This window comes from Rhinolophus sinicus, linkage group LG11 (genome assembly GCF_036562045.2).
Source record: "Rhinolophus sinicus isolate RSC01 linkage group LG11, ASM3656204v1, whole genome shotgun sequence".
In the NCBI taxonomy this organism is placed as follows: domain Eukaryota; kingdom Metazoa; phylum Chordata; class Mammalia; order Chiroptera; family Rhinolophidae; genus Rhinolophus; species Rhinolophus sinicus.
Window position 1 is genome coordinate 7,933,490 of NC_133760.1, and position 72,089 is coordinate 8,005,578.

The 72,089-nt window shown below is 44.0% G+C and overlaps 1 protein-coding gene and 4 pseudogenes across 1 annotated transcript; 4 read left to right on the forward strand and 1 right to left on the reverse strand.

Moving 5' to 3' along the window:
* Positions 1–1,751: 1,751 nt before the first annotated feature.
* On the forward strand, positions 1,752–3,273 carry LOC109458723 (WW domain binding protein 1-like; annotated as a pseudogene).
* A 31,934-nt stretch (positions 3,274–35,207) lies between these two features.
* LOC141567666 (elongation factor 1-alpha 1 pseudogene) lies at positions 35,208–43,449 on the forward strand (annotated as a pseudogene).
* A 5,814-nt stretch (positions 43,450–49,263) lies between these two features.
* Positions 49,264–50,476, reverse strand: LOC141567677 (insulin growth factor-like family member 3). Its single transcript, XM_074315902.1, has 3 exons — positions 50,301–50,476; positions 49,851–49,898; positions 49,264–49,753 (listed from the first exon to the last, which is right to left on the reverse strand). Exons 1-3 carry the CDS (start codon positions 50,323–50,325, stop codon positions 49,473–49,475), a joined length of 354 nt encoding a protein of 117 aa, XP_074172003.1. The 5' UTR covers positions 50,326–50,476; the 3' UTR covers positions 49,264–49,472.
* Positions 50,477–54,178: 3,702 nt separating this feature from the next.
* Positions 54,179–58,817, forward strand: LOC109458715 (MARVEL domain-containing protein 3; annotated as a pseudogene).
* A 10,834-nt stretch (positions 58,818–69,651) lies between these two features.
* LOC109458716 (large ribosomal subunit protein uL1) lies at positions 69,652–70,323 on the forward strand (annotated as a pseudogene).
* Positions 70,324–72,089: the final 1,766 nt, after the last annotated feature.

Below are 72,089 nucleotides of genomic sequence, written 5' to 3' on the forward strand. Positions count from 1 at the left end.
TCAACTTATTACCGCTCCTTATTACAACCCAAAATGCCTCCCATGGCTCCACTCCCATGTCCGACAGCTGTAGGCCTCCCCACTCTCTCCCCACTTTCTGTTCCTTAACTTTAGTGTCTGTGGTTTGCATTCTTCCCCCATCCCACCCCCCCATCCCAACCACATCCACATGTTCTAGGGTTCATGCATGATGCTTCTTGTCTGTCTCTCTAATCTCTTCACATGCATTCTATTCATTCTTCAGCTTTCAGTTTAAATGTCACTGCCCCCAAAACATCCCTGAACCTGGCGACTTCAGGGAGTCATCCCATTACATCTTGATGGCACTTTGGACATCTTTCTCTGTTGCTGAGCACTTATTACATCTTCTTGTGGCTTTGTCTTCAAGGAAGACGCTTGAGAATCAGGCCCAGTTGTGTTTTTTTTATCATCGGTGAGAAGGGAATAAGTTGTTTCAGGGACCACATAGATCAATGGTTTTAGATTTAGTTGAACAAACCAGCCTCCACTCTGCACAAGCAGGTGGGAAGCAGAATCACACTACAAAGTGAAGATACTCAGGACAAGTATCATTCCAGCAACAGAAATAATGAAACAGATCACAGTGGTCAGCACCAGGGGTGTGGACAGTTCCTCCTACTCTCTGGACGCACGCACATACCTTACGCAAATGTTTTTATTTTTCATTTTTATATGTGTGGTAGAATACATATAATATAAAATTTACCATTTTAATCATTGTAAGTTCAGTGGCATTTAGTACATTCAAGACGTTGTGTAACCATCACCAGAATATTTTCATCTCCCCCCAAAAAAACCCCATAGTCGTTAGGCAACTGCCCTTTTCACCCTCCTCCTGGTCCCTAGAAACCATGAATCTGCTTTCAGTCTCAATGTATTTACCTATTTTGGATTTTTCATATAATATGAAACCTACTTTCGATTTTTCATGTAATATTATATAGTATGTGGTGATTCATGTCTGGCTTTTTTAACTTATCATAATGTTTTCAAGATTCATCCAAGTTGTAGCCTGTGTCAGTACTTCATTTCTTACAAGAAACAATATTTCATTATATGGCTATACATTTAGTTTACCCATTCATCAACTGATGGACATTTGTGATGTTTCCACTGTTTGACTCTTGTGAATAACACTACTCTGAATATTTGTGTACAAGTGATTGTTTCAACAAATGTTTCAATTTTAGGGGGCATATACCCGGGAGTAGAATTGCTTGTTCACATGGCAGTCGTATGTTTAACTTTTTGAGAAACAGCTTTCCACAGTAACCGCTCCATTTTACATTCCCAGTAGCAAAGTATGAGGGTTGTGATTTCTCCACACCCTTACCATACTTTTTTTTTTCTATTTTAAAAATTATCATCGTTCTAGGGTGGCCAGTTTGCTCAGCGGTTAGAGCACAGTGCTCATAACACCAAGGTTGCCAGTTCGATTCCCACATGGGCCACTGTGAGCTGTGCCCTCCACAACTAGATTGAAAAAACAACTTGACCTGGAGCTGATGTGTCCTGGAAAAACACAGTTCCCCAATATTCCCCAATAAAAATTAAAAACACAACAAAACAAAATCGGAATAAAGGAAAGATAATTAAAAAAAAATATCATCATTCTAGTAGATGTGAAATGGTAAACTCTAGTAGTTTTGATTTGAATTTCCCTTTAAAAATGACTTTGAGGAGGAAGAAGGAAGAGGACGAGAGGAAGGAGGAGCAGGAGCACGAGGGGGATGGAGAGGAGAAGGCCCCTGGGCCGCATGGCGCTCCTGCTTCACCACGCGCTGCCCAGCCCCCCGTCAGTCAGGGCTGAACCCCCACAGGATAAGGAAACCTGAGTGGGTACCAACAACCAAAGCTACAACTGTGACACAGGGCACTGCTGTGAATAGTCTCAGTGCTGCGACTGTTATGGGCGTCTCTGTTCTTCTCTCTGACCTATTGAAGAACGTCAGCAAGCTGATTACTATGCAGCAGGGTTTATTAGTAACACATTCTCAGGAAAGAGAACGGCCTAGCTGAGGTGGGGGGAAGACACCGAGACAGAGACAGAGACAGAGACAGAGAGAGAGGCCTGCCCCTTGTCCCAAGGACCTATAGTTTGCTGGGTTGAGTAAAGGAGTGACATTGATTTGGTGGGAAAAGGTGGTGCATGCTCTTCCGCAGGAGGGTGTGACCTCCTAAGCTGGGTGGAGGTCTGTTGACTCAGATCCTTGTCTTGCTCCAGACCACCTCTCGTCATCTGTTGTAAAGACAAATATGTGGTCGGAGGCAGTTAATCAAAGCTACTCATGAGTTTTTTCTGTTGTCGCCATGGACCCCCTCTCAGCCCTTCTCCTCCTACATTTTCTAACCTCTACCTGGTAACACAACTACCACTGTGAAGTCTGGTGGTTCGGGCTGGTGTGGACCCTGAGCATCACCCTGAGCTGCTGCTGCGTCTGCCACCACCCATCAGCCAGGCACCACCTTCAGGCCCAGCTTCGGCAACCGGACGTTTGCCTGATTGCCTACCGGGAAGCCCACAGTTACTCAGCACTGCCATTTTATTTCAGGTTTTTGCCAAACTATTTACTACGTCCTTCTGGGGAAGTGGGAACCGACCTCCAACTCCTCCCCTACCACACAGAGCCTTCTAGCTCCGGAAGCAGCAGCTGCCTGCACAGTGTGGCCCTGCAGATTTCCAGGCGCCCATCCCATCGGGCTCCCAGGGGGTACAGAGCAGCCCCTTGTCTGGGCCTAGGAGAAGCAGCAGGAGACCTCCGACATGCCAGCCAACCCAGCAGCCACCAACCCTCTGGGATGGAGCCCGGTGTCTCTGTGACCAGCCTGGGGGAGCTGGCCCCTGGGGCCTTCCTGGACAAGGATTCCAAATGTAAGGAGGAGCTGCGGAAAGATTACAGCTGCGAGCCGGGCAGTGCCCTCCTCCACAGCAAGCACAAGACGCCTGGCAGACATTGCCGCTTCCCGGTGACCTGGGCATTGAGGTGTGTGTGTGCAACTGGGGCCACCACGACGATGACCTGAGAGTTCAACACACTCATTGATGACCCTCTAGATGGGCCCCTGGACTTCTGCGACAGCTGCTATGTGTGGCCCCCTGGTGACAAGGAGGAAGAGCTCTGCCAGCCCTGGGAGGAGCAGCCCCCAGAGCCTGGGCACCCCCACCTGCTGCGGCCACCTGCGTGCCTGCTGCTCAACGCCATCGATGAGCAGGAACCCCCAGACTCCCAGAGCAGCGGCTCCCCCAGCTAGAGCAGGCCCTGCCTACCCAAGGACTTGGCAAAGCAAACAGGGTATGGGAGAAGCATTAAGTGACTTTCAGAGCAAGCGGTACTACCACTTGACTCTTTTCCTTTTTTCTTCCCCCCTCCCCCCACTCCTGCCCTTTTCTATATCTCCAGGTACAGTCTGGGGTATGGATGCCTCTCCTCCCACAGAAGTACAATGCTGTGACTCATTCCTCATACCCCATCCCCTCCCCTCCCCCCCCCTTCAAGTCATATCTCACTACCTGCTTGGGTCAGAGAGGTGTGTTTTAGGAGCCCCCAAGAAAGGGGGCTGAGACTGTGCCCTGCGATGACCCTTGGTGATGGAGTGTATTTTTGCCTTGGTGTTAGTGTAAGAGCACCTCCCTGTGTCTCAGTCTGGAGAGGCAGCATGCCTCGGCCCTGGCTGAAGCAGGAAGCCCGCAGAGAGCCCGGGGTTGTCACCTCTTGCTGCCAGTGTCTGTAGAGCCAGAATTGGGCTAATCCTGTGGGAGGATGAGAGTGGATGGGCAATTGTGTGGTAGGTTGGTAGGGGGTTTGTTGTCCTCTCAAATTCCAGGTGATGACATCGATGCATCACTGTGCATTTTTGAGGGGCCTTTTCCAGAAGGTTCTGGTTGGCCACAGGCTGGTTTAGGTGTAGAAGATTATACTGTCTTCTCTTTGGTTTGTCTTTCAAAAAAAAAAAAGAGAAAAAAGCAAGCTAAAAACAAGAACTTTACCAGTAGGCAGGCAAAAATCCTGTTCTGGAAAAAAGAAGTTTGTGGCTCTTTCCTAAGTTGGCCTTCAAAGAGCCTGGCTGTAATTGAGCCAGAAAGAGATGTTTTGTGTACCAGCTTGGGTGGGGGCTATCTCTGGCACTTCTGTGGGTGCACAGGAGGCCCTGAGCCATGGTGGTGGGTACAGGTGCAGCTGTCTGCATCTCTGCCCTTTGATTTGTGCTCACAGGTGACCAGGGCTCCCCCATCCCAAGCACACAGTCTGCAGGCCTTTGTGTCTCACTGTTCTCTGTGAACAAATGAGGAGGCGGTGGGTCCTGAGGGAGGGCAGCCTCACAGCCTGGCTCGCCCCCAGGATTTCCTCTTGATTTTGAATAAGGATTTTTTTTCTTTTTTTTTTAAACTGTCCACTTGGAAAAAATGTCTTGGTTATCTGTGGTTTCATGCCCTTTCCCTGCCCCCCCTTTGTGAGTGGGGTAACTAATTGTTGTAGCCTATGTAATGAATCTAAGTGGCTCCGGTAGAGGGGTGTTGTCTGCCCAGAAGGACAACAAGGTCCTTTTTACTGTAGTTTGGCTTCAGATAAGCAGTTGAGCTTTGATAGGAATCATCTGGAGAAAGCAAATCGCTGACACTAACATTCCCTGCCCAGCTCTGTTCAAGACTTTGGTTCTTCCCCCACTTTGGACTGTGATATTCAGACGAGGCATTGACATTATGGTAAGAAAGGAAAAAAAAAAAATGTATACAAAAATAGACAAATCCAAGGCTGTGAGGTGAATGAGTGTCTGCGTTTGGAGTCCACTAAACCAAAATCCGTGTTGAACAAAGTGAAGTCTGTATGCAATGACTTTTTGGATAACCTGTGTGTCTGTCTGTTGTGTGTGAGACCCCAGCCCTGTTTTCCTGTGAATATAATTTGAATGGCAACCATTCTGCTCACATTAACCACACATTTGAGGCAAATGTGGCCCTCACAAGGTTAATTTATTTTATGCATTTACTGTTTACTTAACAAATGTCTGACTGTGTATGCGGGTGTATTCAGCAGCATTGCCAACGGCAGTCCCCAGTGTTTGCCACAGATACTGTGCTTTGGTTTTACTCTGCCCATCACTGCAATTTGCACATTGCTCCATGGACAGTTGGAGGCCTGGTTCTGTTCCCTGTAAATGGAAACGTGTTCTGAACCTGGCTGTCTCCCTTGGCAGTTCCTGGCCCTCAGTATCAGTTCCCAGGAGGTGTCCACACCACTTGGGACAGAAGACGAAAGCGGAACTTTAAAGAAGCTTAACTGGATCTTCAATGACAAGCCTGGACTAGCTGTGGCCCAGACGTTGGCTCTGCCCAGAATTGCCAGAAAGGTTTGGCAAACACACAAACTTCCCTTACCTCCCTCTGTTGAGGTCCAGTGTATGCACGCAAGCTGGTATGTGGCGAGAATGGTTGGGAGTGCATTAGCAGTCCTCAGATGCCCTTCCTTCCATCATCTAAAAAACAAAAATCCCAAACAACTCACTGAACTGTCTCCAAGGAGAGCAAGTTTTACCAAAATGAATCCTTCTTCAGTTAACTAATTGGATGAATTCTGGCCCTCCTAAGTTTCCTTCCACAGTTAGAGTGGGGAACTGGTCTGAGTGTTAACTGCTGGGGTGGCTGCAGTGTCCTACCCGAAAGGCATGAGAAGAAGAAAATGGAACCAGTGGAGGTTGGCTTAGTTCCAGTGATCACAGTCTGGCCCCTGTGACAAGACATCACCCTGCATGGAGACAGAGGGAAATGGGGAGTTGAAGGAATGGTTAGGGGGTCAGAGGGATTTGATTGAGCCTGGTTTCCCATGTGAATGAGAAGGAAGACATTGGTTGAGGGTTTGGTGTTATAGTTGTAAGATTTGCAAATGTTGACACATTCTTAAGTGAGGCACGTCACCATTTGTCAGTTATTGTGTATATGTGTATTTTAAGCAATAAGATTCAGCTGGTGAGACTTTTCTGGGCACTCCTGGTGAGGCATTCCCTGTGCCATGATTGTTTTGATGACAGAATGGCTCTAACCACTGTGAGAAGCCCAGATAAAATTGATCCCCCCAATTTTTAAAAAAAATTACTTTGAGGAGAGTGGTTCAAGATGGTGGGGTCTAAACTCACCTCTTCCCATGGACACATCACATCTACAGTGACATATGGAATAATTTTCTGTGAAAAAGATCCAAGAAATAGCTGAACAGCTCCTCTACAACTAAGGATAAAAAGACCACATTGAGATGGATAGAAGCAGAGACTCAATCTTGCCAAGATTCCAACCTCTGGTGCAGTAACCCACAAGTGGGAAGGATATCAAAAACATGGAGCTCCTCCTTTAAAGAGTGAGGAGTTTGAGCCCCACACTGGGCACCCCAATCTTTGAGACCTGCACTGGAGACAAGAGCGCTGAAAATGTCTGCTTGAAAACCAACAGGATTTATGTCCAAGAAATTAAAAGGGCTGTAGGAAAGTAAAACACTGCTCTCATAGGGCTCACTTGCCCCAGGACCCAGTGCAAAAGCAAGGCTTTGTAAAGTGCCTAAACCATAAGTGAAAAAGATTCATTAACTAATCTTAAAGTGTCAGGTGGAGGGGCAGGGGTCTATTGGAACCCTCTCCAGGGACAGAGGAGCTGGCAGGTACCATTTTATGCTTTCCTTCTACCTCATTACTGTAGCACTGGCAGGTATCATTTTTGGCACCTTTACTCCATCATGTTAGCACTGCTTGCCACGCCCCAGCACTCTTCTACAGCCCTGCTCTGCCAAACACATCAGGCAGGCTGCCCTGGGCCTGGTGCCCCACTGTGGTCCTGCCAACACCTCTGCTAACCCAGTGGGTGTGCTGGCGTCAGCCCAGCACCCCACCAGACCTCACCTGCCTAATCCAGAGGGTCCATGTAGACCATACAGGGGATACCCCTTGAATGTCTTGTGTCAGTGGCCAGGGGTCTTGCATTTATGGCCTCATGGGACTGAAACAATCAGAAAGTTATCAGAAAGCTACTACCCCCAGGGCACTGCACAGACAACAGACTGAAACACGTCCCTAGTGTTCCTTGTGACCATTACTTCAGGACTGTGGGCGGTAGCTGTTTTGCATACACAGACACAAACATGAAAAATGAGGAGACAAAGCAATATATTTCATATGAAAGAACAAGATAAAATCCCAGAAAAAAAATCTTTGAAACAGAGATAAGTAATTTACTTAATAAAGACTACAAAATATTGTTCATAAATATGCTCATAGAATTCAGGAGAAGAATGGATGAACACAACGAGAACATCAACAAAGAGAAAGAAAATAGTAGAAAGTTCTAAATAGAAGTCACAGAGCTGAAGAATACAACAACTTACAAAAAAATACACTAGAGTGGGGTCAACAGCAGACTACATAAAGCAGAGGGAAGAATCCATGATCTGGAAGGCTAGTGGAAATCACCCAAATGGAGTAGCAAAAAGAGATAATTTTTGAAACTGAAGATAGCTTAAGGGACCTATGGGATAATACCAAGCAAAACAAAATTCGCATTATAGGGGTCCCAGAAGGAGAGGAGAGAGAGAGAAAGGGTCAGAAAATTTATTTGAAAAAAATAATGGCAGAAACTTCCCTAATCTGGGGATGGAAACAGACACCCAAATCCAGAAAGCCAGAAGAGTTCTAATTAAGACGAATCTAAAGAGATCCACATCAAGTCACGTTTCATAATCAAAATGTCAAAGGTTAAAGATAAAGAGAAAATCTTAAAAGGAGCAAAAGAAAAACAACTTGTTACATAAAAGGGAACCCCTATAAGAATATCAGCATATTTTTCAGCAGAAAGTTTACAAGCCAGAAGGGAGTGACACGATATGCTCAATGTGTTGAAAGCAAGAAACTTCCAACCAAGAATACTCTACCCAGCAAGGTTATCATTCAGTATCAGAGATAATAGTCTTCCAGACAAGCAAAACAGGAGTTCACCGCCATTCAACAGAACTTACAAGAAATGTTAAAGGGATTTCTTTGTGCTGAAAAGAAAGAGCACTAATGAATAACAAGTAAATGTAAGAAAGGAAAAATCTCACTTGTATAGGTAAATGTATATCGGAGGAATAAGACTAGCTAATTATAAAGCTAATGTGGAGGTTAAAAGACAAAAGTAGTGAACATAACCATAATTACAGCAAGTACTTAAGGAACACACAATAAAAAATAAAAGGATATGAGACGAAACATCAAATAACTAGGAGCAATAAAGAATGTAGCTTTAAAATGTGTTCAAACTTAACTTGCTATCTCCTTAAAATAGACCAGTATACATATAGACAGATATATGCGAGCCTCATGATAACCACAAAACAAAAATCTTTAGTAGATACACAAAAGATAATGAGAATGGAATCTAAACATAACCCTAAAAAAAAGTCATCAAACCACAAGAAAAGAGAGCAGGAGAAGACGAAAGGAAAAGAGAGAAACCACAAAACAGCCAGACAGCAAATAACAAAATGGCAATAAGTACATCCATAAGGGGTGAATAGCCTCTCATCTCCCAGTAATAAGGCCACTTTAGCAAAAAGAAGAGCATAGGACATACCTTGGGGCCACCCCGACTTTCCCAAATGGAAATAGCAAAGGATGCCTGATCCATGTGACCCCACAAGTCTTCTACTTTCCCCGTGTTCTTTTGTATGTTTCAAACTCCCCTGAGAAAACTCATCAAGTTCCTGACCTCACAATCCGAGCCCAAGGGCCAGAGTGTAGTCACTGCTCATGTAACCACAGCTGATGTTATTCAGATGAAAGAGACTGTGAGAGTCAGTGACCTTTTATTTACAGATTTGGAATTTCTAATTTGAATTAAGTGTGCAACATGGGACACTCCTGAAACGAAGACAGGAACTCAAATGCCACAAGGACACTACGTCTACTTCCATTTCTTCTTTTTAGTTGTCATTTAGTCCAGGACACACAACTTGTACATCTCAGGCACTGCTGCAGGCTGGAGATTCGGTGCTGAGGCTTCCCTGTAAAAGTCCCTGTTTTCATTTGGTTCATGGAGAGGGAAGAGAGAGAAAAGGAGAGGAGAGGAGAAGGAGGAGAAGGGAAGGGACGGACGGGGAGAGAAGAGGAAAATATGAATGAGAGAATGGGAGAAGTTGTGCAGGGCCCTGCATAAGCATTTGATGACTTTAGAGGTGATTACTGTCATTATCATATGCGTATGTTTCATTGATGTTCTGGACAAAAATGTCTACAGCCATCGTAAGGTCATGACCTGATGATCTACATCCAGTAGATCATGACCCCAAAAGTTATGACAACAGGATGAGTGAAAGATTTTCACTTGTCTCCTTCATAGGAATTCATCTTCTCTAAGCTTGAATATACTTGATCTGAGGGACACGGGAGAAGTTTTCCCTCTGAGAAAAACCACATGGGATCAGAAGGTGAAGGAGCCACTCCCAGGAGGGAGACTGACAGTGCACTTGATTGCTAATTTTCTTTTCCCTTTTTTTGAAGCTATGTGTAAACTGCACAGTTGGTGGTGTAACATCTGTTTTCCCTAGTAGATGCAGCCAAGTGATTCGTAACAGAGCAGGCTCTGAGCCCTGGCCCAGCTTCAGGCGGTGCAGTGTGATGTTGGCAGCCTGCGTTTCCAGCCTGTGTTGAGTCCTGTGTGTGTGGGGTGAGGGAGCAGGAGAAATGAAACTGGGATGGGTCTTCTTCTGCACAGAAGGGCCCTTAGGCTTTCTCAGCATATGTGATCCCACAGGGTCCAGCTGAACAACAGCATTACAGGGAGGACAGGCAGGCTGCCTGGAAAAGGAGAGGTTTGAACTTCAGGCACCAATTCTCAGAAAGTCAGTATGTCAGGACAAACATGTTGAAATAGATATACCCTGAATACAGAGCTTTCATTCATTCATTCATTCATTCATTCATTCATTCAATATTCCTGGAGCACCTGCTCTGTCATCAGCCCTGTGCTAGCTGCTGCTGGGGACCCAGTGATGACTTAGTCCCAGACCCTGTCCTTTTGGTTCTCATGCCCAGTGGGGGATACAGAACACTGCAGAAAATGATGACCCAGAGAGAGTAGGGATGGGAAGGAGGGCCAAAGGCATCAGGGATGACTTCCTGGAGGAAGGGACATCTGAGCTTTTAAGAATGAGCAAGAACTTTGACTACTTCAGTGGGGCTCAGCCCTAGATGGGCAGAGGGCAGAGGGCCAGTCACCTCGTGGGTCTTGATGAGGATTTTGGACTTAACCTGAGCGCACTGGGAGCCACAGACAGGACCTAAGCAGGGTATGGAAGTGGTGAGATTTGAGTCTGTGGAAGATCCCAGTGTCCATCTCCTGTGAGAGAGTGGACAGAAAGGTGAGACAGGAAGCAGGAGACCAGGAAGGAAGCTTCTGAAAGTAGAAATAATGGTGCAATTACCAGAGTCCTAAATGTCTAATCTCTAATAGGGGACAGCACGCTCCTCTCCCAGCATACTTCTCCCCCTGCTCTTCTGGCCTCTCATCTCTTATTGCTGCAGGGTGAAGAAGTATTGTCCAAACCATGGATCATGCCACTCTTTCAGCTTGTAAAACCAATGAGTTTGTCCTAATGGGTACTTTTACAATTAAAATAGAATCGATTGAAACTAGAATAGTGTACACTGCATAGAATGTAAACCATTACTGAGTAATTAAACTTTCTTTTGTACTGTGTGTAACCCACAGGATGTTGTAATATCTATTTTTCCTAGTGAGTCATGTACAAACAGTTAATTAACATGGAGTGGAAAGACTTCGGGCACAGACTTGCTATCTTCTTTTGTGAGAGCCCCTGACTTAGCTGCCCCATCACGTCTTCTAAAAATGGGTTCAGTTCTCATGTCCTCTGTCCCAGGTACTTCCTCGGAGACTGCACATAGGTCCTGCACCCAGCTGGATGTCTCTGCCAAATAGAGGGTGAGGTTGGTCTTGATACCAGTCAGTTCTGGAAACAGGTTCCCTGGGGCAAGGTTGGGTTTGATGTCTCAGGACGGAAAAGTGCAGCCCGCCCTCCTGGGCTTGGATCCTAGTCTCTGTAGGCGGCTGAGTCAAGACTTGGGTGGAAAAGTTGAGGGCGATCAGGGCAGGGCATGGACACCTCGGAGGCTGTGTTGGTGAAAAGGCATCGAGGGCCAGTCCGTGGACTCTGAGAGGCTCTGACTCAACAGTGATGGTTTGGGGGTCAGATAGCCCTGGATTTGAATCTTTACACTTTCTCAAAGGGTCAAATAGACCATTCCCAAGTAGCACTGTTCATCTCCCTGTGTAAGAAGCAGCTCCAATTACTCATGTTTGACTCTGACAGCTGTGAGCCCCACCTCACTCACTTTCACTACACACCTGGGCTGACCACACGCTCCTTCCCTTGGCAGCAGAACAACGTTCAAACCCTGTACCCTGCCCATGTGCAGGAACCTCACCCTGACCTTAGGTCCTAGACAAAAAAAAAGTCGAGATCAACATTCCACTTCATACCTGTTTCACACAGGACTGCACCTGAGCCCTTCTCCTTGGGGGAGCATGGTTGCTGTTTCCGGGGTGAAAGAAAAGCATTATTTCGTATTTGGTGGTATCTGAGTGTCGTTCTGTCATCCATCCTAATTCCTGGGCAGGCGTCTGTACAGTAGGGGACTGACAGCCCGCCCACGCAGTGTAAACAATCCTCAACGAGCTGCTTCTACATCCCCCACCCCTGTGCTGCCCATTCTGAGTCGCCTCTGTTTGGGGATGAGTCTCACATCTCTACTAGCACTAAAGCTACTGGACAGGGACCAGGGCTGCCTCAGTCACCATCATGTTCCCTCTGCAAAAGGTGCTCAGGATCCCCTGGTAAATAAGAGTCTACTGGAGGTGCCATTGGGTGTATTCTCTCTGCCCCGTTCTCTGCTGTCAGGGAGACCCTAGCACGAAGCCTCACTGCAGGTCACAGACACAGCCTGGACTGGACCCAGACACCCCAAATCCCAGCCAGAGATCCTCCATCAATGTCAGGCCCAGCCCCTCTGGAAAGGGCAAGTAAGACCCGATTTTAGGTGCCCTGAAACAAGCCCCAAGTAAGACAGCTTATGCGGTGGTGCTGGGTGACCTGTGCTTCTGGAATGTGAAACAGACAAAACACCGCTAATTTTCTAATGTCACAGGCTTCCCATTAGCACCAGCTGCTAAAGAGGCTGAATTTCCTCCTCGTTGCATAGGGTGTTATTTCCCTCTGGCCTCAGGGAGTCCTTTCAAGAGAACAAGCAGAAATTTGGTGGAACTTCCTGTTTTCAGAAAGAATGTCAGGTATGTGGGTTGTGCTTGAGAAGGAGGGGCCAGAGGGCCCAACCTCCAGTGTCTGATCGGGTGGGGCAGTGCCCTTTGTTCCACCTGCAGATTTCCACCTTACAGTCTAGTCTCTGCTACGTGTCACAGGCCAGTTGTTACCTGCCAACACCTGGATGGTCAAGCCTGATCCCTTTCTGCTTCAGATGTTCTGCAGCAGCAATAAGAACTTCAGAAAAAAGAAAGCACTCCAATTACTATAAATAGAAGGAGCTTTATTTAATACATGGGATCTGACCAACTCTGTGCCAGGACTGCATTACTGAGTCCATGCCAGGACCCCAGAAATGACCTGTAACAACACCTCTGAATTGGAAACTTTCATTTTTTTTAAAAATAAAAAATGTAAGGGAAAACTATCTAGCATACACAATACAGAAGTTCCCCAAATACAAGGTAATCCTGCCTTCTAATTTGAAAGAAGAATTTGCAACTAGATAGATTTAGATAGGAGATCTATCATGTGTGGATGCTGGGATGACTGAGTGTCTCTTTTCTTGGGGACAACTCTCTGAAATGGCCCCACTGTACACAGGTCTAGGCAACCTCCATTCTCACCATCACCTGGTCTGTGCAAACAGATTCCAATTCCTTCCTCCCAACAGGACATAGAAATACGATTGGGAATGGACAGTAATGGTAAGGGACGCAGGCAGATGGTGATGACCTTGGACATTTCACCAAAAATCCTCTCGCGTTATTAGGTAAGTGGGACTTACTAACTTAAGTCCCACTGCTGGAATTTTAGTGCATTTCACTTACCATCCCCTGGACACGGTATATTTTGTGAGAGAGTACACTCTCAATACAGGTTGTTGGTAGGACGTCAGTCATTTTTAAAGGACAGAAGATTCAGGAAGTTACACCCATAAAAATTGCACCTGGCCTGAAAATGATTAGCAGGGATAGTGTGAGAGGCGCTGGGGGAAATGGAGATGCAGAGACACAGAGCAAGAACAACAGAGACAAGGGCTGATGGTCAGAGGACTCACAACCCAGTGAGACACGAGGTAGCTTGGCAGTCTGGGTATCAGTAAAGCAGGACTAAACAAACCCATTAGGAAGACAGAAGTACGTTGACACTTGAACAATTACAGTGGTCACAGAATCTCCAATCACTATTTGACATAGCATAACTAATGTTAAATGTTTTAATAAATATTTTGTGGAAACTGTTTTACGTGTTTATTGAGTTTTAGTGTAAAACTCATCTAACGTACAAAAAAGTATGTATACTAGGTGTGATCAAACAATATGGTGAATGTTTAAATTAAAAAAAATTATTACAGTAAAAGACACATTGCCATTAATCCCCCTCAAAATACTCCCCTCACTTTGAACACACTTATCCCACCGTTCTTGCCACTTTCTGAAGCAGTTCTGGAAGTCCTCTTTTGTGAGTGTTTTTGGTTGCCCTGTCATGGCTGCCTCGATGTCCTGAAGCATTTTGACTTTGGTGAAGAGCCAGAAGTGAATCCACTGAATAAGGTGGATGAGGACACAGCGTAATGTTTTCATCTGACAGAAATTGCCGTCCCAGAATGTCAATGGGTGACACAGACGTTGTCATAATGGAGGATGACTTTGGCACACTTTAAAACACACCTTCTCTCAACCGTAGCTCACACCTGACTGACTGCGCCAAACAAGTTGAAACTTGTCACACACTGTTACTAAGGTTCGTTGCCCGCTTACCATATTAAAGATCCCTGCCTTTCCATTGGATGGTGTTTGCAGCAGCATTCATCGTATTTTGTGATCACAATGGAAAGGCTTCGTGTCACACGTTGCTTCTGGTATGGCAATTTGGCAATTTCTGTCAAATAAAAACATTATGGTGTGTCCTCATCCACCTTATTCACCAGATCTGGCACCGTGTGACTTCTGGCTCTTCCCCAAAGTCAAAATGCTGCAGGATATCAAGGCAGCCGTGACAACGCAACTAAAGACACTCACGAAAGAGGACTTCCAGAACCACTTCAGAAAGTGGCAAGAACGATGGGATAAGTGTGTTTGAAGCGAGGGGGAGTATTTTGAGGGGGATTAATGGCAATGTGTCTTTCACTGTAATAATTTTTTTTAAATTTAAACATTTACCGTATTTTTATTTTTTATCATACCTCATATGAACATTAAGTAAATGTGGAAAGAAATCACCTGTTTCCACAACTTAAAAAGCACTTGAACGTTTTGAGCGCTATAGTTTAAAAAATTATTTCCTACACCTGCTCACACAACTATACATATGTTTCTATTTTTAAAAAAGCAAGAAAACAACTCAGCTCATCCGAATGCTGCTTTGTACCCGACATTATCCCTTAAGGAGAACCGTGCAGTCTTCAGTATATGCAGATGCAACAGCAAAACTAGCATGAATTTCTTTTTACTTCCTCACAATGTCACCGATAGAAGATTTGTTCTTACCGCAGATCTGGCCTGAATATGTGTCTCTTGCAGGTCAGAAGCATGGCTGTCAAGGACCGGAGAGCCACTCGTTTGAAATGTAATCATTAAAAAGGAGAAAACAATGACATTGTAATAACTTTGCATTGTGACAGGTAGTGACTAGACTTAGAGTGAGGATCACCTTGTAAGGTATAGAAATGTCACATCACTGTATTGTACCCCTCAAACTAAGATAACATTGCATGCCCACTATACTTAAACAAAGGATAAAGCTCTGTCTCGGTGGCAGGATGGGATCCCCAGTTCCCTAACTGCCAGCTAACAAACCCAGCCGGCCTCACCGTATCTACACTCGCCAACCCTTTGAACTTTTTCATGTACTTGACGCCAGTCCCCATCTCCCCACACGCCCTTCCCTCACTCTCCTCTGAAAATGCTCCCTCACCTTTGCACAAATCAGGATGGATTCAGCTCTTTCCCCTACTGCTATCATTTACTGAATACAATCTGTTTTTACCATTGTCACTAATTCCTGGCCGTGTCTACCTTTGTTAGCTGGTGTCTCGCCTCCATCTGGATCACAACCACCGTGGGACATCTGGACCTCTCAGCCTGGGCAGTGACGTCTGTCCCATCTCCGGTCGGCTGGCTTGCTTGGGTAGCCAGTGGTCAGTTTGACTCAAAGCCAGTGCTCCGGGCAAATGTCCGTTGAAGCGTGGTGAGGACAGGCTTTGGTTCTCACGATTTTCCACATAGTCTTTGAAGCTGGTTAGAGTCCTAGACTTCTTTGGGAGATAACTCCTGAGCTGGAAGGCCTTCCTCCTGGCTGTCTGTGTATGAGGCCTCTGTCCTCTCTATCGGATCCTGCTTCTCCCTCCTGCTCCAGCCCCTGCTGACTACATGCCTCACCCCTGAGGTCCTAATAATGTCGTTTTCTTCTCTTTGGTGAAATTTGTACTAAAGACTCTCTTGAATGGCAATGCTCCTTGGGGCTCCCGAGATATCCCCAAATAAGTCCACTAAGAGGATCCTTAAGGCAAAAAGGCACAGAAAATCTGGGACACAACAATAGTTTACTTATTTCATCTGCTCTGAAGAAACTGAAGAAATAGCAAAATAATTGAAGCCTCACCCAACCTGTTGAGGTTTTCAAACTATGTTTTCAGAATTATTTTTCTGTCCCAGGAAACCCCACAGCACCCCTATAATCTTCTCCCAGCTCTCCCCTGCATCCTTCTGTCCCAGGGTATCCTCCACTGATGGAAGCCCCTCAACTCCCTGAAACCCTAAGACTCACTGGGCCCCCTTCTCAAGCAGATGAAGCCCAGGTCAGCAGGCACCCATTCTCAAGTGACACTGACAGAAGAAATAACACTAAACCTTGGTGTGGTCCAAATTTCATGCCATCACTGAGGACTTTCCTGTCCCTGAAAGGAAACAATTTAGAATTGCTATGGGAACATACTGTCCAGCATTCGCCGATGTATATCAACTTATCCACCAATTGGTTGGACCTGAGGATGTCTCCCTCTGATTTGAAAAAGCTAAAGGCATCAACCACCATCCCTAAAAAAACTTCGAGTCTCGAACTCCACCTGACTCCTGTTGGAGACTGAGAAATAAGAGAAAAATGATTGGGAGCCCTATCTCATGTATATCCCACGAAAATGGTCATGTATCCAAATTGTAAAGAGCAGAGGGATGAAACTGTGGCTAATTGTCACCATAAATAATGAGAACATGGAAAGAGCATTTGGGAACTTTTAAAGCTGCACATAACTCCCTTCTCAGTTCTGCCTCCTTGGTAAACCTGTTAGGAATAGATCTTCTCATGAGTTGAGGTATCAAAATTCTTTGTGTCCTTAAGAGACTCCTTCTAAAGGTCCTCGATTCTTCCCCCTCATGTTTATGTCTGACTTCCCTGACTTTCTGTGCTTCTCCCACCTAGCACACATTTACCTAATGATTTAAATAACTGTTAGACAATAACCCTTCTTCTTTGTGGCCAACAAACTCCACAGACATTGGACATAGATGGAATGCAAAGCTCCTTGAGGTAGAAGAGCTTTCCATGGCCCTCCCCAAGATCATTGAAAACCAGAGCAACTTGAGGGGCTCCACCCAAAATCCAAGGTTTATTAGACAACAAACTTCCAAATCCACTTCCGGTCCATGCAGCACCCCATTCTGGCCATTAAAAAGCCAAGTGAAAAAGGTTATTGGCCAGTCCAAGGTCTGAGCTCCATCAATAAATCATCGATCCCAGATTTCCCCTGATGCCTAACCCACAGACTGCCCTGTGTGGGATCCCTTCCAACACCCAGTAGTTCATGGTCACCGATTCAGCTTTTTCTTTTCTTTTATTCTTTTTTAAATTCTTGCTCATAAAGATTCCCAGTAGATTCCCAATATTTGTTTGCCTTGGCCTGAGAAAATCAGCAATATATTATATCTGGATTTTATGCCCCAAGGATTCACTGAGGCCCCAATGCACTTCTCGCACACCATGAATGCAAATTTGAGGGACTTAAATTCCCAGGAAATTCCACTTCACCCAATATGTGGATGATCTTTTCTTATGTTATGCCAGCTCATTTCTGGACAGAGTACATTCTTAAGGCATTAGCAACAAAGCACCACAAGGTGGCGAAAAGACAAAAGGAACACGTCTTCTTGTGTGTCTGATATCTGGGTCGTGATATCTCAGCTACAGGAAAAATTATCTCCACCGACTGAGCTTCTATTACCCAACATATTTCTCTCCTGGAGACAAAATGACAGTTGAGAGGTTTGGGGGTCTTGTGGGCTATTGTTGTAGGATATGCAGCCCTAATTTCTCTATGATTCCCAGTGGGAGTCATCTCCGGACCCAGGAGTCTGAATCCCTCATTCAAAAATGCTTCTCAGAACCTTAAGTACTCTTTACTTTCACCCCCCCCCCCCACATAGACTTCCTAATTTCTCCCTACCTTTTTCTTTGTTTTTCCTTGTTTGTGCATGAATGAGAGGGTCATACCCTTGGAGTATAAAATCCAAAACATAACAGTATACCTGGACTTTATATGCTAGAGACCTTTAGGGTATTATAGGTTAGCCCTGGACCCAGCAGCTGAGAAATATCCCCTTACATGTGAGCCATGGCTGGGACTGCTAACTTATCCAGACTGTAAGCTACCTGCCGGCGAGTCTCGGTTATCAGATGGGCTGTCGCGGTATCACAGTGCTTGTGTTCAAGTAACTCTTACCTCACTTAATAATGGCCCCAAAACACAAGAGTAGTGATGCTGGCAATTTGGATATGCCACAGAGAAGCCGTAAAGTGCTTTTTTAAAGTGCAAAGGTGCAAGTTGTTGACTTAATAAGGAAAGAAAAAGAAGATCGTATGCTGAGGTTGCTAAGATCTGTGGTAAGAACAAATCTTCTGTCAGTGACATTGTGAAGAAAGAAAAAGAAATTCATGCTAGTTTTGCTGTTGCATCTCAAACTGCAAAAGCTATGGCCACAGTGTGTAATAAATGCTTAGTTGAGATGGAAAAGGCATTACATTTGTGGCTGGAAGACGTGAACAGAAAACGTGTTCCTGTTGATGACAACGTGTTGTGCCAAAAAGCACTGAGCCCAGGCACAGACTTCACAAGGGATCTCCTGAAACTAGTGACACCAAGCCATTTACTGCAAGTAAGGGATGGTTACAAGATTCAGGCATAGGTTTAAACTGAATAATATAGAAATGACTGGGGAAGCTGCGTCTGCCAATGAAGAAGTTGCTGAGGGTTTGGTACTATCCACGGTTTCAGACATCCACTGGGGCTCTTGCAACGTCTCGCCCACTGGTAAGAGGCGGGGGTGGGGGATGGGGATGGGGCTGCTGTATGAGACAAACAACGTTTGAACCTTTTAGCTTTTATTGAAGCAAAGGATTGCCACTCGCCTCATCTGTCAGATAAACATAAACCTGAAAAAACTCTGTGGGTGGAACAAGGAAAGGAAACTGCCCTCGGACACTTCACTTACTGACAAATAGACTTGACCCAGTTACCGAAGCCATAAGCCTGCCAACGCGTGCTTGCGCTCACCTGCACATTTTCTAAATGGTTAGAGGCTTTCCCCAGCCGTAAGAGTTGCCAAGGATTTCCTGGAATGAGTCTTCCCAACGTGGGATGTCCCTTCTACCATTTCTAGTGACACGATCACTTTTCACTGGCAAAATTATACAGAAACTCGAAATGGCAGCACACATTAGTCAAAGATTTCACTGTTCTTACCATCCTCTTCATCATAACATGGGAGAAAGAAACAAAAGGGGAGGGAGAGAAGAGGGAGGGAGGGAGAGAGACAGAGGGAGACAGAGAGAGAGAGAGAGATATTGTAATAAAGGATGGAGGAGAGAGAAGGGCAGACATGGAGAACAGGGCAGAGCCACCATCTTGGACAGATGGGCACAAAGACCCTCCCCCCTTCCCTGCATCCCTAATTCTGCAGTGAGGACAGAACTTTACCTGTGATAAAGCAGGTCATTAGAAGAGGGACCAAGAGACACTTCCGGCCATTACCTTCATCATGAAGGACCCCTGGGGTCTGAGTTCCCAGGATTGCACTGCTCAGAGAAGACCCTGAAGGTACTTTCCAGACTTCTGGGTCCTGCCCAAGGGTGCCACAGTGTCGTCATAGCAACAGTTCTGTTGGGGGTCATAGAACTTGTTCCCACAAGTCATGTGCAGCTGGCACAGCATGACGTGAGCATCCGTGGGGGACACTGGAGGAGACAGAGCTGGTGTGGTTCAAGGTGTGTAGTTCCTTTTTTTCTTTTTTCTTCTCTGCATGGACCAGAGCCCTTTTGTGCTACATGTTAAAGTAGGAAAATTGTTGTGTACTTGCAATATGTGTCTCATGGGCAGAATCTCTCTCAGAGACATCTGGGTGGTGTTGGATAGACCGTGGGGCCCAGCCAGGGCGTGGGTCCCCAGCCAGGCAGGACGCTGGGAGCAGCTGAACACCATCCTGGTCACTGGGAACACGATGGGGTATGAAGAGCCAGGAGTCTGCTGTGAGCAGCAGTATAGAGAGAGCTGAGGAGAGGCACACACGGGCTTCTGAGCACCTTTACAGAGCTGCTTGGTGCCCACCACCCAAACTGTCCGCATGGGAATTGGTCAGCACCTACTTAATACTCACAAGGTGAAACAAAGCTGGAGAGAGAGTCACCATAGCTGGGAATGGACTTGTCCTATCACAGGCCAACTCCAGGATTTGGTATGAATGGTTCCACAATGGAATGCTTGTCTAACATTCACATCGAGCCACTCACTAACCTCACATGCACACGAGGGCATCTTTGCTACCTGCTTGTTTCGGGACTGAACCAAGGACTGATGTGCACAGATCAAAGTCATATCAGGGAAATTGTTTTTGCCAAGGATTGGCTCTGGGTGAAATTGGAGGAACTTTAAAAGTGAATATTCCCTCACTTGCCACATGAGGGCGCCAGAACAGAGGTTATTTATTCAGAAGACTTGACTGTTCACCATCTCTGACTTGTTACCACACACCAGCACCACTTGTACACCTACTGGGTCAGTGTCATGCGGGGTGTTATGCGGGGTCTTTGGTCCTGCTTCCTGCATAAGAACGCAGGACATGGTGAAGCCAAAGAAACACCCACGGAGCCATAGATAGAGGAGTCATACCACTATAGTCTTGCTGGCGGCTGGGTTTGGGACACAGGAAACAGGAGTCACATGATCTGCAACCTGATGTCCGCTTCTCTGCCAACTGACCCCACTTGCTACCTGCAATCCACACTTGCTGGCTTAGCCACGGCAGTTATATGCTTAGCCACGGCAGTTATATCAGTGGCTAATGGTTAACCGGTAACAGTTGATGGCCATCTGATTACAAGTGATGGCCATCTACTACCTGGGCCAGCACCTTTCCATGGTGAGGCCAAGAGCCTTGAAACTGCTCTCTGGGACTCTGTCCACACAGTCAGCTTCTCTCAGATTCCCAAATGATGATTTTTTTTTTCTTAAAGATTTTATTGGGGAAGGGGAACAGGACTTTATTGGGGAACAGTGTGTACTTCAGGACTTTTTTTTCCAAGTCAAGTTGTTGTCCTTTCGATCTTAGTTGTGGAGGGTTCTGTTCAGCTTCAAGTTGTTGTCCTTTCAGTCTTAGTTGTGGAGGGCGCAGCTCAGCTCCAGGTCCAGTTGCCTTTGTTAGTTGCAGGGGGCACAGCCCACCATCCCTTGCAGGAGTCGAAACCGGCAACCTTGTGGTTGAGAGGGCATGCTCCAACCAACTGAACCATCCGGGAGCTCAGCGGCAGCTCAGCTCAAGGTGCCGTGTTCAATCTTAGTTGCAGGGGGCAGAGCCCACCATCCCTTGCGGGACTCGAGGAATTGAACTGGCAACCTTGTGGTTGAGAGCCCACTGGCCCATGTGGGAATCGAACCAGCAGCCTTCGGAGTTAGGAGCACTGAGCTCTAACCGCCTGAGCCACTGGGCCGGCCCCCAAATGATGATTTTAACCTTCACCCTTGTCATATGTTTTACGACCCAATTCCCCCCCACCGTGAGACGACCTCATCTGCTTTTTCAAAGTGAAAATTCAAAACCTTCAAAGAGTTCCCCCATCTCCTGTAAATTACCACAGCATTCATGCCTGATATACTCTGCACGAAGCCCTTGCCTCCCACTGACATAATGAAGGACTGAACCTTGTGAATCATCTCCTGTCTCCCCAGAGTATCAGCCTGTCTCTGTGAACTGGCTCCTTTTCGCCTGTACTTAAACAAGACTCAGGGCTTCTCATCTTTAATAAAACCTTCCCTCCACACGCCTTTCCTGCTCTCCAATCTTTCCTGCCAGAGTCAAACTTCTTGTTGAAGTTGTTCAAATGCATCTCCAATTTCTCTCATTCTCTAGCTTCAGTCTGGCACCTGCCCCCCAACAAGCGACAAAAACCACCCACATAAAGAAGAGGGCATGCCCGTTCATCTACGAACCAATGGCCACTGACTGAGAGTCTTCCTATCCACGTTGACGATAAATGCTTGAGAAGGGGAGGGCAAGTTAGAAGAAAAGAAACCATGGAGGTGGTAAGTCACAACTCTGGGCCCCACTCCCATCAGGCCCAGACGCTCTCCTTCTGGCAGCTCTGACACGTGTCACCTGCCAAACAAAAGGGCGATGGGGTCTCCCCAAGGCCAAGTGCCCTTCACTATAAGGACCACTCTTTCTAATGTTGTCTCCTCTGTGAAATATTTCACTATCTACCACTTTACTCTGTTTTATTATATTCAATGAGAATACTCTGTGAGAATCAAATGATTTATCAGTGTATTTACATACATTTTTTTTCTTTCACGCTTGAGAGTGGGCTCCATAAGAGCAGGCATCAGGTTTATCTGGTTTCCTACGGTTTCCTTGTGCTGAAAACAATACCAATTATGTAAAATAGGCACTTCAGAAATATTTTTTGAATGTACACATATGGAGAGAAGGAATAGAAGGAATGTCTGATTTTCTAATTAAGACCCCCCTACCTGTCCCTGTGGTGCCTGTTGGCACCAAAATCTATGCTCAGCTGAAGTCCTTCTCCTTGTCTGGAAGGTCAGACTAGAAACTATTGGCACATTGTCCTGAAGAAAGGGGAACAAATGATCAGGAGGAGGAAGGCAACTCTGATTTTCATTTTATTTATTTCTCTGCTGGACTTGAATACATTGGGAGAGGGGGAGGCAGAATGTCTGACAGCCAGACTCCATGTGGCACCACAGCTGGCCACGGGCCCCTCCTCCATCACCCCCACAACCTAGCGCAGCGATATCCACTCCCCCGTATATTTGCAGGTACATGTCCCCGGGGCTTCCTTCCGTGCTGGCACGTGGCCAAGGCCAGCCCGATTCCGATTCCGCCGTGGCTGCCACAGCGCTGCTCCTGCAGGAGCCAGAGGGTGTGAGCTCCTAACTGTGGGGAGCGGGCTGTGAGCTGACAAAGGCGTTGCACCCGCAAGGTTATCCCCGTGGGAAGCCTGCTTGTTCTGCTAATACTTGTTTGCACAGATAACTATTCCAAGACTGTATAAAAACTGTGTGTGAAATAAAAACTGTGTGTGAAATAAAAACTGCGCCACTGCTCCGCCATCCGTGGACGGTGGGCCTCCCGATCCCAACTTTCCTGTCTCTGTGTCTTTTCTCAATGTCCTCACCCTTCCCCCTCAGGCAGAGCCCTCCTGGTCGCAAGGGCCAGGACACTGACAGTGACGTGGGTCTCAGCACTGCAGGCCTTTCCCTGTTGGAAGGGACTCCCCACTAATGAAATCTGAGGCTGCCTTGACCCCAAGCTCTGCCTTTGGCCTTTTGGAGCACAGTGTGTCCGGAGACAAACATATCTGTCAGGAGTGGGGGGCGTCCACATCCTTTTTGTCATAGGCTGAAAGTGGGTTGGCAGCAGTTACAAGCGCCCAGATGTGTTGGGGCACGAGGCAGGCAGCTCATTTCCCATATGACACAGCCCTAATCCAAGAACAAAAATCAATCCCAGATGTCCACAGGGACCCCGGTGACGTCGCAGGCACAGATGTGAGTTAGGGCCCTGTGCCCTCATCTCCACTGCTGAGCTAACTGGCTTCATGCTTGTCTGAAATCAGAGGAAAATTCCTTTTTGATAATTATCCAGGATATACGGAAAGAATACATTTAACCTCACCATACCCTAAGATATGCTTGTAAATATTTTCTTCATTTGAAAACCATGCCACCTATTCCTCTTTATATCCTAGAATGTGTTCTTATAACCAGAGGTGCCCAGGCCCCAGGGTGGCAGCATCAGGAGAGCAGCCTGGTCGTCCACCTTCAGTGGCAGAAAATGGGAGAGAAGGAGACGGAGCAACTAGGAGATTTGCAGATGGGAGAGGGCCCCAGCATCCAGAGCCCCTCTTGCCACAGCCCCCTCTTCCTTTCTCCCCGTGAGTGAGGCAGGGTCGTCACCTGGCACCGACCCTGGAGATGGGAGAGGACGGGCACGGGGACTTCACTTCAGAAACTTCGACTTTGTTTGGGGGCCAAAGGACTCAGGACAGCAGCGCTCCAGGCAGGGCTAGAAGGGGCTGTGGGGACAGAGGTGGGTCTGGCCCAGGAGCAGCATTGGCACAGCAGTGCTCTGAAGGTCCCCACACCTGGGGCCACATCAGGCACAGCCAGAAACCTGAGACTGTGGGAGTGTCTGAGAGACACAGAATTTGAGTTATTCAGAAACAAGACAGGCTACACCCAAGCTGTGGCCCCTGGTGCATCCATCCTCCTCTCCGGAGACACCGCTCCCCTCCCCCCCAGTGTCCCCCCCTGTGTGATTACCGCCTGTACACACGGGAGGGTGAGGATACTGACGGCAGCAGTGGGGGGGTATTGTCACGCAGCAGCAGCTGACTGTCCCCCCCTCACCTTTCCTTAAAGAAAGAAGAGTCTGTGAGACTGCCTTTCTGGAACCTTGCTTCACCCTTGTGCTTATGCTCCATGCCTCTCCGTTTGGCCCCCAAAGATGGCTGGTCAACCAGTGATGAGTAAGATTCCCCATGGGGGGAACAACTCAAGCCAGACGCAGTCGAGCGGGGACCAACAGAAAAACTCACGGGGTCGATAGAGGTGGGCACAGCCCCCACCTTTCCCCGGCTGAGGAGAGCTTCTGGCTACGTGACTATATTCCTTCCCACACCTGCTTGGGAAGTGAGTCAATGATGTGATAACATCAGTTCTCCTTCCATTCTTAACAATAGGTTTTAGCCTGAAGGATTTGTTCCTGGGGAGGCACATGTCATAGTTGTTAAGACATCATAGGACTTTCTGCTCTGGCTGTTTGCAGGCAAGGGTGATTGATTTGAATCAGTTTTTTGATATGATGTATGAGACTCACAGACCGTGGACAAAACAATGCTACTTCCTTGTATAATTATCAATAAAAGCCACCAATCGGCTTCATTCTGGGCTCCAGTCTCTTGTCAGGCTGTCTGAGATTTAACTGCATTAAGTCTCTGTTTCTTTCTTTCTCAAAACTTAACCCAAAGCCGCCCCTTCTCGTCCCTTACTGCCTGTGTTGCGCTGGACACGACAGGAGAGGAAGGGAACTGAGGGTGGGGCTGCGAGGGACAGCCGCTGGGAAGGCAGGTGAGAAGGTCTGCAGCTGGGTCTGGTTAGAGCTGTTCCGCATGAGGCTCTAATACAGGAGTGTCCAAACTTTTTTCAAAGTATGGCCTTGGTTTTTTACCAAGGGCCATATGCGGTAAAATACACAAACAGCCGGGCCACTCACTCAAGGTGAAGTATGTATTGCCTCACCTGGTTTATTTAAGTAAACTAAATATGTTTTTGGAATTTGCTGCAGACCAATTAACAATGGATTGCAGACCGCAGTTGGCCCACGGGCTGCAGTTTTGACACCCCTCCGGGCTATATGAGAAGAGGGGGAGAGGCAGGAAAGGCTGGAAGCTGAGGTTTAGGTTGGTTAGCTAAGTTTTCAGCGGGGAGGAGAACAGCGGAGGGAGCAGGTGGCTGGGTAGATGCTGGCTGTCGGGGGAAGGTGGAGGGGAGAAGGGGACAGGTGAGCAGCCTTGAGTGGGGTCCTCTTTACTCTACAAGTCGCTGCTGGTCGCCATGGATCAGGCTTGGGCTGAAGAATCAGAGCACAGGTTGAGAGGGGACTGAACTGGAGGTTGTTTAAAAAACACTTTAGGCGTAAGAGTCCTGACAGGTCTCGTCCTGGTGAGATGCACATGGGGTTAAAATAGCAGTGGCCAGAGAACAAATAGGGAAGCTGGTAGAAAGACATAGTGTCAGGGGAAGCTGTGGGGAGGAGGCTGGGACCTGTGAGGAGAGCAGAGGAGAGAGGCGGGTGAAGGGCTGGGGGTGGGGGGCAAGAGAGGAGAGGTGGGAGAAGGGAGTAAGGAGGGAGCCGTGTGCACCAGAAGGCTGGGGGATACCTGGAGAGGCGGGGCTTTCACAGTGAGGCATAGAAAGACGGAGAGAGAGAGGGAACATACTGGGAGAGAGCTGAGAGGAGGTGGGAGACTAGAAGAGCCTAGTAGAGGGCAGACAGGCACCTGGGAGAGACAGTGGGAGGCAGGAGAGAGCAGGGAGAGAAAATGCAGAGAGAAGGGAAGGGGAGAGGGCAGAGTCAGGAAAAGACAGGATAGACAGCAAGAGAGGGGAGTTCTAAGACATGGGAGTCAGTAAGAGAGAGGAGAAGGGAGAGTCAGAGGAGAAAGTGGGAGAGGACAGAATGGGGCAGTGGCAAGCGGAGAGAGTGGGAGGCAGGAAGAAGGGAGAAATGAGGAAGTAGAGGAGAGGGGAGGGGCAGGGGCTTCCCCCACCTACCCCAGCTCTGAAGCCCTTCGTGGAGTCCCCCTCACGCCCTGAATCTCCTGTGATGCCACCTGTCAGTGCCCAGGAGGGTGAGGATGAAGACAGAAGCCGTCGGAGAAGAAGGGCACTGAGGACGGGGTTGAGGCAGAGAGAGACCAGAAGAGATGAGTGGAGTCGGGGAAGGGGAAGAGAGCGACTAGAGGTGGGGAGAGACGGGAAGAGACAGGAGAGGTGGGGCAGGAGGGAGAAGAGGCAGGGGTGCTGGTGTCTGGGCAGAAGCTGGCTGTGGGGTGGGAGGCGAGGGGGAGAGTTAAAGCTGGGTTTGCAGGAGGGGGAGAATCTGAGCAGTAGGACAGGGCTGGGGTTGGGTGGTCCTTACTTTACACGCAGTTGCTGGTTTCCATACTGCTGAGTCAGCCTTTGCCTGGGTCTGACGCATCAGCACAGTGAGGAGGGATCTGAACGGGAGGGTGTGTATGAGTGGAAGGATGTCATCACAGGGCTAAACCATTGCTGTGGTTTGGAGGGGAGGCAGAGAGTGCAGAGGCTTCCCAGGGCTTGCCTTCCCATTCACAAAGTGCCACTGTCTTTCTAGAAAGCAAATTAGCACGCCCTGGGTATGGCCCTGTGATGTACCTGTACCTATGAGGTTGGGCAATTAAATTTGCAAAGCCATCCTAGAAAAGTGCTACACACCTCATTGCTGAATATCATTACGGTCACATTGAAAATACTCCCCTTGGGAAGCTATGCACCAACGCCAGCACCTAGTCCACCCTTCAAAGCAATTTTGGAACTTTTTTTCTGGAATGGCCATCAGAGCCGTCATCATATTACCCTTGATGTCCTGAATATCATAAAAATGTCTTTCTTTCAATATTTCCTTTATCTTCAGGTAAAGAAAGAAGTCATTGGGGGCCAGATCAGGTGAGAAGGGAGAGTTTTGCAATATAGTTATTTATGTACTGGTTGAATACTCCCCCACAGATAGTGCCATGTGAGCTGGTGCATTGTCGTGATGCCAGAGCCATGAATTGTCGGCAAAAAGTTCAGGTTGTTGAACTTTTTCACACAGCCTTTTCAGCGCTTCCAAATAGTAAACTTGGTTAACTGTCCAGTTGGCACACATTCATAATGGACAATCCTTCTGATATCAAAAAAGGTTAGCAACCTCGTTGCAACAAGTCTGCGAAATTAATTTGCCCGACCTCGTCATATATAGGCTTCAAAATAGGAATGTTGCAATGTTGCAATGAATGTCATATTCATTGTACCACATCCTCTGTGCCCAGCAGGAGGGCCCAGAAAATAGTCGTTTCACAGAGGCGCTGGTATTTTAATAATTCTTAAAGTAGTCTTTTACATTTACCATATATTTACTTTTCCAGTATTCCTATTTTTCTCCCTGCAGGTCTGGACTCCACTCAGACATCATCTCCCTTCACCTTGAAGAACTTCCTTTAGCATTTCTTGTAGTAGGTGTCCGCGGGCGGCCCAGGAGCTGACCCAGGAGGTGTACAAGGGTTGCTGGTGTGTGGGAGCTGACCATTCAGCGAACGTGAGCAGTCGAGTCTCCTGAATAAGTAACTTCTGTTCTGGCGCCCTCGTGTGGAGAAGGGGGGAATATTCACTATTAAACTTCCTCCAATTTCGCCCACAGCCAATCCTTGGCAAAGAGAGTTTTACTGATGTGACGTTGACCTGTCCAGATCAGTCTTTGGTCCAGTCCCTAGACAGTCATGTAACAAACAGGCAGATAACGCAGTAGTGTGTGTGCGTCAGCGTTACTGAGGGGCTCGATATGAATTTTAGGCACCCTTTCCATTGTTCAAAGTTGGAACAATTCATACCGAATTCTGGAGTTTGCTGGTGATTGGACAAGTGAAAGGTCCTTTCCCAGCTATGGTGATTTTCACTCCTGGGGCCCTGGCTCTCTCTTCAGCTTTGTTCTGCCTTTCAAGTATTAATTAATTAATTATCCCATGCGGACAGTTTGGGTGGTGGACACCAAGCAGCTCTGTAAAGGTGCTCGGAAGCCTGTGTGCGCCTCTCTGCAGCTCTCTCTATACTGCTGCTCACAGCAGACTCCTGGCTCTTCATACCCCATCGTGTTCCCAGTGACCAGGATGGTGTTCAGCTGCTCCCAGCGTCCTGCCTGGCTGGGGACCCACGCCCTGGCTGGGCCCCACGGTCTATCCAACACCACCCAGATGTCTCCAAGAGTTATTCTACCCATGAGACACACATCACACATACACATCAATTTTTCTGCTGTATGGACTCTTTTGAGGAATTTCATTTACTCAGGGCCTTATCTTGGTTAGGAGGTAAAGCACAAAGTAGTTTTTCATGTTGCACATGTATTACCATTATTATGGGCGCTTAGGGTTTATGCAAGATCATGACAGGCAGATTGGGCATCCTTTTCTGGTCCAAGGTGGCAACACATAGCTACTGGTTCCATATATTTAAGTTTCACCATGGCTACCCGGCATCTTCTGGTGTTACTGAATAAAAATCCCATCACAATCACAGGCTTTCGGTTCTTGCATCAATTGCTAGGGTGTGGGACAGAGAGTGGGGTCATGACTATCTGGGGAGAGAGGGAGCTTCAGGGCTGAGCCTGCATTCTCACCTGTCCCCACCCAGTGGAGTGAGGTCAGAGCCAGCGGGCATTGGGCACAGGACAGGGAGGGGTGCTCTGAGTGTGGACCAGCGAGGAGTTAGTTGCTCAGGCTGGGTGGAAAAGTCACCAGTGCTGGGTCCACATGATAAAAATTAAGACCATTAAAACCAAGACCAGGTGTCTGGAGCATGATATTTGCAGACACTGAACTTTAGTATATCATATTTTACTTTCCAAAATTTGGAATGGGTCTGCAATTATTTGTTCTATTTTACTGATGAGAAAATTGAGGCATCACTTCCCAGCCGTGATTACACATACTCAGCTCTTGCCCTCATGGGCCTCACAGTCTAAAGTGCCAGACAAATCTATCACAATCAATCTATATTTGTGCAAAGTGTTAGTCTTTTTGTTTGAATGTGTGGAGATAGAAAATTACAGCTGGATGTAGTTAGCTGCCTATTCAGGAATGTCCCCCTGGAGAAGATAATATTGGTGCCAGGACCTTGAGAAGCATCCTTGGTGTGACCCACGGGGAGAGAATTTCAGGTAAGTGGAACAGCAGGAGCAAAGGCCCTGAGGCAGAGAGCAGCTGATCATGGCGTGGGACAGAGAGAGACACTGAGACTGGGGTGAGGTGAGGAGAGGTGGGAAATTAGTTACATCCCTCGAGGCTGAGGGCCTGGAAGGATGATAGTAGTGAGTATCTCTGAGCACTTATTGGTATTTGGCTCTGTTCTCCGCACTTTATGTACATTAATCCATTTAATCTTTTCTAAATCCAATGAGTGACAAAATCAGGACCCCCTCATTTACAACTAGGGGAATTGAGACACACACGGTAAAAGAAGTGGCATGAATTCACCCAGATCACCCTGCTGTTATTATCCATCAGAGCTGGGATTTGAACCCAGGGTGCGTTGAGGACCAGAGTCAGAGCTTGACTACTGCACTCTTCTGTTATCAGTACCTGTCACCATGACAATGGTAAAGCGTGTCTTTGGCATGGACAGCTCTGTGGTACCAACATTTAAAACCATTCCATTTCCTCTGGACCCTCCACTGGCATGCTCAAAGTATTGTCCTTTCCTAGGGAAGAAATTTCTAGCACTCAGTCCCTTTAAACAAACAGCCCCCGAACACAGAATCACCAACCTTTTCCCCATTTTACCTTAAAGGCTGCAATTTTCTTCTAAAAGTCATGTAAGAATAATCTCTCCTCCTGCTTCCTGTTATCACAAGATCTGCCATAAATTCTAGGTAAATGAAAATCAATCTTCCCATGACAAATTAAAATAGAAATTCCTAACCCTGCATGTATCAAATAGAAAGAATCCCAAAAAATCAAATACCATTTGTGATTTTAAAATGAAACTATATAAAGTATTTTTTAAAATGGAAACATGAAACACAAAGCATTCACAATACCTCAGGAAGAATCAATGAAGAAATGAATGAATGAAAGGCAATTTCCTGGGTTAAAAATGAAGTGAGGAGGTAGAGGATCGTATTTTACCCAGGAAAATCTACACGCAGTCTGAGTGAATCCCTTGTGAACCTGAGGCTGTGAAAGGCTCTTTGTACAATGGCTCTGGCAGTGTGTGCTGACAAGCACCATTGTCATCCGAACACTGGAACACCTAAAAGGGCAGCCAATAGCGGACACTCCTGACCAGGGAGGGGCATCTCACTCTTTGCCTGTCTCCTGACGTCCACAGTCTCTTGACCTTGCATGACATCTCGTCTGCTTCTCTGCACGCACAGCGGGGAGGCACTCAGTCAGCACCACGGACAGAGCCCATTTGTCCTTGTGCCTGTGGCATGTCCTTGTGTGAGGACGCAGACAACTAAAAAATTTCCCATTCTGGGGTACAGAACACCCCAGAAAATGTCTAAAGAATATGTCCTGGGATGTCAGAGTAGGATCTGGGTAAAAGTGTAAATGCATCCTGAAGGAGCTGAAATCAGGGTTGTCTGCAGGGACCCACGGCCTGGAAGCCATCACTACACACACCCTGGGTCAGATTTCTGGCACTGCAGAACCAACTTCCTCTCTCTACATTCAGTGACACGAAAGAACCAGTCTGTGAACGCTCTTGAGTCCACAGGTCATCTTGGTGGTTGTACTGCTCTGAGCCAGACTCGGTTGAAGTTGACCTTGGTGGGGGTTATGCACACGTCTACGCTCAGCTGGTGAGTGGACTGGGTTTTGGATCAACTACAAAGAACCTATTCGTGTGTCCTCAGTTTCTTAGTGTCAACATAAGAACGTCCAAAACTGTGAAGAGTTTTTATAAGAATTTATTTGAGCCAAACTGATGACAATTGCCAGGAAGCAAGCTCTCAAATGCTCTGAATAATGACAGTTTGCAGTTTCTTTTAGGCATTTAAATAAAGGAGGCAACATAAGGAAAGTTACATGAAGGTGAGAGAAAACAAAGTGGGGATTGGATTACAGTGTAGTTAAGATTATGTGTTCTCTTCAGGGTGGCTATGCTTCCATCTGAAAAAGAGACATTTCAAAGGTGTGTTAACTTAGATGCACAGAAACAATGGACAGAAAAATTGCTTAAGGCAAAGGTAAATATTTTACTAATAAAGTTATAGGCCTGGGGCATGACTACCCATCACGACCTGCCCATTTAGTAATTTTTGATCAGATCACCTGGTGAGGTTACTTTCAGTTAGAAAGTAACTAAAAGTCACTTCATCTGCACTGGTGACCGGCCTTTCTGGGGTGTCCTTAGCTGGGACAGCAGGGTTCTCCTCCACATGGTCTCTCACTAACCAACAGGCTTGTCAGAGAGTATTCACATTATTTCAGTTTCCTGAGGTACAAAGCAGGATCATCAAGGCCTCTTGAGCAAAGTCTACACTTTAGACTGGCCCGTGACACGCCACTGTGTTCTCCGGACCACAAGTTAGGAGGACAGCTGAGATTCAAGGGGGTGGAGAAATGGACACCGAATCTCAATGGTAGGAGATGCAAAGTGTATAAGGAAGGAAATGACCAGTACCACATCTGTAATCTGCCTCTCACAGCCCTCTAGTGCCAAGGCTGAGGGTATTTACATAACACTCCCTGCTAATTCCACACACCCTCTCCTACAATCCAAGCAGCCTTACGTCATGCCTCTCCCCATGCCTACAACACCTGGTCCCAAACAAGCCAGACCTGTTTAGAGTGCTCCACCCTCTCCCAAGCCCACTTGGCCCCACCGCCCAATAAGTAGTGGCATTGGCGGGGTGGGTGGTTTGGGACTGTCATGATACATGACCATTTTGACCTCCAGAGGGGGTTTAACTTTGAGGAGACCAGAGAAGCATAAGGCTTACGGAATTCTGAAAAATCATGGATGTGGATTTAAAGACATAAAGAGAACGAAACAAGTCAGAGAGAAAAGTCCCTAAGTCTGATCGCCTCTGAGAAGGGGTGACTATCCAAGAGTCAGCTCTGGTGCCAGGAAGGGCCTGAGAACATTGGGGATGAGTCAGCCTTCAATCCATACCCCAGCTCAGCTCAGACTCCCAGTATTGCCTCATCTATAACACCGTTTCCAAAATGGGCTGGAACAGAAAGCGGAGGTGAGGACGTGTTTTTCTAAGGTGTGTCCAGAATGATTCCATTCTAGGTATGTCAGTGACACCTCCCTTTTCTTTCCAAGTTTAAAATAAAATTGGTTGAAAAAACAAAACAAAACAACCAGACTCCTCACCAAAAAAGATATACAGATGGCAAATAAGCATATGAAAAGATACTCAATAACACACGTCATCAGGGAAATGCAAATTAAAACAACAGTGAGACCCCACTACACACCATTAGAATGGCCAAAACTCAGAACATGGACAACACCAAATGCTGGCGAGGATGTGGAGCAAGATACTCTTTCATTCATTCCTGGTGGGAATGCAAAACGGGGCAGCCACTTTGGAAGAGTTTGGTGGCTTTTTTTTTCTCTTCAGTTTCAGATGTACAAAGCAACGTAATAGTTAGACATTTACACCCCTCACAAAGTGATAACCTCTCTCCTCCAAGCTACTACCCCTCTGACATCTTATATGGCTGTTACAATACCACTGACCATCTTCCTTATACTATATTCCACATCCCGTGACTATATGACCTATATATTTGCTTATAGTTGACATTCAATATTATTCTACTTCAGCGTCAGGTGTATAGCACATTGGTCAGGCGTCTACACAGTCTATGACGTGATCCCCCTGATAAGTCCAGTGCCCATCTGGCACCCTACATAATCTTTACAACATTGTTGATTATATTCCCCAGACTGTATTTCATATCCCCATGACTATATTGTGTCTACTAATTTGCACTTTCTAATCCCTCCCCCTCTTCCCCATCCCCTCCCCCTCCAATCTAGCGACGAACAACTTGTTTTTTCTATATCTCTGAGTCTATTTCTGTTTTATTTGCTCATTTATTCTGTTCTTTAAATTCCACACATAAGTAAGATCATATGATATTTGTCTTTCTCAGTCTGACTTATTTCACTTAGCGTAATATTCTCAAGGTCCATCCCTGTTGTTGCAAATGGTAAGATTTCATTCTTTTTTTGTGGCCCGAGTAATACTCCATTGTACAAATGTACCACAGTTTCTTTATCCAATAGTCTATTGATGGGCATTTCAGTTGTTTCCATGTCTTGGCTATTGTGAATAGCACTGCAGTAAACATAGAGATGCATATATTTTTTCGAATTAGTGTTTTGGATTTTTTGGATAGATACCTAGGAGTGAAATGGCAGCTTCTTAACAAAACCAAACATACTCTTACCATAAAATCCAGCAATCATATGCCTTGCTATTTACCCAAAGGAACTGAAAAGTTGTGTCCACACAAAAACCTGCACATGGAGGTTTATAGCAACTTTATTCATATTTACCAAAACTTGGCAGCAATCAAAATGTCTTTCTGCAGGTGAATGGATAAAAAACTGTGGTATATCCAGACAATGGAATATTATTTAGCACTGAAAAGAACTATCAAGCCATAAAAAGACATGGAGGAAACTGAACTGCATATTACTAACTGAAGAAGCCAATCTGAAAAGGCTGCATATTGTATGATTCCAACTATATAGCATTCTGGGAAAAACAAACTATAGACGCAATAAAAGGGTCAGGGGTTGCAGGGGAGGAGGATGGCTAGGCAGAGCATAGAGGATTTTTTTAGGGCAGTGAAAATACTCTGTATGATATCATCATGATGGATACATGTCATTATACATTTGTACAAATACATTTGTATCGGTAAGTATTATGGATTGTTGTGTATAGACTTAATTTTAAGGCCTGATACGCAAGACATACTATTACAAGCCGGGATGAAGGGGTTAAAGAGTTTTATTATAAAGTGAAAGTAAGTAAGACAAGACAGAGGTTAGGGGGATATATTATTATACCACTAACAAGCAAGGAGGCAATTTATTATATCACCAGGGCCCAGTTAATTAGTGTTGTAGAAACAGCAATGGCCTTTTATTAGCACGGGCGAAACAACATGTGTAGAAATAGTATCGGCTCTTTATTAGTATTGGCAAAACATCATGTGTAGAAACAGTATCGGTCGTTTATTAGCATGGGCAAAACATTATGTGTAGAAACAGCACCGGCCCTTCATTAGCATAGGCAAAACATTATGTGTAGAAACAGCACCGGCCCTTCATTAGCATAGGCAAAACATTATGTGTAGAAACGGCACTGGCCCTTCATTAGCGTGGGCGAAATTTTAGTTAAGTAAAGTCATCAGCATGGGCAGGATATCTTGTAGCAGCCAAGGCGGCCGGGGAACAACAACTACTGCTGCGCCTGCCTCGGCTTTCTGGGGTTTTGAGGACTTCACTACCAAAAGCGGCAAGGAGCCAATAAGCATACGTGTTAACAACACAAGGAACTGGTCTCGGATCTGGCTAGGAGCTGGGGCCAGTCCGTGGTACGAGATTAGATGTATCGGAGTTCGGCCCACCTGCGCCAAGGCGAAGGCCAGTCTCTACATTTTGTAAATATTTTTTTGGTCCTTGGGAGGGTAGCGAATCCTTCCAAGGGCAAGCACGTATCTCAGCCACTGTGAGAATTTATATTCCCAAATGTTTTTAGGCAGAACTTTATATTTTTTATTTTTTATAATTTGGCCCTAGGGCTGTGTGGGAGCATAAGTATAGTTTATATAGCGGTTTTGAAACATGAATGTAGTGTGTATTTTTTGTATGTGACAGTACATCTAACAGTTGTATATATATAATAACAGTAAAATGTTTACAATGACTAATAAGGGAGTAAATATTGTATTAAAATGCTTATGTGCGGTTGTGCTGGTGAATAGAAAATCATAGTAATGATGATTGGAGTTTTGGGTTATAATATGTGAGAAGCCCTTCAGTTTATTACTGACAATGGGAGTCATAACCCGATGTTCAGCGAGGGACTGGGCATTATGATCCAGGTGGGTTTGCAAGAGCTGAGGGTTCTGTAATATTCGAGCCAAGGACAAGTGTATATAGGTAGCAGGAGGCTGTAGCCGCCGGGGGATCCAAGTAAGGGATACATCAGCCTCTAGATCGGGAGTTAAGTAGAAAAATCACCGTTCCAGTGGAGCAACTCGAGATGCTGCAGACATCCCGAGAAAGGGGAGGGTAATCCCATGGCGGCTAGTTTGGTAGCATTAGAGCTAGCAAGGCATATATGTTGTGGTTTTATTTTATATAGGACAGAGAAATTGGCTATGGGAAAAATTGTTAGAGTACATAGATTAACAGAATGAGACAGTAAACAGGGTTTTATAATTTGAAATAAACCATTATATGTAAAGCCTTTATTTGTAGATATACAATTTGTAAGCTTATAAAGCAAATCACCAATGCTCATTATCACCTTAATTTGTTTAGCTGGAATTTCATGGCCACCAGGACCTGAAATAGTACTTGGGTTTCCTTTAAATTTGGCTGGGCTCCCATAAATTAAAGAGGCCTCCGCTCCAGTATCCACAAGTGCATTAGCCACTGTAATGGACCCATTTTTCCAATGTAGTGTTATTTGTATATGTGGGTGGTAGTCCCATCGGTGTATTTCTTTAATTTGTGGGATACCGAAGCTTAGCCTCCATTTTATTTAAATTTGTATAAATCTTTAAAGGGATAGATTTTATTAGGTGGGGCAGAGGGGGAAGGAACCATAAGGGGAATGGGATTAGTCTCAGTCTTTTGTACTTTCACCCGGTTTGTTTGTTTTATTTTGTCTTTGTATAGCTGTCACATATTTTTAGTAGGAATGTCATCCAATTTATCCGAGCTCATCCCGGCCTTTAATAAGGCTTGAAACATTTTTTTGGGGGGGACCCGAATTCTACCTTTCCTTTTCTTATATTTGTATTGAGCACACCGCACAGCAACTTTTTTAGCTACCGTTTGATAGCTACGGGCTTGATTACCTAAAATATAGTTTTGACATTGTAGCATGGCCATCATGTCTTGTAAATTAGTATTTTCTTTTTTTAGATTACATTTTTTTTTTAAACTAAGGTATTAACACGTTGACACATGTGGCGATAAGCAGTAAGCAGAATCCACCTCGCCTTGCCACCGACACCGATTCCCCCCCTTTATCTACAGGAACAGTCCTCAACACTTCAAGCAACCGAGGGGCGTCGGCAGTCTGTAATTTTCCGTCCCAGTTTTCACTTAAACCATCCCTATTGCCCGTTCCTTAGCCAGCGAAGCAAACTGAGGATCTTCCCATCCGGGAACATCACAAGGTACACAAGAGACCTCACTTTTCTTTTTAAACAGGGGCCTTGTTTTGGTGGTCGTGCGTATCCTGTTCCTGACGCCAATTTGTATGGATAAGTATTATCGATTGCTGTGCACAGACTTAATTTCAAGGCCCGATACGCAAGACACACCACCACAAGCCGGGATGAAGGGGTTAAAGAGTTTTATTACAAAGTGAAAGTAAGTAACACAAGACAGAGATTAGGGGAATATATCATCATACCACTAACAAGCAAGGAGGCAATTCATCATACCACCAGGGCCCAGTCAATTAGAGTCGTAGATACAGCAATGGCTTTTCATCAGCACAGGCAAAACATCATGCGCAGAAAACAGCACCGGCCCTTCATCAGCACGGGCGAAATCCCAGTCAAGTAAAGTCATCAACATGGGCAAAATATCTTGCAGCAGCCGAGGCAGCCCGGGGAACAACAACAACTACTGCTTTGCCTGCCTCGGCTTTCTGGGGTTTTAAGGACTTCATTACCAACAGCGGCAAGGAGCCAATAAGCATACGTGTTAACAACACAAGGAACTGAACTCGGATCTGGCTAGGAGCTGGGGCCAGTCCTTAGTATGAGATTAGATGTATCGGAGCTTGGCCCACCTGCGCCAAGAAGAAGGCCAGGCTCCACATCCTGTAAATATTTTCTTGGTCCTTGGGAGGGTAGCCAATCCTTCCAAGGCCAAGCACGTATCCCAGCCACTGTGAGAGTTTACATCCCCAAATGTTCCCAGGCAGGCCTTCATATTTTCTATTCCTTACAACATTGAATACACAACACCAACAGTGACCCTTAAACTCTGTACTTTGGGTGATCATGATGTGTTAACGAAGGTTCATCTTTGGTAAAAAAAAAAAAGTACCATTCTGGTGAGCAATGTCCGTAATGAGGTAGGTTATGCGTGTGTGGGGGCAGGCACATATGTAAAGTCTCCATTCTTCCCTCTCAGGTATGTTGTAAACCTAAAACTTCTCTTAAAAAGTCTTTAAAAATAAAATTAATAAAGAGAAAATTATATTCATTTCTATCGCAATTTTTAAGTGTACAATAAACAGCTGCTCGTTGAAATGTAGTCAAAATATGTTTATGTGAAGCTTTGGGTGAACCAATTACTAATAAGGAAGATAATTTTAAAATTAATTTTTTCTTGAAATTGAAGACACAGTGGTGAAATACATAAGATGTTGAGTTATATATAAATTAGGAAGCAACATTTGGTTTCTTGGAAACTCAGGAAGTTGTAAGCAATGTCAGATGAAACATTAAAATACCATTGTACATGTTTCCATTTAATAAATCCAAACTTTATGCCAAAATGATTTGTAAAATTCAGTCTTTTTACAAAAACTGACCTGAGAGAATCATTGCCTCTAGAACTACTAAAATTTACATTTAGGCGAATTTATCAGAAAGTTACTACAATGTTGTCACAGACTATAAACTACTCTTAAGAGCCCACATAACCATTGCATCATCAGAAAGCTAATTCTAAAAATTAAATATTATCACAATTGTTCATGATTTTGCATTTTATATATTGAAAATGAAGTTGCTAAAGTATACATTTAATGATGTAATTTTTGCAGAGAAGCAAGCTAGAAAAATCGTATAATCAACCAAAATGTCCCATAAATAAAAGTTTTTGGTTCTTTAGATAAAATTCTGACTCCATAGTGGAGCAGGGGTGCCTTCCCCTTGGTCTTCTCTAACAGTATACCTGAGGGGGTGTCAGGGTTCCTCACAGGTAGGTGAGGGTGGAAGTCTGGGTTCCCCACTTGGCCTCTGCTGGAGGAGTTGGGGTGGGTGTGAGGCCACAGGTTGTGTGTGTGTGTGTGTGTGTGTGTGTTTGCATGTGTGCACGTGTATGTGTGTTATTTGCCTGGAGGAGAGCAGAATTGTCTAAAAGTGTCTCTCTCTCTAGTCTGCCCCTTCCCTGCTTCTTAGTCTAGAGAGAGAAGACTTTTGATGGGAGGCCCTCTTGCTCTTCTCTCATTGGTATTTCTGGTTTGGTTGCTTCCTCAGTTGCATCTCTTGGATACATGATGCGAAAAGAAAGCCCAGGGAATTCACCATTGTGCTGTGCCTTCTCCCCTCCACTTTTCAGTCCTTTTATGTTTGTTTTTATATATAATATTCAGTGTTCTTAGCTTTACCTAGTAAGAAGAATAGGGAAAAGTATGTCTACATTTTTCCTGAAGCAAAAGTTCCCCTATGATGTTTTATAAGTAATAAAATAATTTAAAAGAAAAACACCTTATTTTAGTGCTTTTAATAGAACTTTTTCATGCATTTTAAACTGGGGGCCCCACAGTTTCATTTCACACTGGTCCCTGCAAATTATGCAAATGGCCCTGCACTCTGACCTCCATCCCCACACGTTTTGGCAAAATGGTTCTTAGAATATAAAGTCCCTGATCATGGAGGGAATTTTATTATCCTGGACCCAAGAGCTTGAGGCCCTTACCACTTCAGAGTGAGCGCCTTGAAAAGCTGTGCATGTCATGTGAGCCCTGTGCCCAGTGAGGGTGTGGGGAGGGCTGGGTCTGCCCATCCTGGGCTTCGGCAACATCGACCCCGAAAAGGGAGCAGCATTTACAGCATGCTGTGCCGTTTGCTTAGTGGGGCAGAAATTCACTGCTGTGGAAAACTTGGGAGCCCACATTTCCCTAAGTATCAATCCACTGAGGCGGCCGTGCTGATTGTGTGTGGTTGACCTGCCCGCTGTAGGCGGGAAGCAGAAGTTAATGGGAAAGCTCCAGGTAACTTACCTTTTTCAGGCAGATCTAGGATAGGTTTTCTAGTGGAACCTGAATCAAAGATGTAGGTAATTTTCTGTATCTCTCCCCATAGAAATTCCACCCAAGAACCCAGTATCTAGTTACCCAATAATCAGACAAGGGACATTTATATGGCAACAACAAAGTAGAGGTTCCAGAAAATAAAATAAAAGAATAATTTCGTGTCAATAAACTTATCAAGAACTCTGTGGCTTTAAAATAACCTAGAAATAAGCCAGTACAATTTCAGCAAACATGTGTTTACAGGGAAAAGTATGTCTACTCTATTTTCAGAGGAATTTCAAGGGCATAAAAAGTAATATTTATAGTTAAAAATGTTTAATACAGGACTACTGACCAGCAAATATTAGAATCTAGGGTGACCTGTGACTCTGGTCCTCAGATGGTTTAGATGACGTGAGTTCTGCTTGGGGAGAGAGAGATAGAGACAGAGACAGGAAGAGAGAGAGAGAGAGAGAGAGAGAGAGAGAGAGAGAGAGAGAGAGAGAATGAGAATGCATTTGACGGGGAGAGAATGAGAGGGACCTAGAAGAGCAAGAGACAGAGACCTGGAGAAAGGCAGACACATGTTCACTCAGAGAGGGGGTGACGGGGACCTCAGCAGAGACTGCACATCAGGCTGCAACACAAACAACCAAAGTCCATCCCCTGCTCCCCGCTCTCCCAGCCTGGACTAGAATCGCACACTTACCTGGGCACAGATCCTGGTGAGGGGGGCAGATGAGCAGTTGGACTTCGTGCCTGGGACCTTAAACCTCACAACAGCCCGATTCTGAGAGCCCAAGGACTCAAGGCAGCAGTGCTGGAAGCAGGGCCAGAAGGTGCAGTAGGGGCCACAGAGGTGGGTCTGGTTCAGGGGCAGGATGGTCCCCTCATCACAGCACTGCTCCAAGGGGTTGTAGATCTGGTCCCCACGCCTGGGCACCGGCTGGTGCAACATTGAACTCAAATTGGATCCAAATGTAGAGTGTACAACTGCAAGTCTTCTAGAAGAAAACAATGTAGAAAATATTTGTGTCCTGAGACATGACATAAAAAATACTTCCATATAAGAAAATATTGATAAATTGCACTTGTCAAAATTTAAAACATTTTGGGGGAAATATTTGCACATCACCTATCTGACATAGGACTTGCATCCTGAAGATGCAAAACTATGAAAAGTAGATATCAGGTTATGCAAGAACATAAAAAGCTGTCAAAAGCAGACAATAAGAAAACAACTGAATAAGGACAGGCAAAAGATACAAAGAGGATTACAGATGGCAGATGAGCACATGAAAGATGCTCAAGTTCATCAGCCCTCAGGGAACTGCAAATTAAGACCACAATGAAATGCCTCCTCCCATCTATCAGGATGGTTACAATTAACAAAATATTGACAATACTAAGTGCTGACAAGGATGCCGAGACACCAGACCTCTCACACGTTACTGCTGGAAATGCAAAATGGTCCAGCACTCAGGAAAACAGTTCAGCAGTTTCTTATAAAATTAAAGATTCACTTATCGTTGACTCAGCACTCACACTCCTGGGCACTTATTCCAGCGAAACAAAAACTGATGTTCCCACAAAATATTTACATGAATAGTCATCACAGTTTTATTTGTAATAGCCTCAAACTGGAAACAACCCAAATATCAATCAATAGATGAATTGCTAGAGAAGTTGTGAAATATCTGTATGATGGAACACTCCTCAGCAATTCAAGGAGGAAAGTATTGATACACCCAACAGCTTGGATCACAAAGGCATTTTGCCTGGTGAAAGAAGCTAGTCTCAAAAGATTATGTGCGGAGTAATTCCATTTATGTAACATTCTGGAGGCAGTGGGGTGTCACCCAACGATTTTGAGCCATCACATTCCTGTGACACTGAGGTATCGCCCTCACACGCAGGACTGTCACAGTCATCACTGATCCAGGCAGTAATGTCCCTGGATTACGCAGCTGCTCCCTAGTATTATCTCAGTTATTTACTTGTTTCTTTATTATAACATTGTTTGTTGGTGTTGGTGACGGTTTCCACGGGTCTCTTGCATTTTTGTATGTCTTGCAGTTAAGCACTGAGTGTTTTTTCTTCCGGATTCTTTTCAAGGATGTTAGTGCAGCGAACGGCCTTGGAAGATTGAAGGAGTGTCTCACCTCCAGAGCACGGGATAGATTTGTTTAGCATCCTGTGTAATAGTGACAAGATCTTCCTTCAGGACAAAGGCCAGGCAGGCTTATGGCCCATTCTGAAAAATTCAGATTTCCTAACTTTGGGGTTTGTCTCCTGTTATGCAACCCACTGTTTGCGGGCGTCACCTGATCCCTTCCCTCGCCCTGTGGGAATTGGGGCTCAGGGGACAGGTGCAAATGCTGATACTCTGGTTACTCTCTATTGCTGTGAGGAGGAAACTGCCCTTTGTCTCTGACCCAGAAGCCTGTGTCTTCTGAGAGAAACCGTGAAACTGGTAGGATCTAGTCCCTTCCCCGTTCTTGATGGTTTATTTATGTATATTTTTATTTATGCCTTGTCATGTTTCCAAAAGGACTTCTGCATGCACTGTACTGCTATTTGCTGCCACAGGTAGAGAAAGACAAACTTATATAAAAGCGATTTTGCCTTATTAATAAGATTTACACTGACTACCTTTGAACAACTTTGTTGAGATATAATGTACACGCCATAAGTTTTACTGGTTTAAAGTGCGTGATTCACTATTTTGCAACGGGTTTGCTGCCAGAACAGAGTTGTAGTGAAAACCAGCTCTAAATCTAACCCAAAACGGGAAAGGAAAAGATACCCACCAACATCGTTGTCATTGGACACGTGGATTCCGGCGAGTCTACCACTACTGGGCATCTGATCTACAAATGTGGTGGGATCGCAAAGGACCATCGAAACATTTGAGAAGGAGGCTGCTGAGATGGGAAAGGGCTCCTTCAAGTCTGCCTGGGTCTTGGATAAATTGAAAGCTGACCGTGAATGTGGAATCACCACTGATATCTCCCTGTGGAAATTCGAGAACAGCAAGTATGTGACCATCAAGGATGCCCCAGGACACAGAGACTTTATCAAAAACATGACTATGCTGTCCTGATTGTTGCTGCTGGTGCTGGTGTCTCCAGGAACGGGCAGACCCGTGAGCCTGCCCTTCTTGCTTACACACGGGGTGTGAAACAACTGATTGTGGGTGTTAACAAAATGGATTCCACTGAGCCGCCTTACAGCCAGAAGAGATACGAGGAAATCATTAAAGAAGTCAGCACCCACATTAAGAAAATTGGCTACAACCCTGACACAGTAGCATTTGTGTCAATTTCCGGTTGGAATGGTGACAAGGGCTAACACACTTTGGCTCAAGGGATGGAAGGTCACCCGTAAAGATGGCAGTGCCAGTAGAACCACGCTACTTGAAGCTCTGGATTGCATCCTGCCACCAACTCTTCCAAGTGACAAGCCTTTGCGTCTGCCCCTCCAGGATGTCTACAAAATAGGTGGTGTTGGTGCTGTCCCTGTGGGCCGAGTGGAGACTGGTATTCTCAGACCTGCCATGGTGGTCACCTTTGCTCCAGTCAATGTTACAACTGAAGTAAATTCTGTTGAAAGGCACCGTGAAGCTTTGAGTGAAGCTCTTCCTGGGGACAATGTGAGCTTCAATGTCAAGAATGTGTCTGTCAAAGATGTTTGTCATGCAATGTGGCTGCTGACAGCAAAAATGACCCACCAATGGACGCAGCTGGCTTCAGGGCTCAGGTGATTATCCTGAACCATCCAGGCCAAATCAGTACCAGAGGTGCACCTCTGTTCGACTGTCACACAGCTCGCATTGCTTGCAAATTTGCTGAGCTGAAGGAGAAGAATGATCGTCGTTCAGGGAAAAAGCTAGAAGATGGTCCCAAGTTTTTGACAGTTGGTGATGGTGCCATCATTGACACAGTTCCTGGCAAACTCATGTGCATTGACAGCTTCTTGACTACCCTCCTCTGGGCCGTTTTGCTATTCATGACATGACACAGACAGTTGCTGTGGGTGTCATCAAAGCAGTGGACAAGAAGGCAGCTGGGGGGAGGGCAGCCGGCTTGCTCAGTGGTTAGAGCGTAGTGCTCATAACACCAAGGTTACTAGTTCGAGTCCCATATGGGCCAGTGAGCTGTGTCCCCCACAACTAGATTGAAAAATGACTTGACCTCCTGGAAAAACATGCTGTTCCCTAATAATTCCCCAACTAAAAAAAATTATAAAAAAAAGAGAGAGAAAAAGAATAGATACTTCAAATAGGAGGATATCCAAATAGTCAATGGACAGATGAAACCATGCACAACTTCAGAAGTCATCAGAGAAATGCAATCAGACACAACCATTCACCCATCAGAATGGCACAAAATTAAAAGCCGGCAGCACCACATGTCAGCAAGGGAGTGTAGCAACTGGGACTCCCTGGGAGTGTAAATTAGTATAACTACTTTGGAAACATGTTTTATCTATGAAAGTAAACCTATGGCTGCCCTGGGAACTGGTAAATCCACTCTGAGGAGACGTACACGTGGGCTCATCAAAAGACATGTGCAAGAATGTTCAGAGAAGCCTTATTCAGTCCAGCCCCAAACTGCAAACAACTCAAATATCCACAGCAGTAGATGGACAAATAAATAGTGATATATTCACAAAGTGGTGTTAGTGCTGTCCCTGTGGGGGACAAAGTTTATTGCACGGCAATAAACACGATCTGCTGCTTTACGCAGAAATAGCTGAATCTAAGAGACATACTGCAAAGATGAAGGCAGACACTGAGGAGAACATACTGAGTGGTTCCAGTCTCGTAGATTCAAAACAGGTAAAACAAATACGTGACGATCACACTGAGAATATTGTTGAATCTGGATGGAGTCTGACTGGGAATGAGGGAGCCTTCCTGAGATGCACGTGTTCTCCATCGTGATCTGAGCAGTGACTATTCCCACAATCCACACGCATGTGTAAAAATTCTTCAAGTTGTACATTTAAGATGTGTGCGCTTCACCTAAAAAATTAAGAAACAAAAAATTATTTTGTACTTAAAATGTCTTTTATAGAAACTAATGCTCGCATTGCCTGGAAAGAGTTTCCTTCTGTAATCTCAATATTTTTGAGAAACAATATGTTACTTACTCGTAGATGTTATTTACCTTCTTATTGGAAAATTCATGCTTCTAATTTTATGTTATAATTAAATAATAAAAGAACATCTATAGCATTAGCATTTCTTTGGATATATTTTCTGCACACCCTTATTTGTGCAATTGAAACAACTCATCTGTTTCATAGTAAATTTACTTAATTATGCAGTTTCTCTATTTCTTGATCGATGATTTTTTTCATATAGTAACACCTTTCATGCTTACTTAATTGCAGAACCTTAAGGAATTTAAGGCTTTCTTTGCTCTTAATTGTGTCTTGCCAAATCATCTCTTGAATATCATGACTTAGATGTTGTTTTGAAGAAAATGTGTCACAGAAAGGAACAGCCAAATGCAAACTGTCTCTGGGAAGTGGGGAGGAGCCCAGCAGAGGAGAGAGATAAAGGCACGATATGGAAGGGCAGGCACGGGAGGGGCTGGGCCTGGGAACGCCCTTGTCCTGCTGCCTCATGTGCGTTGCTCTGGTTTCGGGCACCAGAGGAAACGGCCCTGAGGGGGGCTGCACACAATGGAACCCCATGTATTTTCACTAATGTTCTACTAGTATGTTTTGTATGATGCTCTCCAAGGAAGCCTCTTCCTCCTCCAGCTCCTCCTGGTTTCTCCTCTGCCGTGGGAGACCCTTGAAAGAAGTTTCAGTGATTTTCGGACACTCATGGTAAAACCTCTGTGTGAGGAACTAGCTTAGGACAGAACCAAGGCCCCCAGTGACCGCAGCCATGGCATTAAGTTCACTCACATTCGTTCACTTGCTCCCATTTATTTCAGCAGAAAATTATTGCAGGTCTCCTCTGTGCTGGGTACTGTCCCTGCTGCTGAAGACACAGCCGTGAACAAAACAAAGTCCCTGTTATGATGGAACATTAGCTCTTGGGCGTAAGCAGAGCAAAAACAAGCCAATACATACACAGTATGACACGGACACAAATACAACAGACAAACATATATCAGGGTGACAGGAGGGATGAGGATGGCTGTGGAATGGGGCTGTTGCAGGCACAGTGGTCAGCACAGGCCTCTGCGGAGGTGACATCAGAGCAGAGGTTGGAGGCAAATGGGCAGAGAGGTGAGGAAATCTCTGGAAGAAGGACAGGGTAGAAAGAGTGACAGGGTAGGTAGAAAGGTAGAAATGAGCGGGAGAAGGAGGGAACCAGGCCCAGATAGGAGGTCCCTTTAAGCTGCTCCTACTTATCAAGAAGATATGTCATTAAAAGAAGGGTAAAAATGTGTGTGTGTGTGTGTGTGTGTGTGTGTGTGTGTGTGTGTGTTGGGGGGGCATCCAGTTATCAGAATGTACATCCTGCTTCTCAGGACCATGCAACTGTAGCTTGCCCCTTTTTAATGAGTTTCTCAAATAAATCACCGGAAATTGAGGGATTCACACTCGCGCCCTAGGAAACAACCTTGGAAACGAAAAGGGAGGATGGGACACACCAGCAGAGAGAAAGATACTGGAAAGGACGAGGGGGAGACAACTCTACCCATAGAAATAAAAACCCAGAGCTCCGGTGGCACAATTGGTTAGCGTACAGTACTTTACAGAAATAAAAACTCTCAGACAATGTAAAGAGGCTGCTTCCCTCCCTTGGGTCAGCCCATCCATGTCTCGGAGTGTACCTGCTTTACTAATAAACTTCTTGCTGTCATGCTTGCACAAACTCTGACTGTTGACTGAATTCTTTCCTTCAAGAACCGAGGTTAAACATTTCCGGTAACAAGAGAAGGTGAGTGACAAATCCTGAAGAAGGAGGACACGAAGAGGACACAGAGAGGACAGCGATGTGGAGAGAAGCGGGCTGTAAAGAATGGCGGTAGCCGGTGATGAAAAGCTTCCAAGGTCCTCCCATTAAAACTTGCCCCACCAGCACGTCTGCATCCCTGTTCCCCTAACTGCTTGAAAACCCTTAATCTAGGCCAGGGAGCACAATGGATTTGAGACACACTAGGTCTCCCATCTCCTCACTTTGCACCTTACTCCAAACTCTGATGTTTGTTACCTTGGGTTCAGTAACACTGTCCTGAAGGAACACCCCGGGGGTGGGGGGGCTGCTGTGCTCCAGCTGGAGGAGGGAGTGTGGACACAGCAGGGGAAGGAGTTGCCATGTCTGGTCCTCCCAGTAGGGCTGCTGCTCTGTCCGCCTTCTCTCCCCCTCGTCCCAGATTCTCATCACCTGCTCTGCGTCTAGGTCTCCCTCAACCCCAGTCTCTCAAAGTCCTTCTCTCTGTCTTCCCAGTTGAAGAGAGACGCAGAGTGACTAGAGCTGATGATTCCTGCAGCAGCTCAGAGAGGATCCTGGGTCAGCCTGGCCCTGGGATTCGGGGTGGGGTGGGGAGCAGGGTGCCCTGATGACTTTGGAGACCACAGCTCTGCGTGTCCTATCTCATCATGATACAATTCAACAGAAAGCAATTCTGAATACAAGCACCGTGTTAATTGTGTGCTGATTTTTAAAAATGGTTCTTTCTTGACTTTTTGCTTGTAAATTGTGGGCGAATGTTGCCAGACCTGAACTGCTTCCTTATTTGAACTGCTTTGCTGGTTTCCTAAACAAGGCCGTGATGTGCATTTTGGGGCTGAGGGCTTGAAGCCTGGTAGGAGGGGGATGTGCCCACAGATAGAATCATCTGTCTCTGAGTGGCCTCATCTGCCCTTCCTGGCCAGGGAGTCTTACCCACCTCCTTTTTCTGAGAAGCTGTTGGGAAAGACTCCAGCCAGTCTAGTCTGTAGATTGCAGCCTGAGAGTGTGTGTTGTAAGAATTTCAAATGGCTCAGCACCTATCACTCCTCATTCTCAGGGCGCCTCACTGCAGGGCTTTGCAAGGCACATTCCCACGGAGGACTGGGACCTACATCTCTTTGTCTAATTGACTTACGTTCCACTCAAGTCAAGTGGTCTTCATGCCAGGGACAGTTTCACCAGGGCTTAGGATGGAAGAACATTTTGCCTCTGTTTTCGGAGTCTGGCTGGAGGGATGGTGTGGAGTCCCAGCTCCGTGTTGTAGGTAGGAAGTGGGAAAGCTGTCCAGTCAGCTCTGCACAGCTCCGGTGGTCAGGGGAAAAGCCTCCTGGAGTGAGAAATCCTATTCCCAATATGGATTGTCCCCAGACAAGAGGGGGATTGGAGACTTTCATTCCAGGGCCCATTTAGAGGTAGGCCAGCCACTGCCAACGCCAAACACAAAATCTCTGCCCTTCCCCCAACCTCTCTCCATCTGCATTTTCTGTTGCTGAAGTCCTTTGCTCAGTCTCTTCCCCCCCTCTGACTCTTCTCTCCTGTCACTCTCTTTCTATGCCTTTCTCTCAGAGGTAGAGTTTGTTAGTTTCTTCAGTGTAGTTACTTCTTTGCGCCCCTTTCTACACTGTACTCTTTGGAACCAAATCATTACGTGCAGCCCAAACTTAAGGGGCTTGAATGGTTGTAGTTACATAAATTATTTCGAAATCTTGTATATGGAGATTTGTCTATTCTCCCTCACTTGCTTCTTTAATTATTTATTTATGCCAGTACGGACTATGGGTATTTACTGTAATCTTTGAGTTATAATCTAATAGTGAAACCGGAGGCCAACCGAGTCCAGGGCTCCTGCTGCCTGCGCCGCTCAGCCAATAGATGGACATAGTTGGGTCATAGAATAAGCGTTTATAGTCAGAGCACCGTTGGCCTGAGAAGGCAGCGGGTTAACACCTCCAAAAACTGTGTTAACATTCTCAGACCAGCCTGGCATATTTAAGGGAAAATCTGGACATTCCTCCAGAGGCTACCATGGTTCCGGGGGTCTTTTTGTTGCTGTTGTTGTTTTTTTTTGTTTTGTTTTTGCCTCAGTCAGCAGTGCCAAAAGGTAAAAAAGGGGAAATAGTGGTTATTGTATTTGCCTAATTTCATTTGTGGCAGTTTCTAGGGTTAATCGGTCACAGGAAGCTAATAGTGAAAACCCCAGCTGGTGGTGGGGATGCTTAAGGTTTGAAAATAGCCAGATATTGAACAGGCCAAATTCAAAAGCGAATGAAACACGGAGAGAAAAAAAAATTAATGACCTACTTTTTTTTTTTTTTTAAAGATTTTATTGGGGAAGGGGAACAGGACTTTATTGGGGAACAGTGTGTACTTTCAGGCCTTTTTTCCAAGTCAAGTTGTCCTTTCAGTCTTATTTGTGGAGGGCGCAGCTCACCTCCAGGTCCAGTTGCCATTTTCTAGTTGTAGGGGACACAGCCCACCATCCCCTGCGGGAGTCGAACTGGCAACCTTGTGGGTGAGAGGATGCACTCCAACCAACTGAGCCATCTGGGAGGCAGCTCAGCTCAAGGTGCCGTGTTCAATCTTAGTTGCAGTGGGTGCTGCCCACCATCCCTTGCGGGACTCAAGGAGTCGAACTGGGTTGAGAGCCCACTGGCCCATGTGGGAATCAAACCGGCAGCCTTCGGAGTTAGGAGCACGGAGCTCTAACCCCCTAAGCCACCGGGCTGGCCCTAATGACCTACTTTTATGTAAAAAATCTGGAGCTCTCAATTGATAGCAGTCCGAAAGCGTCAGCTCCGAAAGCTCCGTGGAGCCAGCCTAGCCAGCCCTCTCTTTCAGAGCCCCAGCTGTGGGGCGTTGGGGGAACTGGTGCATTTGTGGGTCCACTAGCGCCCCTTCCCTCCCCACCCAGCTCCAGGCTCTAGCTTCGTTCCCCACCCTCCCCACCGACCCTCTGGCCAGGCCTAGCCACCTGCTGCCCTGTGTTTACCAATTCCCTCCCTCCGACGCAGTTCTTCCTATCTCCGAGTGCTTACTTGCCCGTCCTAAACAGGCGGAGCGCGCAGAGTTCACTTCAAGCCAGGCCTATATCTGTATTTCTAAACTAACTTTCTGGAATTTTCTATTCAGTCACAGGATGGAAATATTCATTCAGATAGATCCAATTGTTGCGGCAGATGTTAAAGTCCCAGTTCATCTTCATCAGGCGCCTGGGGGACAGTTCCTGGAGATGGGGGAGGAGAAACACCGAGATTTCACTCCCAGAACCTTCAGCTTCACAACAAACTTCTTGTGGGGTCCAAAGGACTCAGGACAGCAGAGCTCCAGGCAGGGCCAGAAGATACAGTTGGGGCCACAGTGGTGGGTCCTGTTCAGGGGCAGGATGGTGTGATGATTACAGCACTGCTCCAAGGGGTTGTAGATCTGGTCCCCACACCTGGGTGCCGGCTGGCACAGCAAGAGTCCTGAGCCAACGGGAGTGTCTGGGGAGACATAGATGGTGTGGGTCCAAAGAGGAACAGACACACGATTCCCAAGGGCAGCCTCCTCCCTCCCGTTCTTCCCTATCCTTCTCCTTACCTGTGACTACCTTTGAACACTGGAAAAAGACCATTATGCAGACAGGAGCTGTGGGAGAGACAAAGAGGGGCTGAACATGGGGCTGAGAAAGTGGCCATGGGGTGCTCAGGGAGGTCGGATGAGTGTGCAAGAAGCCCAGATAAGGGTGGTTTAAAGATGTGGATTATGGCTTGGGGCCATCTCTGTGTAGGAGCTGGTTCAGGCAGACCCTGGGAAGTCCACCGCCTTCCAGGGGAGGGGGATTCCGGGGAGACTCAGAAGTGCTCAGCCTAGGCTCCCAGGCTGACAGAAGGTTTATAGTTTGTTTAAAAAAAATGGAGCAGTGTGTCAGAGAAGGCTAGGAGTGGGGAGGAGGCTGGAGTGATATTGAGGCTTGGTTGCTGCCCTGGGGATAGGATGAATGGATGCTTGGATTTGGGGTCCAAGTTGATGGGTAAGTTAGTTACTTACCCCAGTAAGCATCTGGCATCTTCATAGCTGAAGAGGCTGTAGGAGAACTGAAGGAGAATGATTAAGCTCAGGATGTTTAGTGACAAGGAATGCTTATATTAGCTCATTGACACTCAATTCCTTGGGCAGCTTGTGATCACCCCACTCCATTCTACCAATCAAAAACCAGCCGAGCATAGTTTCTTGAGGAGGGGCCTCTGGGCTCAGTATGAGGAGTAACTGAAAAAACAAGCGTTTCAGGCTAGTCCAGACTTTGGGATGGCTACAGCTTGGCCGTACATCCAAGTTGAGCTTCTGAGAACTTTCCATGGTGGGCACTGATGAGGGGAGAGGGGTCAATTAGGTAAGTTCTAACAACAACAACAACAACAACAAAATTAAGTTCTAACCAGAGAGAACGCTCTGGCTCCTTCCATGTTGTGTCAAGTGCCCACTTCTCAATATTTACTTCTATGTTTCCCAAGCACTGTGTCTCTGGAAATGTCAAGGAAGACTCTCTATCAAATCACTTTTTTTCCTTCTGGAGTCAACAGAATTGTCACTTAGTCTAAGAGATGAGCTAGGGGCTCTGAAAACTCCACAAGGGTTGGTGGAGGGGAAGGCAGAAAATAGTGATGGTTCAAATATGGACTTCAGTTTGGTTTGAGGATCCAGAGACTGCCCACATCTCAGTGCCAGGATCAGGGCAAGCTCTAAACACGTGCTTATCATAAGAATATTATGGAAGTGGCCAATTATATGTGATGCAGTACTTACCAGTGCAGCCCAGACAGAGGGAAGGACAAGCCAAACTGATGCCTAACAAGAAACTGCCAACTATGGAAGAATCTGGACAAGCTCAAATAAACCAAAGCTTCGGAAAGGACATCAGCCCTCGGGGATGTGTGACTACCCTATCAGAAAAGGACTGAGACTTGGTCTGGCTCTCCATCCCCCACTTGCTGACAGAGCTCAGGGAAGAGCTGCCGATTTATGCTTACCCAGCCTGTCCAGCAGTCCTTGAGATGTCTCTCCTTGTCCAATATTCCTTCTCAGCTTCCCAGACTTGGGGGAGAAGTGGGGGCGGTGGAGAGTGTAGAATGGAGTTTGGGTGGCTAGGGCCACATTTCCCTGCCCCAGAGCCTGAGACGACCAACACTGTGGAGAGTTCCAGTGAGCCCAGCCTGTCAGCTTGCTTATCGCCAAATGTTAAGAAAATTTTCAGTGTAACTAGACAATATACAAAGGAAAAATAATAAGGCCTTTAAAATATAATTGCCATTTTTTCCCAAATAAAACTTTATGTATGCTTGTGGGAGTTGGGCAGTTAATGTGTATTTCATTTTTCATCTAAGGAGATGGTGTGGGGCAGCTTGCTGGGATAATTATTGATGTATTTTATGATAGACAATTAGATAGGCAATAGTATATCCTTATAGTCTTTTTTCATTAACTCCAAGACGCCACTGGAAAATACATGATTGTTTTATAACTCTAAACTCAGAAGCAATGATCTCATCACTTAGAATTTTTACATTTCTTTTTTTTAACTCTTATTTATTTTAAGTGTGTTTTCCCAGGATTCCTTAGCTCCAAGTCAAGTAGTTGTTTCAGTCTAGTTGTGGAGGGCGCAGCTCACAGTGGCCCATGCGGGGATCGAACCAGCAACCTTGTTGTTAAGAGCACCGCGCTCTAACCAACTGAGCTGACCAGCCGCCTCAGAACTTTTACATTTCTTAACAGAGCTGCTTTAAACATTTTAGACAGAGACTTTTGGAAGGCAAATATAAAAATCAAAATGTATGTGAAATAAGTGGATAAAGGTTTACCTAAAACTATTCCTTTCAGAGGATGCTGCCTGTGGATCATTTTCACCTCCAAATTGGTGCCTGCGCTTTCTTATACATTTGTTTCACAGAAATATTGTTTTCTATGCCACTAACAGTACTGGTCATGCAACGCTTGGTTTTATTCTAAGCTGCTGACACCCATTCTGCAAGTTATGATCAAACTGTCGCCATCAGTGCTTTATTTGAATTTTCTTTCCGTCATTCCTAGAGATTTGGGTACACCTTCTGCCTTCCATTATGTTGTTGGTTTGTACTAGGCACAGCTTTTGTACCTATTTCAGAAACAAAATGTGATATTCTTCATTTACTAAGGGTGTCTTGCTTTCTTATACCTTATATGAGCAGTTGGTTGTTGATTTGCAAGAAAATATACACTTGAATCTATGCCTAAAACAATGACTGTATGTTTCATTACCAATAAATGTACATCACGCGTTTCTGTTAATGTGCCATTCTTCACACACAACATACAAGCCAAATCACATTGTAGTGCTTTCTTTTCCACACCCCCTTCTTCCGCCTCCCCGACCCCCACTTCGGTTCAAGCCGTTGTTTCTCAGTCTAGTTGTGTAGGACACAGCTCCCTGGCCCATGCTGGTATTATGAGCCTTGTGCTCCCCACTGGCTGAGGCAGTCTGTCGCTGGTCCTTGGTCTGCCGCTCACAGCAGCTCAAAGCAGCTCACGACGACCTCCGACTGCTCACGGAAGCCCAGTTCCAGGGAGAGCTGTTGTTCACAATTTTAGCTGTAGAGGGCGCAGCTCACTGGCCCATGTCAGAATCCAACCAGCCACCTCAGTGTGAGGAGCTCCTGAGCCACGGGCCGGCCCTGTAGTACTTTCTTTCTTTCTTTTTTTTTTTTTTTTTTTTTGTATTTTTTTTTTTTTTGTATTAAATTTATTGGGGTGACAATTGTTAGTAACATTACATAGATTTCAGGTGTACAATTCTGTATTACATCATCTATAAATCCCATTGTGTGTTCATCACCCAGAGTCAGTTCTCCTTCCATCACCATATATTCGATCCCCCTTACCCTCATCTCCCACCCCCCACCCCCCGCCCCCGTTACCCTCTGGCAACCACTAAACTATTGTCTGTGTCTATGAGTTTCTGTTTCTCATTTGTTTGTCTTGTTTTTTGTTTTTGGTTTATATACCACATATCAGTGAAATCACATGGTTCTCTGCTTTTTCTGTCTGACTTGTTTCGCTCAGCATTACTCTCTCAAGATCCATCCATGTTGTCACAAATGTTCCTATATCATCTTTTCTTACTGCCGAATAGTATTCCATTGTGTATATATACCACAACTTCTTTATCCATTCATCTATCGAAGGACATTTTGGTTGTTTCCATGTCTTGGCCACCGTAAACAAAGCTGCAATGAACATTGGAGCACACGTGTCTTTATCTCTAAATGTTTTCAGATTTTTTGGGTAGATACCCAGGAGAGGGATTGCTGGGTCATATGGCAATTCTATTCGTAATTCTTTGAGAAACCTCCACACTGCCTTCCATAACGGCTGTACCAGTCTGCATTCCCACCAACAGTGTATGAGGGTTCCTTTTTCTCCACAGCCTCTCCAACATTTGTTATTATTTGTCTTGTTGATGATAGCCATTCTGACTGGGGTGAGGTGATATCTCATTGTGGTTTTGATTTGCATTTCTCTGATGATTAGTGATGTTGAGCATTTTTTCATATGTCTATTTGCCATTTGTATGTCCTCTTTGGAGAAATGTCTCTTCAAGTCCTCTGCCCATTTTTCAATTGGGTTGTTTGTTTTTTTGTTGTTGAGTTGCATGAGTTCCTTGTATATTCTGGATATTAGGCCCTTATCGGAGGCACTGTTTGCAAAAATCTTCTCCCATTCAGTTGGTGGCCTCTTTATTTTGTCAATGGTTTCTTTTGCTGTGCAGAAGCTTTTAAGTTTCATATAGTCCCATTCGTTTATTTTAGCTTTTAAACTTTCTTATATTTCAAATGACAATGCACTCAACACATGAGGCACGAGCAGTGCACATGAAGTGACAATAACATGAACCCATGATAACCAAGTTTGTGCATGTACAGGCAATCACAAATCTATTATTCTGTCTAGGTGATAGTCATTGTAAAATGCCACTGATGATAGTATGTGTCACAATTTCAAGGCTATGGAAATGTAGTAATAAATGAATCTTAGAGCATAGGAGAGTCCAGCCAATTTGCAGCTTAGGATATTTCTGAGAGTCAAATGAGGTGACACTTGAAAACCTCTTAGCACAATACCTGGCACGTGGCAAGTGCTTAGTGTTTTCCTCCTCTCAACTGTACTCTTAAGAAAGCCACACACACATGCACACACACACACACACAATAATAATAATAATAATAATAATAATAATAATAATAATTTAATAATAATTTAAAAAGAAAGCCACCAAACACATACACACTTTTCTTTCTATAAACAATAATTTAGATTGTAGGAAATTAATGTTAGTCTAAATTTTCCTGATGGAGCAAATCATTGTCTGTTTGACATCTATTTTCAACATATTTTAGGTCCTGGACAATTTTTTCTGATTTATTAAAAATTATGAGTTGTTTTCCCAGAAACTTGCATGTATTTAGGTAGATGGATAGGTAGATAGGTAAGAAGATAGATAGGTAGATAGATAAATAGAGATGGGTGGACAGATGGACGGCATGCATGAAATTTCAGGGTTTAATGTTTTTGAGCCCATTTAAACCAAATACTACAGGGCATATGCTCTTGCACTAAAAGGAATATAGCTGCTGAAGAAGTACACAGTCCTTCAGCAAAGATAGCCCTTTTTCGTGATCTCAGGGCAATTACTTCTTGAGAGCTTCAATAAATCTTTCAGTTCTCTCAAGCAAGCATCAGACGATGGGTTAAAAATATATTACATTGTTTAAAACCTCAGTATATTTGCCTGTGTCCCTTGTACTGAGGTTCATGGAAGACACCCTTTTATTACATTTATAAACTGGTTACTTGCAAGTAGTTACTTCCAGGTTAAACTAACTTACATTCTGGCAAAAAGAGGAATTTATTATTTTTGAGTAGGTTCCCAACTAAAAAAATAAAATAAGGATGAACTAAGGTTAGAAGAAATGTACAAGCGTAGATGAAGGTCCCCATTATTTTTTTAATGTTTGTTGATATTGTGTATTTCCTCCTCTGTAAATTATCATATACTATTGAGAACAATTGTTTTGGGTTGTTTTCTCCTTTCTTTTTAATTTATAAAAGCTCTTTGTATGTCAGGGATACTAATCTTTTGTCCGTTACATATTTTCCTCACATTTTTTTTTCAAGCCTTGTGTCTGTTTTTCAGTAGTGTTGGTAACGTTTTCTTTCTTAGAAATATTTCAAATTTTTGTGCTGCAATCTTTCATGCCCCCCTTCCATTTCTTTCCACTTTTTGGCTTCTGCTTATTTAAGGAGGCCACCTCTAATTTAAAGTTATATGAGTAATTTCTATATTTTTCCTTTTATTTTAATCATTTATTTTGGTTGGCATATTAACGTTATTCTTGCATAAAGTGTGATGCTGGGTCTAGGTTGATTTGTTGCTAATAAATGGCCTACTGAATCAATATCATTTGTTGACTAGTTTCATCCTTTTTGTGCTAACACATGATATTATCTTTTTATATATCAATTTCTCAATAGTAATTTTATCTGTTTCTGGACTCTGCTCTGTTCTACTGACTTATATGTAATTTTCTGGGTAGTGTTATGTTCTTTCATAATGGCTTTATTTTAAAATTTTAGTATCTGGCAAAAAAACATCTTGTCTCCCTAAAAATATTTTCACCCTATTATACGATATCAAGCTCTATCTGACAATATCTGTGCATTTAACTTTCAACAAGATCTCCAAAATAATTATATACTTTTTGCTCCTAAAAAAGCAGCAAAATTTAGATGAATTTTTTGGGTAAATGTTACTTGACTTTGGAAAGGATGAACATTTTAATGTTTTAATACTTCCTGTCCCATAAGAAAACAAGACCCATACATGTGCTGTTTACAAGAGACCCACTTCAGATCAACAGACACACAGAGACTGAAAGTCAAGGCATGGAAAAAGATATTTCATGCAAATGGAAAGGAAAAAAGCAAAAAGCTGGTGGTAGTACTTACATCAGACAAAATAGACTTTAAAACAGACTATAATAAGAAGGACATCACAGGGCCGGCTTGGTGGCTCAGGTGCTTGGAACGCCGTACTCCTAATGCCGAGGTTGCCTGTTTGATTCCCACATGGGCCAGTGAGCTGCGCCCTCTATGATTGTGAACAACAGCTCTCCCTGGAGCTGGGCTGCCGTGAGCAGCCGGAGATTGGCCTGAGCTGCTGTGGGCTGCTGTGTGCTGCCGTGGGCTACCATGTGCTACCATGAGCAGCTGGTGGCCAGTGTGAGCGGCTGGCAGCTGGTGTGAGCTGCCGTGAACGGCTGACCGATGACTGGCGACTGACTGCCTCAGACGGGAGGAGTGCAAGGCTCATAATACCAGCATGGGCCAGGGAGCTGTGTCCTACACAACTAGACTGAGAAACAATGACTTGACCTGGAGTTGGGGGGAAGTGGAAAAAGGGAGGGAAAAAAAAAGTTACATAATGATAAAGTGATTGATCCAACAAGAGGATATGTAACCCTAGTAAACATCTATGCACCCAACACAGGAGCACCTAAATATAAAGCAAACATTGACTGACATAAAGGGAGAGGTCAACAGTAATGCAGTCATAGTAGGGGACTTTAACACCCAATAACACCAATGAACAGATATTCCAGACAGAAAATCAACAAGGAAGCAGTGGCCTTAAATGATAAGTTAGAACAGATGGATTTAATGGATATTTTCAGAACATTTCACCCTAAACAGCAGAATATACATTCTTTTCAAGTGACAGGGAACATTTTCCAAGATAAAGAACATGTTAGGAAACAAAACAAGTCTCAATAAATTTAAGAAGATTGAAATCATATCAAGCGTCCTCTCTGACCACGTGGTATGAAACTAGAAATCAATTATAAGAAAAAAACTGAAAACCACACAAACACATGGAGGCTAAATAACATGCTACCAACAATGGAAGGGTTAGCAATGAGGTCAAGGAAGAAATCAAAAGACACCTTAAGACAAATGAAAATAAAAATACAATGACCCCAAATCTATAGGACACAGTAAAAGCAGTCCTAAGAGGGAAATTCATAGCAATACAGGCCTAACTTAAGAAGCAAAAAAAATCTCAGGGGCGGAGGGGTGGCTCAGTTGGTTAGAGCACGAGCTCTGGGCAACGGGGCTGCCAGTTCGATTCCCACATGGGCCAGCGAGCTGCGCCCTCCGCAACTAGAATGAAGTCAATGAAGCCACTCAGCTCCTGGATGGCCAGATGACTCAGTTGGTTGGAGCGCGGGGCTCTCAACCACAAGGTTGCCGGTTCGACTCCCGCAAGGGGTGGTGAGCTCTGCCCCCTGCAACTAACAATGGCAACTGAACCTGGAGCTGAGCTGCGCCCTCCTCAACTAAGATTGAAAGGACTTTGACTTGGAAAAGTCCCAGAAGTAAACACTGTTCCCCAATAAAGTCCTTCCTGTTCTCCTTCCCCAATAAAATCTTTAAAAAAAAGAAAAGAAAAATCTCAAATAAACAATCTAATCTTACACTTAAAGGAACTAGAAAAAGAAGAGCAAACAAAACCCAAAGTGAGTAAAATGAAAGGAAATCATAAAGATCAGAGAGGAAATAAATGCAAGAATCTACAAAAATACAAAAAAATCAATGAAATCAAGAGCTTGTTCTTTGAAAAGAAACAAAATTGTAAACCTTTAGCCAGAGTCATCAAGAAAAAAAGAGAGAAGGAGGGAAGGCTTCGGGTTCTGCAGACCAGAAAGTGAACCCACCTTAGGGAAATATCTGCCATCCAACCCCAGGCCTGGACGAGAGGAAGTGGAATATCACCAGCCAGAGGCTGAAGGACTCCTGGAATGCCCCAAAAGAAGATATTTATATACTAGGAAAGGTGTGGTACAGATAGTGGAGGTGATATTGAATGGGATAGTTATCATGTATATCATGGCTTCCTACTTGTCTTGCTGGATTCAGTGTCAGCTTTACCAGTAGCAGAAGCTTTGAGAACCACTGTTATTCACCATTTGAGGGCACTGAGCTAGAGCAGGTTCGGAAGCTGGACCAGCAGTACACTGTCCTCTGAGCACATGGCTGTCTTTCTGGGGCTGGGAGTCCTCACCATGGTTGTTTTACTCCAAGGAGCCAAGAGTCTAACCAAATTGCCCAGGAAGTGGCTTCTGCTGGAGGCTGCCTTCAGCCTCCTGGCAGCATTGGGCTACTGCATAGGCATTGGCATTTAATTCCACGTAGCCTTGCAGATCAATGCCATGGACACTTGCAAAACAGACAAAAGATTAGCAGAAGCGCTATGCCCGCAAAGGTCTCACCTGGATGAACTGCCAGCTGTCAGGCACTGATGTAGCAGCAGCCACCTTTGCTGGTCTTCTGGTGATAATGTATAGTGCCAGCATGTTGGTGGCCCTATGGAGCTACCGTGAACAGAAAAACCACGAAGACAGCCAAGAATAGCACAGAAATTACAGTGAGGCACCAGAATATCTGTGGAACACTCTGAGACTTTCTTCTGGAAGCTAAATGTAAACCCACCTGTCTTGTTTCTCTTAAAAAAAAAAAGGGTCCTTTAAAATTGCACATTTGCCAACTGGGGTTTTCACATACTTGATTTTATAAATACTCTTCTTGGTTACAGTGTACAGCTAGATGGTCATCTCATTTTTCTATCAATTAGTCTTTGTTGACTGAGAGTTTGAAAAAAATATCTCCACCTTTGCTGCAAATAACATCAGAAGTTTGACTATGAGCTTGTGGTATGGCTCTCTTACCAAATGGTAAGGTGATGGTTATGGCTAAGTAGCCACAGAAATTCTGAAAGTTGAGAACTACACTTCAGGTGTAGCAGGTCCAATGTTACAGTAGAAATCTCTTACCTGTCTTAACTACTTAAAGTCACTAAAAGAAACATGCCATAGCCCCTCATATTTGGCCCCTGGGAATGATGTTAAAGCAGTTATGTGATTGAATTCTAAACAATTACATTTTGACCCTCCTAGAGGGAAACTATTCTGTACTGTGACTGCCTGGATCCCAAGGAGTCTTCTTCCATTAGAAATGGTGAGGCTGAGGTTTCCGGAAAAATGGCAGCATGAGGTGAGCCTCTGTAAAGCTCCCCTGGAATTTACAATGAATCGAACAACAAAAACTCCCTGCACAGCAGACAGGCAAGACGAAGAGGCCCACTACCAAAATCACCTACAGGTGGGAGATTCGCAAGGGGGGGGGGGAGGAGGAAAGGGAGAAGTGCGGAGATGGAGCCACGTGGGCGCAGGACGCAGACCTAGCTCAGTGCGCCGAGCTCGCTGCATCCCTGAACTACCGCAGCTGCGGGAGAGGGAAGAACTCGGACTGCTAGGGCTCCACTTATGCCCCACAGGGCTGAGAGGGCAGCATAAAACACGGCTGAACCCAACGCTCACGGCAGAGACCTCGGAGAAAAGACTGAGGGAAAAAGGCTGAAAACGGTGGTTTGGGCCCGCACTGCCGAGCAGAGAACGGAGCCTTAGGCACTGAGACTAGCCGCCCCCTCCCTCCCCTCCCAGAGCTCGCCCCGCCCCCACCTGCCCGGTGCTAGAAGCGGAACAGTAGCAGTGTCAGATCAAAATAACAGAATATTTGCTGTTCTGAGAACTGACACAATTTGCAGCCCAACTAGTTCCGGCAAAGAGGAGGGAGCTGTGGAAGCAGGACCGGCTGTGGTTGTGGTCGCTGCCATTGCTCTGGGCCACATTTCACAACTCACTCCGCCCCTGACCTCACCTATCTGGGCGGATCCCTGCAGGAGTAAACAGAACTGCTGAAACATATGGGCTCTGAATCTGGTGCAGGAAGAGCTTTGGAACATCAAAAGCTCTCCGTATCCCCACACGGACACTGCGCCCTGTGACCTAGACGAACTATTAACAGAGGAGAAGCCCGTCTCCCAGGGAATCCCCCCATTGTGTGAGAAGCTGGAATAGTGCAGAGAAAACATAGCACTACCGTGTGGGAAAACAAAAATAGGCTGCAGTTAGAGAATAAATAAAACATTCTACCAACTAGTACTGGAAAACAAAAAGACTGCTTCGTATCAACCTGTTGCAGAAGCCACTCCTATAGATGTCTAGGAAGAGAAATAGTAAACCAGTAATCGCCATGAATAACTAAGGCAACAAGATAGCTCAGAAAGAAAGTGAAAAATCTCCAGAAAAGGCACTTAAAGATACAGAAATATGTGACTTAAATGACAGAGAATTCAAGATTGCAGTTCTGAAAAAACTCAACGAGATACAAGAAAACACAGATAGGCAGTTAAATGAACTCAGAAACACAATCAAAGAACAGCATGAGCATTTTACAAAAGAGATTGAAATTTTAAAAAAGAACCAAATAGAATTTCTGGAGATTAAGAACTCAATAGAAGAAATTAAGAATGAAATAACCAGCTTAGGTAGTAGAGTTGACCAGATGGAGGAAAGAATCAGTGACGTCGAAGATAGAAACCTGGAAATGACACAGATGGAAGAAGAAAGAGACTTGAGACTTAAAAGAAATGAAAGAACTCTACAAGAACTTTCTGACTCCATCAGAAAGAGCAATATAAGAATAATGGGCATACCAGAAGGAGAAGAAAGAGAGAAGGGAACAGAGAATATATTCAAACAAATTGTCGATGAGAACTTCCCAAATTTGTGGACAGAACTGGACCCTCGAATCCAAGAAGCAAATAGAACACCTAGTTACCTCAATCCCAACAGGCCTTCTCCAAGGCACATTGTATTGAAGCTGTCTAAAATCAACGACAAAGAAAGAATCCTTAAGGCAGCCAGGGAAAAGAAGACAGTAACTTACAAAGGAAAGCCCATTAGACTATCATCAGATTTTCAGCAGAAACCCTACAAGCCAGGAGGGGGTGGAACCAAACATTCAAACTATTGAAAGAGAGAAATTATGAGCCAAGAATAATATATCCATCAAAGATATCCTTTAGATATGAAGGAGGAATAGAGACTTTTCCAGACATACAGAAGCTAGGGAATTTTCTAATTCACGACCCGCACTAGAAGAAACACCAAAAGAGGCTATTCGACCACCATCAACAGGGACAATCTGTGGCAACCAAAACATAAAAAGGGGTAGAGTAAAGGTCTGAATCGGAATATGGGAATGGAGAAAGTAAGCGTGATGAACATAATGGAATACTCTAAATATCAAACTTTCCTTTACAAAAAGTTAAGGGTAACCACAAACAAAAAAATCCAGAACTGAAATATATACTGAAATAAAAGAAGAAACAGAGGGAAACATCATAGAATACCACCACACAGAAATAATAGACAACAACAAAAAGGCAAAGAAAAAATGGAGACACAGCCTTACCAGAAACCTAAAGATAGAATGACAGGAAATCCTCACATATCAATAATCACCCTAATTGTAAATGAACTGAACTCACCAATAAAAAGTCGCAGAGTACCAGATTGGATCAAAAAACTAAACCCAATCATATGCTGTCTCCAAGAGACATATCTCAGCTACAAGCACAAGCATAGACTCAAAGTGAAAGGGTGGAAATTGACACTCCAAGCAAATAGTACCCAGAGAAAATCAGGTGTAGCCATAATTACATCACATGAAACAGACTTCAGGGTGAAAAAGATAACAAGAGACAAAGATGGACATTTCATAATGGTGAGGGGACTGTACAACAAGAAGACATAACAGTCATCAATATTTATGCCCCCAATCAGGGAGCACCGAAATATACCAAGCAACTACTAACAGAACTAAAGGGAGAAATTGACCAAAACACAATTATACTAGGGGACTTAAATACATCATTGACAGCTATGGATAGATCATCCAAACAGAAAATAAATAACGAAATAGTAGCCCTAAATGACACATTAGATGAAATGGACATAATTGACATTTATAGAGCACTTCATCCTAAAACATCAGACTATACATTCTTTTCTAGTGTACACGGAACATTCTCAAGGATAGACCATATATTGGGACATAAAATCAGTCTCAACAAATTTAAGAAGATTGAAATCATACCAAGCATATTCTCTGATCACAAGGTTTTGAAATTGCATATCAACTGCAAGAAGAAAGCGGGAAAAAACACAAATACATGGAGATTAAACAACATACTTTTAAAGAAGGACTGGGTCAAAGAAGAAGTTAAAGGAGAGATCAAAAAATACATAGAAACAAATGACAATGAAAATACATCCTACCAAAATTTTGGGGATGCAGCGAAAGCAGTTTTAAGAGGGAAATTTATCTCATTACAGGCCTATCTCAAGAAACAAGAAAACTCCCAAATAAATAACCTCATGTTACACCTTAAAGAACTAGAAAAAGAAGAACAAGTAAAACCCAAGGTCAGCAGAAGAAAGGAAATAACAAAAATTAGAGCAGAACTAAATGAAATAGAGAACAAAAAGACAATAGAAAAAATTAATGTGACAAAGAGCTGGTTCTTTGAAAAGATTAACAAAATTGACAAACCCTTGGCTAGACTTACTAAGATAAAAAGAGAGAAGACACTAATTAACAAAATAGAAACGAAAAAGGGGAAGTTATCACGGACACCACAGAAATACAAAGGATCATCCAAGAATACTATGAAGGACTATATGCCACCAAATTCAACAACCTAGAAGAAATGGACAAGTTCTTAGAAACATATAGCCTTCCAAGGCTGAACCATGAAGAACTGGAAAATCTAAACAGACCGATCACCAGTAACGAAATTGAATCAGTCATCCAAAACCTTCCCAAAAGCAAAAGTCCGGGACCAGATGGCTTCACTAGTGAATTCTACCAAACCTTCAAAGAGGATCTAATACCAATCCTGCACAAACTCTTCCAAAAAATTGAAGAAGAGACAGTACTCCCTAACTCATTTTATGAGGCCAACATTACCCTGATACCAAACCCTGGTAAGGACAGCACAAAAATAGAAAACTACAGACCAATATCTCTGATGAATTACGATGCAAAAATCCTAAATAAAATTCTAGCAAATCGAATACAACAATGCATTAAAAAGATTATTCATCACGACCAAGTGGGGTTCATCCCCGGGGCACAAGGATGGTTCAACATATGCAAATCCATCAATGTGATACATCACATAAACAAAATAAAGGACAAAAATCATATGATTATATCAATTGATGCAGAAAAAGCATTTGACAAGATACAACATCCATTTATGATTAAAACACTTAATAAAATGGGTATAGAAGGAAAATACCTTAACATAATAAAGGCCATATATGACAAGCCCTCTGCTAATCTCATAATTAATGGTGAAAAACTGAAGCCCTTTGCTCTACGTTCAGGAACACGACAGGGCTGTCCCCTATCACCTCTGCTTTTCAACATAGTGTTGGAAGTCCTTGCCAGAGCAATCAGGCAAGAGAAAGAAATAAAAGGCATCCAAGTTGGGAATGAAGAAGTTAAATTATCACTCTTTGCAGATGACATGATGCTATATATAGAAAACCCTAAAGACTCCACCAAAAAGCTATTAGAAACAATCAACGAATACAGTAAAGTTGCTGGCTACAAAATCAACGTACAAAAGTCCATTGCCTTCCTATATACTAACAATGAAATCTCAGATAAAGAAATACAAAAACCAATTCATTTTGCAATTGCAGCCAAAAGAATAAAATACCTAGGAATAAACTTAACCAAGGATGTGAAACACCTATATGCTGTAGACTATAATACATTTTCGAAAGAAACTGAAGAAGACACAAAGAAATGGAAAGACATTCCGTGCTCATGGATTGGAAGAATCAACATAGTTAAAATGGCCATATTACCCAAAGCAATATACAGATTCAATGCAATCCCCATCAAAATCCCAATGGCATATTTTAAAGAAATAGAACAAAAAATCATCAGATTTGTTTGGAACCACAAAAGACTCCGAATAGCCAAAGCAATCTTAAGAAAAAGAACAATAATGGAGGTATCACACTTCCTGACTTTGGCTTGTACTACAGGGCTACAATAATCAAAACAGCATGGTATTGGCAGAAAAACAGACACATAGACCAATGGAATAGAATTGAGAACCCAGAAATAAAACCACATAAATATGGACAGATAATTTTTGACAAAGAAACAAAAAGATGCAATGGAGCAAAGACAGCCTCTTCAATAAATGGTGCTGGGAGAATTGGATAGCCACGTGCAAAAGAATGAAACTGCACTGCTATTTGTCACCATGTACCAAAGTTAATTCAAAATGGATCAAAGACTTAAGCATAAGACCTGACACAATAAACTGCATAGAAGAAAACATAGGTACTAAACTTATGGACCTTGGGTTCAAAGAGCATTTTATGAATTTGACTCCAAAGGCAATGGAAGTAAAAGCTAAAATAAACGAATGGGACTATATGAAACTTAAAAGCTTCTGCACAGCAAAAGAAACCATTGACAAAATAAAGAGGCCACCAACTGAATGGGAGAAGATTTTTGCAAACAGTGCCTCCGATAAGGGCTAGTATCCAGAATATACAAGGAACTCATGCAACTCAACAACAAAAAACAAACAACCCAATTGAAAAATGGGCAGAGGACTTGAAGAGACATTTCTCCAAAGAGGACATACAAATGGCAAATAGACATATGAAAAAATGCTCAACATCACTAATCATCAGAGAAATGCAAATCAAAACCACAATGGGATATCACCTCACCCCAGTCAGAATGGCTATCATCAACAAGACAAATAGTAACAAATGTTGGAGAGGCTGTGGAGAAAAAGGAACTCTCATACACTGTTGGTGGGAATGCAGACTGGTGCAGCCGTTATGGAAGGCAGTGTGGAGGTTCCTCCAAAAATTACGAATAGAATTGCCATATGACCCAGCAATCCCTCTCCTGGGTATCTACCTAAAAAATCTGAAAACATTTAGAGATAAAGACACGTGTGCTCCAATGTTCATTGCAGCTTTGTTTACGGTGGCCAAGACATGGAAACAACCAAAATGTCCTTCGATAGATGAATGGATAAAGAAGTTGTGGTATATATACACAATGGAATACTATTCGGCAGTAAGAAAAGATGATATAGGAACATTTGTGACAACATGGATGGATCTTGAGAGAGTAATGCTGAGCGAAATAAGTCAGACAGAAAAAGCAGAGAACCATGTGATTTCACTGATATGTGGTATATAAACCAAAAGCAACAAAAGAACAAGACAAACAAATGAGAAACAGAAACTCATAGACACAGACAATAGTTTAGTGGTTACCAGAGGGTAAGGGGGGTGGGGGCTTGGGGGTGGGAGATGAAGGTAAGGGGGATCAAATATATGGTGATGGAAGGAGAACTGACTCTGGGTGATGAACACACAATGGGATTTATAGATGATGTAATACAGGATTGTACACCTGAAATCTATGTAATTTTACTAACAATTGTCACCCTAATAAATTTAATAAAATAGAAAAAAAAAAGAGAAATGGTGAGGCTGGATTTCTCATACATGAAGAGAGATGCTTTTAGCATGCATGTTACTCCTGAGGCTGTCTGCATTAGGGCTGAGAGGGAAAAAATTTTTTTGCCAGCATTCCAAGTTAGTTTCTTTGTTGTTGCAAGTCATTCAATTGGAATTCACTTTCCTAAAATGTTTGTGTTTCTTAAATATAAAGCTCCCAAGTACTGAGAAATGAAATCCATAAACTTCTTAAACATGTTATTCAGCTATTTCAAAGATAAAGCATTTTATTTTACTAGACAATAAAGGCTAATAGGAGGCTTCTTCATTGCTGCATTCTGTGACAGTGCCACATAGAGAAGGCCTTCAAAGGTAGATTGTAATCTCTCATGACCCTGAATGTTTTCATAATGTACCAGATCATTAACACTGAATCTTAGAAACAAAATTATTTCAATAAAAAAAGAGAGAGAAAGAAAGAAAAAAGAGAGAGGACCCAAATAAATAAAATCAGAAATGAAAGAGAAGTGACAACTGACACCACAGAAATACAAAGGGGGGTGGCTGGTTAGCTCAGTTGGTTAGAGCGTGGTGCTAATAACAGCAAGGTTGCCGGTTCGATCCCCACCTGGGCCACTGTGAGCTGTGTCCTCCTAGAAAGAAAGAAAGAGAGAAAGAAAGAAAGAAAGGAAGGAAGGAAGGAAGGAAGGAAGGAAGGAAGGAAGGAAGGAAGGAAGGAAGGAAGGAAGGAAGGAAGGAAATACAAAGGATTATAAGAAAACTCTATATTATTGTTGGCATATATATTATATGTCAACAAATTGGACATTCTGGAAGAATAGATAAATTCCTAGAAGCATAAACTGTTCCAAGACTGAGTAAAGAAGAAACAGAAAATCTGAACCAACCGATTACTACTAATGAAATTAAATCAGTAATCAAAAACCTCCCAACAAAGAAAAGTTCTGGACCAGATGGCTTCACAGGTGAATTTTACCAAACATTCAAAGAAGAATTAACACCTATCCTTCTCAAACAATTCCAAAAAGTTCAAAAAGAGAGAAGGCTCCCAAGCTCATTGTATGATTCCAAAACCAGACAAAGACATTTTAAAAAAATGAAATTATAGGCCAATACCTCTGATAAACATAGATGCAAAAATCCTCAACAAAATATTAGCAAACTAAACTCAGCAATACATTAAAAAGATCATACACCATGATCAAGTGGGATTCATTCCTGGGATGCAAAGTTGGTTCAATATTTACAAATCAATTTACATGATATACCACTTAAAAACATGAAAAATAAAAATCATATGATCATATCAGTAGATGCAGAAAAAACATTTGACAATATCCAGCATCCATTTATGATAAAAACTCTCAGCAGAGTAGGAATAGAGGGAACACATCTCAACATAATAAAGGCCATATATGGCAAACCCATAGCTAACATCATACTCAATGGGGAAAAGCTAAAGGCACTCCCCTTAAGATTAGGAACAAGACAAGGTTGCCCACTTTCACCACTTTTATTCAACATAGTATTAGAAATCCTAGCCACAGAAATCAGACAAGAAAAATAAATAAAAAGCATCCAAATTAGAAAGGAAGAAGTAAAACTGTCATTATTTGAAGATGAAGTGATACTATATATAGAGAACACCAAAAATTCCACCAGAAAACTATTAGAAATGATAAATGAATTCAGTAAAGTAGCAGCACACAAAAATAATATTCAGAAATTGATTGCATTTTTACCCACCAATAATGAACTATCAGAAAGAGAAATTAAGAAAACAATCCCATTTACAATTGCATCAAATAAATAAATAAAATACTTTGGAATAAATTTAACCAAGGAAGTAAAAGACTTGTACTCAGAAAAATATAAGACATTGAAGGGAAAAATTAAAGAAGACACAAATAAATGGAAACATATACCATGCTCATGGGTAGGAAAAATTAATATAGTTAAAATGTCCATACTACCCAAAGCAATATATAGATGCAATACAATCTCTATGAAAATGCCAATGGCATTTTTCGCAGACCTAGAACAAGTAATCCTAAAATTTATATGGAACCATAAAATACCCCAAGAAGCCACAGCAATCCTGAGAAACAAAGCTGGAGGTATCATACTACCTGATATCAAATTATTCTACAAGGTCATAGTAATCAAAACAGCATTGTACATAAAAACAGACAGACACATAGATCGATGGAACAGAATAGAGAGCCCAGAAATAAATCCATGCCTATATGGTCATATAATCTATGACAAAGGAAGCAAGGATTTTACATTAGGGTAAAGACAGGCTATTCAATAAATGGTGCTGGGAAACTGGACAGATACATGCAAAAAAAAAATGAAACTGGACCACCTTCTTATGCCATATACAAGAATAAACTCAAAATGGATTAAAAACTTAAATGTAAGACCTGAAACTATACAACTTTAAGAAGTAAACTCTCAGACATTACCCTTAGCAATATTTTTACTGATATATCTCCTTGGGCAAGTGAAACAAAGGAAAAAAACTGTGAGACTACATCAAACTAAAAAGTTTTTTCACAGCAAAGGAAATCATCAACAAAATGAAGACAGCCCACTGAATGGGATATTCGCCAGTGATACATCTGATAAGGGGTTAATATCTAAACTTTATTTTAAAAAACTCATAGAACTCAACACAAAAAAACAAACAAGCAAACAAACAAAAAGGGGCAGATGACGTGAACAGACGTTTCCCCAAAGAGGACATACATGGCCAATAGAAATATGAAAAGATGCTCAATGTCACTAATCATCAGAGAAATGCAAATAAAGATACTACCTCACTCCTGTCAGAATGGCTATCATCAATAAATCATCAAACAAGTGTTGGCTAGGATATGGAGAAAAGGGAACTCTTATGAACTGTTGATGAGATTGCAAACTGGTATAGCCACTATGGAAAACAGTATGGAGGTTCCTCAAAAAATTAAAAATAGAACTACCTTATGACCCAGCAATTCCACTCCTGAGTATTTATCCAAAGAAATCCAAAACACTAATTCGAAAAAATATATGCACCCCTGTGTTTACTGCAGCACTATTCACAATAGCCAAAATATGGAAACAACCAAAATGCCCACCAGTAAATGATTGGATAAAGAAATTGTGGTACATTTATACAATGGAGTATTACTCTGCCATAAAAAAGAAATTGTACCTTTTGCAACAACATGGATGCACCTAGAGGATATTATACTAAGTACGGAGTCAGATGAGTAGTAGACTTGTTGGGATTATCACTTCCTGAGGTTTGTAAATGTCTAATCATTATGTTGTTTTGTACACCTGAAACAAATAAAAAACATTTAAAGAGATTATTAATCATTTTACCTTAAAATTGGGAGATTATCCAGGTGGGCCTAATCTAATTATACAAGCCCTTTAAAAGCAAAGGAGGAAGACAGAAGAGTCAGAGAGATGGAGCAGAATTGTTGGTCAGAGAGAAACCTATGAAGAGTGAGAAGGAATCGAACTACCATTGCTGGTTTTGAAGGCAGAGAAACGGTCCATAAGCCAAGGAATGCTGTGGTCTCTAGAGACTGAGAACTCTTGGTTGGCATCCAGCAAGGAAACAAGGAATTCAAGTCCTACAACATCAGGGAGCTGAATTCTGCAACAGTCTGAATAAGCCTGGAAGCAGATCCTCATCTCAGATCTTCCAGATTAGACCTCAGTCAGCCAACACCCTGATTTGACCTTGTGGGACTGGGAACAAAGAAGCCAATCCAGTCTGTCTTATTTCTTCCCTGAAAACAAATGAGATAGATTTTTACTGTTTTAAGCAGCTGTATTAAGTTTGTGGTGATCTGTTAAGGCAGCGATAGAAGACTAAAATGCTCTTTTCCGGTTTTTGTGGTGCCAGGCGCCATGAGCAGCAGAGCCTCCCCGGCACCCTCTCTGAGGCAGGAGAAGTCCTGCATGGAAACCAGCGCAAGCACCGGAAGTGTTTGGAGATGGTGGAACTACAGATCAGCTTGAAGAAATATGAGCCTCACAAGGACAAATGCTTCTCAGGCCCCATCAGGCTTCAATCCACTGCCCGCTCAAGTTCTCCGTATGTGTCCTGCGGGGCCAGCAGCACTGTGACGAGGCCCAGGCTGTGCATATGCCCCCACATGGACATCAAGGCACTGAAGAAACTCAACAAGAGTAAGAAACTGGTCAAGAAGCTGGCCAAGAAGTATAATGCCTTTTTAGCTTTAGAATCTCTGATGAAGCAGATTCCACAAATCCTGGGCCGAGGCCTGAATAAGGCTGGCACGGTCCCTTCCTTGCTGACACACAATGAGAAATTGGTGGCCAAAGTCGTTGAAGTGAAACCCACGATCAAGTTCCAGATGAAGAAGGTGCTGTGTCTGGCAGTGGCCATTGGCCACGTGAAGATGACAGATGATGAGCCTGTGTACAACATACACTTAGCTGTCAGTGTCCTGGTGTCATTGCTCAAAAAGAACGCCTGGGCTTTATACATCCAGAGCACCGTGGAAAATCCCCAGTGCTTCTAGTAAGGCACACCTTAATAAATCATACTGATACAAAAAACAAAACAAAATAGAAACCAAACAAACAAATCCTAAAATACCTATCACTGGAGTGTAGGAGGCCTGGGGATGCATGGATTTATTCCCAGTGAAATGTTTATTAAAAAATAGTATAATAGTGGTTGACATTTTTCCTGACCTACAAGTGCTGTGAAAGCCATCTTGAATCAGAAGTCACATATGAAGAGATAAGAATTCACACCATGGAATTCTAATTCCAAACAGTTTAAATGAAACTGAAATATTAGGAAAGAGGACTGAACACTAGTAAAATATACTAATGGTCTCATAAGTGCAGAAATAACAGGGTGGATAGCAAAGCAGTCCAATTCAACATACACCAATTGTCTGAATAGCCAGATCACCTACAAAATAAAACCTAGTAAAATAAAAATTAGCAGAAATCTTCAAAACTTTAAAAATCACCCCAGGAGTGGCCGGATGGCTTAGTTGGTTAGAGCTCGAGTTCTGAACAACAGGGTTGCCGGTTCAATTCCCACATGGGATGTTGGACTGCGCCCCCTGCAACTAAAGATTGAAAATGGCAACTGGACTTGGAGCTGAGCTGCACCCTCCACAACTAGATTGAAGAACAACGCCCTGGAGCTGATGGGCCCGGGAGAAGCACACTGTTCACCAATATGCCCCAATACAATTAAAAACATTGTTTTTAATGTCATAAGGAAAAAAAGAAAAAGGTTATTTCCATCAAGAGAATATTAATTCCCAATGAGGACAGGGAAAAAGAAAGAGAAAGAAAAAAAATAACAGAAAACCTAAAATAGCATGGGGTTTTCAGATCTGACTCTCGTAGGTTTGGTAGCAACAGCATTCATGGCATTCAGGAGTGGGTGGGCACCATGAGAGTGAGAGCAAATCTGAGCCATGGATCTGGGGCAGGGAGGGACAGAAACCTGAAGAGACGCTGACTTTCCTGCTCCAGGCTGCATTCTTCAGGCCCACACACTGGTTGGTGCTATCCCCTCCTGTTCTCCACAAAAGCTCTCAGGTAATTTGTAATAACTTCAATAAACCAAGTCAATAGTCAATAATTTCAATAAACCAAGTCAGATGTTTCAAAATTGAAGGTGGGAAACTAGCTTTTTTTGTGTGAATATGGACAACTAGCTTTTTTTTTTTTTTTTTTAATTTATTTTTAAAATTTATTGGGGTGACAATTGTTAGTAAAATTACATAGATTTCAGGTGTACAATTCTGTATTACATCATCTATAAATTCCATTGTGTGTTCACCACCCAGAGTCAGTTCTCCTTCCATCACCATATATTTGATCCCCCTTACCCTCTTCTCCCACCCCCCCACCCCCCTTACCCTCTGGTAAGAATATGGACAACTAGCTTTTGCCAACATGTATCTGTCTACTTTCTCTTGTTTAAAAAAGAAGAAATAGGGTTATAGAAGGTTAGCAAAGGGTGGGTTTGAGATGTTTGAGTGGGTTAAGTGGGCATTTTGACAACATGGCTTCTCCTTTGGCATGTTTAATTGTGATGTTTAACGGACATCCTTGCAGTTTAAGATGACACTTTTAAAATAAAATTTTCTCCTAATGGTGAATTGAGCCCTGCCACTCGATGGGAGAATCAGCAGAAGCTGTAGGCTCTTATTCGGAACTGACATCCTCTATTGTAATTTTGTTCTTTATTTTAAAATTTTCTTTTTGTTTCACTGGAATGTAAAGATGATGCTCAGTTTTAAATGTTAAAAGTGTA

Excerpts from the sequence above, each read along its gene's own strand:
- LOC141567677 (XM_074315902.1), bottom strand. The coding sequence starts at position 50,325 with ATGAAGATGCCAGATGCTTACTGGG. Across the intron at positions 49,899-50,300 it reads GATGCCAGATGCTTACTGGG|CTCCTGTCTGCATAATGGTC; the intron begins GTAAGTAACTAA and ends TCTCTCCCACAG. Across the intron at positions 49,754-49,850 it reads GTGTTCAAAGGTAGTCACAG|ACACTCCCGTTGGCTCAGGA; the intron begins GTAAGGAGAAGG and ends ATGTCTCCCCAG.